This window comes from Accipiter gentilis, chromosome 6, assembly GCF_929443795.1.
Source record: "Accipiter gentilis chromosome 6, bAccGen1.1, whole genome shotgun sequence".
Taxonomy (NCBI): domain Eukaryota; kingdom Metazoa; phylum Chordata; class Aves; order Accipitriformes; family Accipitridae; genus Astur; species Astur gentilis.
This window is the reverse complement of record NC_064885.1, coordinates 20,935,765-21,007,853: the sequence shown is the minus strand read 5'-3', so window position 1 is coordinate 21,007,853 and position 72,089 is coordinate 20,935,765. Positions and strand designations below refer to the sequence as shown.

The 72,089-nt window shown below is 37.7% G+C and overlaps 2 protein-coding genes across 5 annotated transcripts; one reads left to right on the top strand and one right to left on the bottom strand.

Annotated features, from left to right (window-relative positions):
* Positions 1-16,089: 16,089 nt before the first annotated feature.
* COPB2 (COPI coat complex subunit beta 2) lies at positions 16,090-32,850 on the top strand. 3 transcript variants are annotated; one of them, XM_049802180.1, is made up of 22 exons: positions 16,090-16,194; positions 17,914-18,051; positions 18,673-18,759; positions 20,289-20,415; positions 21,498-21,646; positions 22,818-22,964; positions 24,252-24,351; positions 24,490-24,632; positions 24,854-25,053; positions 25,655-25,765; positions 26,064-26,152; positions 26,233-26,339; positions 26,638-26,781; positions 27,474-27,604; positions 27,905-28,112; positions 28,305-28,415; positions 29,211-29,425; positions 29,710-29,802; positions 29,879-30,059; positions 30,197-30,265; positions 31,975-32,061; positions 32,511-32,850. In XM_049802180.1, exons 1-22 carry the CDS (start codon positions 16,192-16,194, stop codon positions 32,604-32,606), a joined length of 2,736 nt encoding a protein of 911 aa, XP_049658137.1. In that variant the 5' UTR covers positions 16,090-16,191; the 3' UTR covers positions 32,607-32,850. The 3 variants fall into 3 exon arrangements, with proteins under 3 accessions (XP_049658137.1, XP_049658136.1, XP_049658138.1); XM_049802179.1 differs by having other exon boundaries at positions 31,972-32,061; XM_049802181.1 differs by lacking the exons at positions 16,090-16,194; positions 17,914-18,051; positions 18,673-18,759; positions 20,289-20,415 and adding an exon at positions 20,429-21,008 and having other exon boundaries at positions 31,972-32,061.
* Positions 32,851-33,297: 447 nt separating this feature from the next.
* Positions 33,298-39,843, bottom strand: MRPS22 (mitochondrial ribosomal protein S22). Of its 2 annotated transcripts, none has more exons than XM_049802182.1 (8): positions 39,483-39,843; positions 39,014-39,168; positions 38,087-38,251; positions 36,746-36,889; positions 36,171-36,254; positions 35,041-35,186; positions 33,749-33,857; positions 33,298-33,476 (listed from the first exon to the last, which is right to left on the bottom strand). In XM_049802182.1, exons 1-8 carry the CDS (start codon positions 39,826-39,828, stop codon positions 33,384-33,386), a joined length of 1,242 nt encoding a protein of 413 aa, XP_049658139.1. In that variant the 5' UTR covers positions 39,829-39,843; the 3' UTR covers positions 33,298-33,383. The 2 variants fall into 2 exon arrangements, with proteins under 2 accessions (XP_049658139.1, XP_049658140.1); XM_049802183.1 differs by having other exon boundaries at positions 39,487-39,643.
* Between the last annotated feature and the right edge of the window lie 32,246 nt (positions 39,844-72,089).

Sequence of the window (72,089 nt, the reverse complement as noted above, 5' to 3'; positions counted from 1 at the left end):
ATGCACAGAACTAGAAACAGAGGAGAACGTGTTTCTAGCATATATGTGATGTTAGGTTGGTCTCTAAAATGTACAAAAAGTCCCTTATCTCCTTGTCAGCAGATTAAATACTTGCACTAGAGGAACACACCTCACTGGTAAATCAGAGAATGTTCATTCACATTTTTTCAGCCCAGTGGCATGCAGTTCTGTCTCAGCTGCTCTTTTTCTTGTAGAGAATATTGCTCAAATACAGCTAACAGGAAGGGAATTTACCAACAACTTTCTAATCCAGAAAACAGAAAAGCCTGCACTATAACAAAAGCACTTCCTACTGAGAACAGTACTGGCCAAAGAGTCAGTACCATAACCTGTCACTGGACTCTTCAAATGACGATGACAAACCTGTGTGTAAGAAAAGTTTATGGTGGATTTTCTAAAAATGCTCTGCATTGAGCCAATTTTTCTCCCTAAAAGTCAACTAGCATTTTTCTTATCAACACTTAAAAGAAGAAAGCAACACTGCAGGCAAACACTGTGGAATAATGTTGTAAGTGCTCCTACCAGTAATGTTCTGTGGCTAGTTCCTAAGATGCTATCTTTCTATTAAGCTCTGAAGTGTCACCTAAATACTCTGTGCGCATAATGGCTTTCAAATTTTCCAGGGCTATCCTATGTGCTCTGTTGATTTGCTGCTTGTGAAAGATGTCTACTCCACTGCCATCTGGCAAAAAAAGTCTGAGGTTTCTAAATCAGCATTTACTTCAAGATCCGATGAAGACAAATAAAATTTCATCAAAAAACTTTTTTAATTACATTTTTTATTCTTTTTAAGCAAGGGTACATAATTTGCCTTAGTGGGGAGAGATTAATAGAAAGGACTTCTTTAGAAGTTTTTTCCCACTAGAACACTTTCTTTTCAAGTTTAATTTGTGATTGATTTGAAGGGCAGAGTTTGCAGATATTGTAATTTCAGGTTGCTGATTACACTTCTTATGCAGATGGTAAAGATTAGAAGAAATCATTTTGTGAAAATGAGATTTTAAATAAAATTAACCTTTTCAATAGCTGCAAAAATTTTGTCAGTTATTCTCTAAATTCTTCACAAAGGCTTTTCCTGTAAACTTAGTTATGACTTCAGAATTAAACCATGGCATGAAAGTTAAATAGGATATCTCCTTATGAAAGCTGCAAAAGGCATTCCTTTGAACTCCTTTTAATATGTAGTGCCCTTTGCTGCCTTTTGTCACCCAAAGTCATGTATTTTCCTTTAGTTTCTTAATTGTTTTTTTCTGTAGCCTCTACTTCATTCATTTTTGGATTTATACATCTGAACTTTTACACACACGTGTTTACATTCAGGGGCAAGAGGGGGTTCAGTAGCCTCATTTGTTAAGAAAATGAGGCATAGCTGTCCACAGTATCTGTTTGCCCACACCCCCACAGCTTTTGAACCAGTTGCCCGGCCAACCAAATCTGGCAAATGATAAAGACTCTCTAAGATATGAGTTTCATGACTTTTATATGAAAATTAATGGCCAGGTAGAATGCCTTCAGTAAAAGACAAGGCTACAGGGTGATCTCATGTTTATCAAGTCCCAGAAAAATCACTCAGAATAAAAAAAAAAATTGCCTGTAACCATGGAAAACCTTTGCCTGGAGATCATATCCTGATACCAATGAATTAAACTATGAGACATAATCCATAGGGAACCAAGCTTCAGTAGTAGTTCTGCTGCTCACAGTAGTGCTCATTTTGTTGACTACCTTATAATATCTAATATTTTGCTACGTCCTGAATTCTCTGGTTTGTCTTCTTCTGGCTATCTATCTCTAGGACCTGATCACTTGTATTTTTGAAACTTGCTCACCTCTTCCTACATGTGTGTAGGGAAAAGGAGCTTTAGTAACTAAAGAATAAGTATGTTTTTCTGGAGGTGTCCTAAAGGCAAAGATTCCTTAAAAGTTTCTGGTGGTCACACTAAAGCAATGCTCTTCCAACATGCCATCAAATGAAGTAGTCCTAAAAACCCAACTGAATACTTCAGTATGTCTTTTCAACATATTGATTCATTGATTGAAAAATACCATACTCCATGGTCATACATTCTAGCTTGAACAGAGAAAGGCTATCAAGCCTTTGTCACAAAAGCGAGTAAAGTCTTAATAAAATTCAGTTGGCATGACAAGTGAGCCAACAGTCTATTCTCAAAATATATAATTCTATCTTTTCTTTACACTTTTTTAGTTAAATGTCAGCTTTTGAAATAATTAAAAGGGCCTCTAAGTATAGATTGGAGCTGGTTTTGCAAGTAGTTCCACTTAAGTCACAGCACTTCTGTGGAGTCATTTATTCTGTTCAGCCAGATCAGATCCTGAGTCAGGTCATACACATCTACTGATAACACAGACTTCAATGCAGTCAAAGTATCAGTGTCAGAAAAACTTCTATTACTATAAACTGTTATTGATATCTGCTTCAAAAATTCAACAATGAAAGAATGCAATAAACTTCCTGAACGTTTAGAAACAAGGTGTTTAAGTTAAATGTTTGGGTTTTTTTTTTCACTTAGATGTTCGAAACATGGAACTAAAAACAAAAGCATGTCACATATGGCAATTTTTTCTGTTATCTCAAAAAATATTTGAGAATTTACATTTATTTGTATAGATATATCACATTGTATTTTCTTAACTAAATCACCAACAACTTAATCTATCTCATTTTTCTAAATATTTTTGAGAAGCCAACATCAGTAAAATAGGAATAACACCTGGAAGATGAGCTTTACTGGTTAGAGGATTAAGGCAAAGCTGAATGGCTCCCTTTGTGAAATAACAGCCTTGGTTCTCTAAAAACACAGATTGCTGTTTGCTACTAATGGGTGCCTTGAATAGCATTACAGCAAATTGCTTTCCTTGATGACATAAACTGAATACACAGAAAACATGAACACTTAGTTAAATTGTTAGCACATCAAAAGTCACTGAAGAAAAATAACTGTTTTCCAGGAAGGGCTTTGTATGATCGTAATTGAACTATTTCTAGTTTAGTGAACTTGTGCCATTTAAAATGGGAAGCAGAACCAGATTTTTCTACTGCTGATGACACAGTCATTCTGCAGCAGAGCAAAATGTATGTTGACTGTGACTAAATCACAGTGGCAGGAATAAATTAACTGGTGGCCATCAGGCTCCAGGATTCAGTGTGGTCCCCAGTGGAAGTCTAGACAGCTCCAGCCTTTGCCCTACTTGGACCTCCAGATACAGTATCTGCTCACAGCAATAGGGTTATCAGACTGTTTTGGTTACACCTCTTTCTACCTGCCTCACCTCACTTTGCTTGTATAGTACCTGCACTATGAGATTCTACAAGGTCAATGCAGTACTACAAGAGGTAATATTTGTGAGGAGATGATATCATACCAACTGGCTGAACTCTTTCCATGGAACACGTTAACTCAAAGGAATTGCAGAACATATTTTAGTATAGTAGTTTAAACCTCTGTAATGTTCCATTGACGCAGCATGAAGTGCAAGGCAATGAAGATTCTGGACCTTGAGTTCAGACTTGGGTTTCCAGCTTTTCATAACCTGGTTTTTCACAAGGATAAATCTCTATATTCTATTGATACAGAAAGTCAATCCTTCCTGAAGTCATAAATAAAGAAAAAAATCTGTTTGGCTTACTGTAGATCTCAAGATACAAAAAACTATGAGGAAGGCTGTGCATGAAAACCCTATAATAACTTCTCAGACATGTGTTTTTATTTATAAACTATATGACAGAACTCTGTAGCTGTCCTAGTGCATGTAATTTAAATAAAATGAGACCTAGAACATATTAGGAATCTTCCAATGAAAACTAGAGCATATTTTGGCACCTTGGAATAGATTTTAAAAAAGGCTCAAATAATCCACCTCTCACTGCAAATTTGTTTCCTAATAGAAGTAGACAGAGATTAAGAATGTTACATAGAATAAATCAGTATCACTCTGTCGGATATAACAACAGTGCAATTCGTCTAAAAATCTGGGCCTGCAAAATATTTAAAACGTATGTAGTCCTTTGCCTAGACTACCAACAATAGTAATAACCAAGACTTCTAAAGATATACACTCTGGATATAATTCTGCAGTCAAGATACGTATACAGACTTACACAGAACAGTCAGTTTCACCTTAAGTAGTTTACAGTCCAAAATCACTTTCTCAAACATTAGATCAATGCTAGAGCATTTGGGCTGCATGTTTCAGCTGTTTTCTGGATGCCACTTGGATTAAAGAACAATATAAGAAAACATTTCAATCAAGTGGTCTCAGACTGTTAAAAGATAACAATTTATCCTTCCTTCTTGACCACTCTGTGAGGTTTTGGTAATGAAAACCATTACTACTCCTATCCTTTCCTGTCAGCTGCATCAGTAGTAATTAATCTCCACTGACTGGTACCTTGGTGCTTGTATTACCATTTTTTTTCCCCTGCATTATAATGATTATGTATCAAAAAAGATCCCAAAGAATATCTTTAGGTAGGAGAGGATTCAGTCTGAGAACTTCTATAGCTAGTTCAATGCCAGGTCATTATCTGGCAGTATCAATTAGAGAGGGGAAAAAAAATTATCTTGGTTTATGTAGCTCTCTTTAATGTGTAAGATTGTAACCACATCACTGTATGGTGAAATGAGCTGCAAAGTACAGCATGCCTGTCCTATCTAATGCATGATATAGATAAGTTTCTTAAATTCTAATATGCTCCGTGGCCCTTTATGAAGTTACTTGAAGCCACAAAAGAATTTTCAGGATTTTCTCTGAAGACAAATATTTTCATTTAGTGATTATTTTTTTAGAAGAGAATTTATATAATGACATTTTTAATAAAATGAGTAATAGAGTAAGTATATATTTTTCTATACTATCTGGCCTACACTGCAAAGGCTTATTGCCAGAAACTTCCTTTTGTCACTAAAAGTATAAATACAAATCTGATATAAGCTAGTAAAGCCCAGGTTTTGTCTTGTCCAAATCAAATCTACTTTCCCATACAAGCGGATTCTTTCAGCCAACATATAGTCACCAAAAATACTGCTGACAAAATAACACTGGCTCCCAGTGTTATTTTAGATAAGCTCCCAGCCTCTATTTGCAGTCAGAGCCAGTCTTCTGAATCCCATCTCTGAGAAGCCCATCAAACAACTCCATCAGTAATTTCTATTAACTACATTTAACATAACAATATTCATCAGTGGTCATGAAATAGTTCACATTAAAAAAATCAGATAACATTTTTGTTAAAATCTGTTTTAAATAATTTAAAAGTTTCAAACAGTGGATAGCATCTCTTCCAATTACAAACCCATCTAATGAGGCTGGATTTTGTCAGCAAAGCACCCAAGTAAGCATAGGAACATAGCAATGTCCTATCATACAAGATCTGTTATAGTTCAGTTTTTTGGTCAACAATGGCCTATTGCAGCCCTTTGACACACAAAAAATTATCATAAAGGGAATAGTTCCTGTTGGTCAACTTGATGCCAGAACTGCTCACATACAACTGTCCACCTGTGAATGTCTACACTGAAGTACTGCTTAACCAAAAATGAGGAAATTCCCCATCTTTCATTGAAAGAGAGGCTGTTGTGATTTTCCGCAGTTTAATAGTAAGAAACTGCCAGGTAGAATCATGCACACAGTTTACTGCAGAGCAGCTGACCCATGTTAATTTGTTATACTATGGTAACCTGTTTATGTACCACAGACTAGAGACCTGAAGTTTATTAGTGCAGAGACTAACGAATGAGGAATAGGAACTACAATTCTTGCCTTGATCTGTGATTAAATGGAGGATTTCAGTCCACACAGGAATTACTTATGGATATAAACATGTGAGTACCAGAATCTGTGAGAATTTCTACAAATGTATCAGTACATATCATAAAATGTATACAGTTATGCCAGTATTAAAATGCTTTACGGAAGTATAGTTTATTCTCTCCTGGTAAGGAAAGATGTTCACCAAGTGAAACACACTTATACAAGCATATATCCACACATGCTAAATGTCTGTTTATAGGTGGTGTAAAGGACACTATCCTGATCTGCTTCTACTTTTAAGTTACAGTTGTGAAGCAGGGAGACATTAAAAAAAAGAAAAAAGTATTAAGAAAAAATACCTTTAAAAGGCGCTTTGTCCAAGAAAAAGAAATTATCAGTATAATAGAAGAAGAAAATCAATGACAAAAAACCCAAACAAACCACCAACACCAAACCGAGAGGCTGGAGTTAAAAGCACAAGTGAAAATTGAAATAAATTCATTTATTTCAGTATCATACCTTCAAAATTATCGTTTAAGAATATGTGAAAAGCATTCTTTCCCTCCCGGATTTACTAAAGAAACATTTTCAGGATTTCAGGTCTAGACATCAGTCAGGGAATACCAAAACCCCCCCCCCCAAAAAAAAACACAGAACCAAGGCGCCATCTAGTGGCGAATCTTTTAAACACACAGTTAAGGGGAGGGCATCCTTTGGTTTTAGCATCTGTGTTTCCTGTCCTCTTCACGGGCTCAAAACAAAAAAAAATATTGCCATTATTATAATTTTATATCTCCATAGTAAATCGAATAACATTCTTACAATTATTTTTAAGAACAGAACTATTAAGACAATGTGTGTGGTCTAAACCACATCACAACTTTACAAGTGCTTTTACTTTGAGGGAATTAAATTCCAACTACATACTAGCTACATATTATTAGTATTCATCAGTTTTAATTTGGATAGCCATATTAAAAATAGTACATATACTTTTTAATCGAATTCAATGTGCCTTTTCATGAAGGATATAAAACCATGTGTAGGTGATAGTTGTTATTACTAATTGGAGGGAGGGGGGAAGCTGACAATGTATTAGAGAATGGTAGCATTTTCAAGAGTAGCAGCATAGGAGGAGTTGAACCAGAAACCTCTAGGATTAAAAGCCTAAACCTTTTTATCTTGAACTAAGGCTCCATATTGTTCTTCACTCATCAAGAGATTATATACTTCATCTTTGAGAGTTTGTCCAGATCTGACTGCTGCAAATCCTATGTCAGGATCCATTTATGTAATATATTGACAAAGGACTGAAAAAGAGACAATCAAAGCTAAAAGCATTAATTGCTACAGTCTGAGTTTAAAAATTCAAATGTTGGACAGGGATGGTTTCGGTAACTTGCAGTCTTCAGGCTAGGTGAAGAGGATATGTAGCACACGCTGTTACAATTGAATTACATATATGACTGTATCTCTGAAAAATTTAACAATTCAGGTTCTAGTAGAATTGGGAAAACAAAAGAAACAGCTTGTATATATAAATACATTGTTACATTTGCCTCTGACAGTACATTATTTATGTGTGGTTATTATAAAAGAGCTAGGATAAAAAATAATACAGCTTTCATCACTGCCTGCCCTTCTATATAACTAACTTTGTTACTGAGCTGTTCTGAAGAAAAAGCTTCAAATACAAAGACATATATTCAGTGCTACAGAAATGCCATACAATTCTGCGATTGCTAATTGTTTGAACTGCAATGCAAACTGAGAAACCATATAACTGTGCAGCTCAAATCACAAGGATAGAGTGGTCTTAACATTTCCTAAAAAAAAACCCCTATGCATTACAACTACTGAAAACAAATTAAAAATACTAATAAAACTTTAAAACAGAGACACTTTCCATTTGACAAGCGTCTCTTGAGAGAATCGTTCTGGATTGGTCACATACTGTGTTTATAAAGCTTCTTCTGACACCCTGCATAACTTAGCCTTCTGGTTTTATGTGCCTAGAACACAAGCCTGATTGCTGAAACAAGTGCTATGAAATTGTAAAACAAAAGACTGCTCATAGCAGAGCATTAGGTCATGTGGGATGAGTGCCTAAGCAATAGGATCTTAACAAGAATGACAGCTACTCTTTAATTTCAATTTCCTTCTCTTTGTTTCTTGAGAAGATATAGAACTGGAAGATACTGGTTTATATCATCGCAATTTCCATAAAAGTAGTTTTAACATCATTACTGTTCCTTTGAAACAGGTACTAATGTAGAATATTTAGATATTAATACCATTCATTTCATTTTAACTAAATAACCATGGTTTGACAGTTTGATTCTATATTTTTATGTATATGCAGATGTTACTCCAGGGGCTGAAAACTCATCTCTGCATTTTAGAAAACAGAAAACTGCATGATCAAGAGAAAACAAACAATTTTGTTCATTGACAAGCTATAGTTAATTGTCAAAGCCTGGGCACTAACCCTTCACATTGACTAAGTGTCTATAGTGCTGTTCTTAAACTTCCTTTTATTACAGCTTTATATCTGGATAAAAAAATAGTTCTATGCCGATCTTGTCTAACATTAATAGAAACCAAATGCAGCATTTTCAGTTTTCCAGAGTGCTGGCAACAGATAATTCTGATGATTGGTAATACTATTCAATAAACAATTTTTGCAAGTTTATGGAAAACCCTATGTTGAATCATTTCCCAAGCACACTCCAACTCTGTGGTCAGCAATGATAAGGTAATAATATGTGATAGCAATTAAAAGTGAAAATAAATGAGTGGTTTTGTCCTGAAATCATTAATATTGCTATAGACATTTTTAAGTAGCTATTGGACTGATACTCGTCAGACAAGAAGAAATAATTTTATAAGTTTTCTAGTTCATGTTATCTCAAGACTATAGTCAGGGCAAACTAAACTGCTTGCTGAATCAGATCTTAGAAATAGTTTGACAGATAGGTTTAAAGAAGAGCAGAGAAAATTATTTAATTTTCTTATTATTTATTTATTTATTTTCTTATTTTTTTATTTAAGTTCATCTGAAGCCTCAAAATTCAATAAAAGAACATTAATACCAACATTCATCTATAGTGGAAGGCATTGTAAATCTGATAAAAAAAGAAATTATATGCTCTAAACTTGGAATACCTGGGAGGATATATACTGCTGCATTCCAAACCACGTCTGTGGTTTCAAGGCCTGCCCTTTTGCCACCAATCTTAATGGAAGTGGAGTCATGCCAAAACTGTGACTATGGCCTCCAGAAAATAAAACACAGAGAAGCAAGCATTAATAGATCGGAAGCACTAGCATGTCAATCAAGATTATATCTGCTAGGTGATTACATAAATGACATAAATATAGCACTTATCTAGTGAATAAAATGTACTCAAAGAAGCTTTAGCACAAGAGGGTAAGAACTCAAGTCTTTATATTATATACAACACTACGTTCATTCTCACTGATAACCTTTTTTTTTGTCCAAGTTCCCTGTTTACGAACACATCCTCATTACTAGCATGCGGGTAACTTACTGTGCTACCACAATTAATACTTTATATTTTCTGCTTAAATTAAGTCCATACTAGATGCTGCTAAAACGATTGATTACTATCCTGTTGCTGATTTTAAGGAAGCTACTATTTTTGTGCTCCCTTAATACTGTTTAAAAAAATGACTAAACCTTTCTACTGAAACTTGAAAATACAAGCTGACATAGGTCCCTTGTTCAGATGAAGACATCCAATACCAAAAAAATCTAAACCCACACATCTGAAGTTTGGCAGAATTGTAAGTTGAAAAGGCAGGCCTGTAATGAAAGTGTCAGGTGATATTATTTTAGGTGACTTCAAATATAATACTTCCAGTCCTTTCTTTACATATTGCAGCATCTATTTTCTCTGTATGCACCACATATATGATTGTATCTTAAGCAACAACCATGTTTTGAAATTATCAGTTTATGCACCAACAGGTTGCTACTGGCAGATTGCAGGTTGTTGAGAGGATGAGAATATTTTTTTCTATAATACAAACCCTATGGTTTTGACAGTTCTGCTAAAATTTCATTTATTTACTGGCATTTTAATTCCTCATTATCCTAGTGAGTTTAATACTCTGATCTCTGTATATGAGTCAGAATTGTATCCAAGTCTAGTATGTTTCCAAGAAAGTGAGAAGAGGCAAAGGCTGGGCATCTCAGACTGAAAGAGACAAACTGCATTCCACAACACTGCTGTATCCCTGATCTGCAACAAAGTGAAATACTATGGTTTCAAGGGAGCTTTTAATTCAGATTTACAGTGGGGTTTGTTTCACAGCTTTGTCACCTACATGTTAATAACGCGTTTTCTTTAAACCCACTACGTTCCATCAATCTTCACTATCTTCCAAGTTAAGGCTGCAATGAGTTTTATTTCAGTTCACTGCACTGCAAGTATTAACTCCTGGCAATAAACAGCACTTCATATTAATTTTGCATATGAAGTAAACACTTTACAATACTATAGGGTTGCCCTAAATATATAAAAGCCTCTGTATATTCTAAAAGAAAGAATGTAATGAGACTAATGCAGTAATCAGGTTACAAGATAACTCACAGAATACTTAGGGAATTAGTAAGCCATCCATATCACTACCTCAAGACAACAAAGCTAGTCAAGCTCAGAGATGCTGGCAAACTGAGCCCCAAAGTGAAATGCAGTAATCCTGGGAGGTGCCACATATCCCCATAAAGAAAATAAGCAATGGCTGAGCTCTGGAGAAACAAAGAATTTACATAACAGGGGTGGTGTCCTGGGTAGAACAAACAAGGCAAAGAAATATTGGACCCTCAGGACTGAGCTGCCTACTGCAACAAGCGGGAGCAAACATTTATTTATTACATTAGGTATGGATCTAGCTAAAAGGATGTTAGATTTTTGCCTGAATATGAATTTCCAAGCATACAGAATGAGCCGTATGGCTATGGCTCTTATTTCCAGATCTTTAGTCTTTACCAGAAAGCAAGAAGAAAATGGACTGGTGTTCTGTTGTTAGCCTTCCCCTTTTCTGTTAAAATTCATTTGGTACACTGAGGATAAACTCCAGGTGCCTGTGATTGGTATTCCAAAGTACTTTCACTTTTTTCTTTGGAAGAAAGATATTATACTATTTTTTTATCTTGAAATGCTCTATCCTGCTTCCAGAAAACTTTTTATTGCCATACAAATTCAAAACCTGCCAATAATTTCATAGCCAAAAGGATCTAAGCTGAGATCTCAGAAAAGTAAGGTAGAATGGATTGGCTTGTAAAGAAGAAATTACCAGTAGACTGAAACAATACATACCATCATTGCTTCCTCCTTACAACCATTGTATCTCTTGTTGCAATGCCATTATAGCTGCTGTCTTTCTAACTAAATCACTAACAATAAAAATGTGCAGAATTCCTCTTGTTACAGAACTCCAGTCCATTTTTTAGTTTTACAAAATTTAATGTGTCAGACTGCAATTGCTTCAACTACCAGCACTTAGCTGGCCAGTTGTTTAGAACAGTCTTTTTTTTTTTTTTTTTGTAATAAAAAAAGGTCCTTTTAATGCTTTGTGTTGAGAACTTTCAAGAGGTTTAAAAATAGCTTTGCACCTACAGGAAATGTGTCCTGCAACACTGTACTAACAGTTCCTTTATTATTGTCCTGGTTTCAGCTGGGATAGAGTTAACTGACTTCCTAGTAGCTGGTACAGTGCTATGTTTTGAGTTCAGTATGCCAAGAATGTTGATAACACTGATGTTTTCAGTTGTTGCTCAGTAGTGTTTAGACTATATTCAGGGATTTTTCAGCTTCTCATGCCCAGCCAGGGCACAAGAAGTTGGCACAGGACACAACCAGGGCACCCGACCCAAACTGGCCAACGGTGTATTCCATACCATGGGACGTCCCATCTAGTATAGGAACTGGGAAGTGGGGGCGGGGAATCGCCGCTCAGGGACTGGCTAGGTGTATGTCAGCGGGTGGTGAGCAATTGCCCTGCGCATCATTTGTACATTCCAATCCTTTTATTACTACTGTTGTTATTTTATTAGTGTTATCATTATCATTATTAGTTTCTTCTTTTCTGTTCTATTAAACCGTTCTTATCTCAACCCAGGAGTTTTACTTCTTTTTTTCCCAATTTTCTCCCCATCCCACTGGATGGGGGGGAGTGAGTGGGCGGCTGCGTGGTGCTTAGTTGCTGGCTGGGGTTAAACCACGACAATTATACACTTCATTACACAGGTAGATCCACACTTTACAGAAATGCTGTTTGTATTTCTAACAAGAAGACAGTTGTAGAATGGTACAAGACACTGCATTGTAAATATTCTGTACATATTTATTCTGTTTTTTTAAGGAAGAAAGGCCTATGATTGCACTCTACTGATCTGTATCCATCTCATCATTTGTCCTAGATCATTCTCTCCCTTTCCCTGTCTGTGGTCTTAAAGATACCAAGTAGCCACAAAAGTAACAGGTGGCAGACAAACCCAAGTTTGTGCCCTTCCTCCAAGGTAAAGAAAATGCCAGATTTTTTTCAGGCCCAGGAGGAAATAGCCAAACGCCCAGCATGCATGTATGTTGCTCCAGGTAAGCTGCAGCAAGCGCTAACTGCATAGCCAAGCAGGCGGCGGTGTGAAAGGGGCAATGAGGAACATCAGAATAGGAAATCCCCACAAGAAGCAAAGTTTCCTCTGTTCCACTACTCTGGAAGAAAACATTGTGTTGGCGTTTTTTTAACCTGAAAAATATCTTTCAGTAAATAGGCATAAGAAAAGCTGGTGGGTCACATAAAAGAACCCAAAGTAGAGGGTTTGTTCTTATTTAATGTCTGTATTTATTGTCTGTATTCTTAGAGAGTCCCTATGGTTCCAGCTACTTTGTATATAACCCCCGGTGAAACAGTGGCTAGTACAGTATATATGGGAAAGAATATGGAAAGAAAACAAACACATATTAATATTTCCTCTGTATACCCATTTAATTTCCAGTAATTTGTGGATCATAGTGTTCTTGACTCAGAACTGGCACCCTTGCATCTAACAGCTGTGAGGGATATTTCTTATTCTTAATTTCACTGCTTTATTTCATTGCTTCTCTCCTACTGTAAGGTCAGCCTTGGCTTTTACCCTGTGCCTCTTTTCTGCACTTTAGTTTTTCTATTATTACAACTTCCCAGGAGAAGCTAACAGCAAAGTAATGTCTTCCTTTCCCTGCTGTTATTTTCTTGCCTAATAAGCTCTATTCCTTCATCTTTCACTTACCTTCCGTGCTGTCTTTGATTCCACTGTAATACCATCATGTCCCTCTAGACAGGACCTCATGGAATTTTTCAAGGAATAATATACGTGTGCTGTTCACGCCCCACTACCTATATTCTCTAATATGGGTATCCTTCCCCTACATCTCTTCTTTCGGTGTTCCAGTCTGTTCTTTTTCTAGTGTTCCACCTCAACTGTCTAAAAATCATGAATTAGACTCAAAAGTCATAAATTTTACTCAAATCATTACTTTTAAAGCAAGCTTAGCCAGGTCCTACATCCTGAAATTCTGTACTCAAATGTTTTAAGCATTATTCTACAATCATTAATGTAATGAATTGAAAGTGAAAAAAGAATGCCTTAAAGCAAGCTGAAAGTCTAAACTCACCCATAATGGTTGACAATATTGTGCCCTTTTTCTTGCTTGAGGCATTTCTCTTCTCACTTATCCTCATCAGACTTGTGTTTTTTCGAATTTTAAGTATCTGTCTTTTCTGCCTTTGCTCTCTTGGAGTGCAAATAACAAGAGTTGAAGTAATCTTTCTGCCACCCTTTTGTTTGTTTATGTCCTTCAACTTGTAAACACTGCAGGGCAATGTAATCCTTCTTATTGTGTTAGAGGATAGAGGACACAGGGCTCCAAATCCCCAGGTGAACGCTTGTGTCAAAAGGAGTATTTTCTTTAACTGAATCCTGGTGAATATATGATTCAAAGAAATTAACTCAATAGTTTGATTAACTATTAAGTAGGTATTCTTTATTGGCAGCACTGGATGCACGGAGGATCGCTCCATCTATCGTGCACACCATCAGGTCCAATTGTGCAGGTTAAGTACATATTCACTAGATTTCTGAGAAACGTTATACATATTCATTAGTTTTCGGGGAAACTATTAGCATATGCAAATGTCATTTACGCAGGCGCATTGAAGGTCTCTGGTGGTCTTCCATAGTCTTCCTCACTTGTCCGCTATTTGACCCTCCTCAGGTGATTCTGCGCAGCATGGTCTTTTACATGTTGTGATACATCAGTGCTTGTTAGTGCTCTTATTATCTAAGTTTTCATTCGTGGTGTAGAACCATATGGTTAGTTTAAGCTAAATTATCTACAAGGACGAGAACAAAGGCAGGAGTTCTTATCTTTTCTGGCTCTATCTATTCAAGCAAGGCCTCTAGATTGTAAATTCATCAAACATTTAATTAAGTTTTGTGATTGTTCATGGTACCTTCTTGCTCACCACTCCCAAGTACCAGTCTCTGACAGGCTTAATCCTTGACAAACACCAATCTTTGGTATGTAAAGTTACAGATGTTGCCGAAAACCTCGGAATAAAGAACTTATCAATACCAATTTAGTGCAGATAAGCAGACACTTCTTTATTAACGGCCGGGTGCGTGGGTGAGTCCTCTCAAAAGACCACGCACACCGAATACCAAAATCATACAACTTATATTGAACTTACTCATTCATATTCATTAGATTTCCGAGAAAGGTTATACATATCCATTAGATTTCTGGGAAGTCATTAGCATATGTTAATGTCCTTTACGCATGCGCATTGAAGGTCTCTGGTGGTCTTCTAGAGTCCTCTGGTGGTCTTTCATAGTCTTCCTCACCTTGTCCAATAGTTGACCTCTCAGGTGATTCTGCGCAGTACGACTTTCGCCATCATGTATTTGATTACATAAAATACATTCAATGTTAATTCTTAAATTTAACCTTTCTAATGATTGGCTCTCAGTCACACCACTTCATCAATATTCTTATGCTAAAACATTCATTGGTTGATTTTACTTAATTCCATTAACTGGAATCTTGACCAAAGTGGGGTTTCTAAGCAACAGAACTAAGGTCCATAACGATCTCTCTTAGTTTCTTAAGACAACACTAAAACTAACAAATCGGTCAAAGTTTCTATGGTTAACTAATTTTAGACAATACTTATTCTTTTGTGATTGTATACAGCACATTTTGTATGTTCCTAAGTTTTTATATGTTCTTATTACTTATTATCTAAATTCTAAATGTTCCTACTAAATTATTTTGGCCAATTCCTTCGGCCTTGGTACCGGGTTATACAGAGGGTTTCACAGCAGCTGTCGGTTGTTAATTAAATGTGCAAAATACAATAGAGGTACTTTTTCTAAACTGCTTCTTACCATTTTATATTCTTATTAAACATGAGCTATTCTAACTACTACCAAATCAATAATAAATCAAAGCTACTAACTAGTCAATAACAAATAACATAATCAATAACCAATCAGTAACAGAGAGACAATCATTAAGCAATTAGCAGTTCGTTCTCTATATCAATAAATATCCTCTTTTTTATACAATGAAATGTGGGGGCTGCAATTTTTAATTAAAGATGGAACTTCAGTCTAGCAGCAGTGCTAGGAGAAATTTTCTCAACAGCGGTTCCTTGTGCTTTGGTGCTTCCCAAAATCTCACATTCCCCATAACGTTTTTACCAGATGCTGTTTGGGGTTGCAGTATCTGTAGCTTTAGCTGACAGAAAGATTAAGGGGAGGAATGTGTCACACAGCCTTTCACGCCTACAGGCTCTGCAGGACTGACTGGGCTCTCGCCTTTCTTACTGAGAGAAGCAAGCCGGGCTCCTTCCAGGGGCTTGCTTCAGGGTCCTGTCACGCTCACCACCGTGGGCCTGGCCCTCCTGACCAACGTCGGCATTACGCAGGCCGAGAGACCACGCTGAGCAGGCACAGGGGATCAGAGGACGCTTCTCTAGGCCACTCGCAACCGGGCAGAGCCCAGTAGCTCTCCACCGCCACTCTCTAATCGGCAGGTCCGAGGCGCAGCGGGAGGGCCCTGACGGCCGCCCTGAGGAGACGGGGCGCGCGTTGCCGCGCGGGGCAACTACAACTCCCAGCCTGCCCCACGAAGCGCAGCCGCGGCGCCGTCGACTACATATCCCAGCATCCCACAGCGGCGGCTCTCTCTCGCGAGGCCCGGGAGCTCCCGGCGTCGCTCTCGCGAGAGCGGCGGGTCCGGAAGCTCCACGTCGGAGGGTCGGGCCAGAGCCTGCCCGGGGCGCAGGGACACCTCAGCCGTCGGTGCTGCCGCGGGGCGACGCGGAGCCATGGTGAGTCCGGGGGCCGCTCCGCGAGCGAGACCCGCCTGCCCGGGCAGCGCGGTGGGTCGGGGGTCCGGCCCCGGGGGCCCGGCCCGGAGCGGAGCGGGCGGCGGATACGCGCGGGGAGGGTGGGGGAGCTGCCCGGTGGGTACCCGGCTGCAGCGGGGCTGGCCGAGCGCACTGCGCGCAGGCCCCCGGTGCAGAAGGCTTGAAATTATCGGTCCCGAGCTGTTTTTACGCGGCCTCAGTGAGGTAGCCCAGCCTTGCACCGCATAGCTGCTGCGCCGGGCGGCTCCCCCCGGGCCCCCAGAAAAACAGGGCGGCTGGGCGTGAAGCGAAGAGCCAGAGGCCTCGCAGGGGCGAGGGCCTGAGTAGCCGCCCCGGCAGGACGAGCCGGGAGCCAGGCCGGGACGTGGCGGGGCCCTCCCGAGCACCGCTGGCCCTGCCTAAGGGAGCTGGGTTTGGCTCTGGGCAGGGCAAGCCAGGGATGTCCGTGCAGGGTCTTCTTGCTCTGTTTGACCCGGGCTTCCCGAAGAAGTCGTAGTGGTGTTCTGCGATTGAAGTTAAATAATAAGAAGAAAGCACTTGAAAGTCCCCTAGCACCGTTCTGCTTCAAGTCACAGAGCAGATCCCTTGGGCTGTGTTACCAGTGGTGGTATTCATCAGACAGACCTAGCAGCTGTAAAAGCGTTTTGAGTACATGTTGCAGTTAACCTCTTAGATCAGCTATAGTCAGGCCCTTAGTAGCAGTAGGTAAGAGCAGTTCCAAGGATAAGCACAGAATCACGTGCAGTTATCTTGTCTACTTTTCTAGTATTCGTGGTAGGAGAAATAAACCACAAATTCATTTTATGCTGTCAGATGGCATGTCTGTGAGTTACGGATATTATATAGTAGCTAGGTATCTTTTTCTCCTTGCAGTGTCTAACATATGTAACTGCAGGTTTTGTTAATTTTATTCTGCTACTAAACACGTGCAGCATTCTTTGATCAGATATTACCCATTAAGTTATCTGAGATAAAATGTCAGCAGCGTTAAGTGAGCCCGACAGTCTTTGAGTGCCTAAATGAATCTACAAGGCCTCAAATATTTTAAAAAGTCCCTTTGCTATAGTTAATGGCTTTTAAGTACTGTGGCTTTACATTGCCAATGATGAAAGTGGAAGGTCAAAGCTCTCTATAAGGGAAAGACTTAAACATTTCCCTCTCCCCGGTTTTTACAACATAGTGTTCCATACTAAAACTTAATGTTGGAATTGTGAATGGAAATAAGTTTATAATGGGCAAATGATTTTGTGTTCTGTTGTGATAACTGGCTTTTCCACCTGTTTTTTCTGGTGAAGTAGTAGGAAGATTCATTTTCTATCATTTGTGTTAGAAGCAAATTCTCTTTGCTTTGCTTCAGTAGTTCAGGGACACCAGGAAGATGTGCGGTGCATCTTTTTTTTGACTCTGCTGGAGATACTTTTTACAATATGAAAAAAATCTGAATTTCACAAAAGTAAATTACGTGGACCCACTGCCATTGGTGGGGATGTGATGTTTCCAGAAACCCCTACAGAAATAAGCAAGCAGATGGACAGAAAAGAGTAGTAGTCTTCTGTCTGCCTGAGAAGCAGGATTGACTCCTTTTATTTTAAGGTTTAACTTCAGCTTTCCTTCTTCATCATATTTCTGTGCCAGTTTTATGTTGAATAACTTGTTATTCTCAATTCTTTTCCTCTCTAGCCTCTCCGACTTGATATAAAACGGAAACTAACAGCTCGGTCTGACCGGGTGAAGAGTGTAGACTTGCATCCCACGGAACCATGGATGTTGGCTAGCCTTTACAATGGCAGTGTCTGTGTTTGGAACCATGAAACACAGGTGATGATTTTGGTTTTCCTTTATTATGAAATCTTCATAACTGACAGTTATATAAATTCTATTTTTCAATATTAGATATAGAAGAAGAATCTTAAATAACTGCAAGTAATTGACTGTACCCTCCCCTGTCCTATTACAAAAGTCACTGTAATAATAGACAAGGAATATCTTTACCTGTGACTTTAATGATATTTCATTTCCTATAAATTTAATTTTCAAGAGTTACCTCCTTTGTGAATTCCTTGCAAACTAAGACCTCTCCTTCTGAAAGATTAGATGCCTCTGTCTTGTACCTGCCATCTGCATTTGTGAAGGTTGTACAAACTGTTAGACCTCTACTTATCTATCAAGTATAGTTGAAATTGGGCAGGAGTTCCAAAAACACTTGGAAGTGGGGTTTGGTTAAGCATGAAGGGGAAACATGAAGGTGATGTTAAAAGAACAGAACAGGCAAGTATCTCCTTTCTTGGACAGGTATGTTCTTTTTAAAAAAAGTGTGCATATAATGTAGGATTCTTGGAGAGCTGCCAAAGGCCACATACTGGACACTGTTAAGATAAAGAGCTGATTTTAAAACTGATGTTTTCTCCAGTGCTATAAACTTATTATTTTTATTTTTAGACTCTGGTGAAGACTTTTGAAGTGTGTGACTTGCCAGTGAGAGCTGCCAAATTTGTGGCAAGAAAGAACTGGGTTGTTACAGGAGCTGTAAGCTATTGTCATCTTGTGATTTCAATATGCAGTAGTACTTTCTCTAATTTATTTTCATGCCATTCCTTTGTACATCATACAATAATATGACTTGATATGAATTTGTAGAAGAGAAAGGAATACTTCAGTACAGTTTCCCAGATAATTTCTCCTTTAAGTAAGCTTAGAAAATTAAAATTTTTATTTCAAAGGAGAGCAACTTAATATGGTGGTTAATTCTGCATGTAGTGCAAGGTAGATCTAGATTCAACAGCTGCTGTCAACTGGAACACACGCAGCACCCAATTTTGACTAAATATTAGTAGTGCTACTTTAACCAAGTTGAAATTATTGACTGTCCTAGGTAAGATGACTTAGAAATTACTTTCTACTGTTGATCTTGGTTATGTTAAAAATAAATTTTCTAGAGTTTTACTCACATCTAGAAAAATACTCTTGCTTTTATTCAATGAGTCTGCTTTTAGAGGAAAAGTTTTATTCTAATCGTGGTAACACATTTTTCTCAATGGAGTGAATGTGTGTTATCTAAATTGAGGTAATGTCTAAATTTTTTGTCTCAATTTTTTTTCTAGTCTTCTGCCCTATACACAGAGTAAAAAATGTCTTGTCATTTTATTGTCTTACATAGCCATGACCCACTTACTTCAAGTGTGCATAAGTTAGCACTGTTTCCCAAGAAGTATGACACTGCCTCTTTGGCAGCACAAAAGTTCAAACAGCTGCATGGGAACTGGATTAGTAACTGATGAAAGTTAGTCTTTATTTTTATTTTTATCAACTTAATTTCACCTGGGTCAGTTTCTTGAGCTGATTCAGTGTGCAGCTGTATTTGTTCTAGCTTTCCCAAGGGAGGCTGCAATGCAGTAGCAACAAATGGTAAGGAAAGGGCAAGACAGCTGCAGCAACAGGTCCAAGTCTTAGTGACTATGAAAATGTGACATTAGTCATTGCTTATTCTGTGTGTTCTATGTTAACTACACTGACAGGCTGGTCTCAAAAGAACATACTTGTGCTTTTCTGCCATTCTGAAGAGTGTTTTCTGTAGGTGTTGCTGCTTAAACAGGCATGTGTGTCAAAGAGGAAAAGACAGTAGAAAAGTAAATGCTTTGGATAAAACAAGTAGTGTAGAGTTTTACTAACTTTCATTTACTGCATTAACACCATTGTAAATTTTATGTGGGAGAACCTTGCTTTTCATATAAAGCATTAATAATTTTAAAAGCATTTTTGCACTTTCCTTGATTTTAATCAAAAGACTATTTTAAATACATCTTTTAAAAATGACATTTTAGTTGAAGTTTTTTCCATTTCATAAATGCCTTGGAATAGGATTGGGTAATTTATAGACTTCTGAATCAAAGTATAATTTGTATTATTAGTTATGTACAGAAAATACATTTTCTTAAACATTTTGTTGTTAGAGGCTCTTCAGTGGTGGAACGTTTTTTCTAGCTACGCTGCATTGAATATAAGGTGTATTATACAGGGAGTCCTATTTTAATGGTGGCTTTTCTTCCCTTTCATAGGATGACATGCAAATTAGAGTTTTTAATTATAACACCTTGGAAAGAGTTCACATGTTTGAAGCACATTCAGATTACATCCGTTGTATTTCTGTGCATCCCACACAGCCTTTCATACTGACAAGCAGCGGTAAGAGTTCTTTGGTATATTTTTACATATAACCAGCTGGTTTTAGGCTTCTGTTTTCTGTCGAGTGAGGGATTGCATGTTTTTTTTCTTTTTTCTGCTGAAACAGGAATCCTTGAGCAGGTAACCAACATAACCGTTGCCATTTCATGTTACTTCTTTGCCAGATGCATTTGTTTTTTAGTGGAATATCAACTGTACTTACAATTTAAAATATAATAGCTTATGTTCTTGTCAGAGAAGACTGAAGAACCTTGTTGTTTAATATCTGCCAGAAGAAAGGTTCATATATGTGGTAACTAGCTGTTATTTGAGAGTTTGCCACACTAAAGTCTGTTTTTTAAAAAATTAGGTAATAGTTTGGAGTGTGTTTTCAGCTGGCAATCTGACTTGAAGCAACAGATAACTTTCATCTTTTTTTCCAAAATACTACCGAGTTCTCTGTTATTTGAGGTGATCTATGTTACTTAAGGATGGAAGATCACAGCATCCCAACAGACCTTGCCCAGGAACGTCTACATCGTGCTACTCAGTCCTTTTCATTCCTGGAAACCTTACTAATGCAGTCAGAGCTCTGCAAGAATGCAGAGAGCCTTGTGAGTGAGAAGCACCATATATTTCTGTGTTTTGCTGTTGAAGCTAATACACTTACACTTGAAATAAAGGTACTAGGAAGTCAGCTTGGTTGTCTCAGCTTCCTTAGTGCTCATCAGAGTAGGTGCTGCAGAAGAAAGCATGGGTCCAATTCCTTAATATCTGCCCAGCATTTTAAGATTAGTAATTCAATACCTTAATATCAATTCTTAATCTCCCTTTTTAAGACAAATGTGTTTTTTTAGTTTTATCACCATTTTACTGGACAATCTTTTTGAGAAATTCATAGTCTTTTTGGTCCTGCAAGGAAGAACCGGTAATCTTACAGATGAAAAATATATTGAGTTTTAGCAGTGCCCCCTTTTAAGGGGGAAGGGATGAGTGAGCCTTTAACTTAAAGTTATTAAGGATTATGAAGTTTAAGAAGGTATGTATCAGAATATATTAAACTAACTGAAGCTTGGTTTTGGTGGTTTTTGTTTTTTTTTCAGATGATATGCTCATTAAACTCTGGGACTGGGATAAAAAATGGTCTTGTTCTCAGGTGTTTGAAGGACACACCCATTATGTCATGCAGATTGTCATAAACCCAAAAGACAATAATCAGTTTGCCAGTGCCTCTTTGGATAGGACAATCAAGGTAGAGAAACTGTGTTTTGGGGTTTTTTTTTGTCATTAAGTAATTAGCAGGCAGAGTACATAAAATAATAATATTGTATGGACAGTGGGTCAGAATTCTTAAAAGCAGGTGCAATAACTGAATTTTTATTAAACAAAGACCTGAATGTTGGTCAAGTTACTATGTAACTACTAAGTAATTCAGTAAATTTACAAGATTACCTGCCACCTCTAATTATTTAAATGTGGTTCTCTAAACTTTGTGCTGCATTTCCATTTGGATTGCACAGAAATATCGGGGAGGAGCAATGGTTATACTGTCAGTGAGTAGCTTGGGAGAACTGAAACTATATATATATAATGGGTAAAGCCTTTAGCTGTGTACACTTAAACAATAAAATAGTAAAGGTGTTTCTCCCATTATTTTTGTGTCCTTGGCTGTCTGTCTATTGGATTGTTTCCAAAGGTGTCTTCAGCCTTCTTGTGGTAGACTCAGTTGAGTCTCACTTGCTGTGAAGCTATTACTGGATATCTGGGATGATAGATTTACAGCCATCTGAGCAGTGAGACTTCCTCACATTCCCTGTAAATTATCAGTATATTGGTTGTAAAAAGCCAGTTTTGATTTCATACGTCCTCAGATGTTGAGATTAGGTGCATAGAAATGTTGATTTGATGTGATAATCATGGGAAAGTAGCAGTATATCTACAACTTGAGTTGATTCGTCTTGAGTCCTCATTTAGCATGAGATTTGTCATTCATTTAAAGTAACTGGAAAAACTAAATGCAGGACACAGTTGAGGGCAACCCATGTATGTACAAATAGTTGATTGCTTTTTCTAGGTCTTAGTTAATTTCATAAACAGAACTACTTCTTACAAATAGTGTCATATATTGTTTTATGTCCTTAAAAAAAAAAAAAAGAAAAGAGTTGAAAGAAACCAATTCCATTGTTTTGAGGTGTGAGCACAGGGTGTGCAACTCAGCATGTTACTTCTGTTTATTTGAGGATTGGTAGTTTGATAAGCAGTTGTGTAGGTTCTTCAACTAAGAAAACAACTGTGTCTTTGGAATTGTAAAGTACATCTGAATACCGACTCTGACCAGGATGCAAAAGATCGATAACTACATAGGTTGGGGGTTTTGCTGTTTTGTTTTGGTTTTGTTTTGTTGTTTTTTTTTCCCTGGGAAGGTGTGGCAGCTTGGCTCCTCTTCACCCAACTTTACTTTGGAAGGCCATGAGAAAGGAGTAAACTGCATTGACTATTACAGTGGAGGAGACAAGCCATATCTCATTTCAGGTGCAGATGACCGGTTGGTTAAGATCTGGGACTACCAGGTATGTGTTCAACTTGTCATAAACTTTTGTGCAGACTGCCATAGCAAAAACATTGTTGAAGTAATAGAAAAAGAGGGAAAGGACTTGAGTACACCAACAGATTTTCCTCATTTTTCCTTGGAAAAAGGAATTGTGGGGGGAAATATTTCATGCCATGTTTTTCATTTAAAAAAAACAAACAACTTTCTTAACACTTGAGAAAACCTGCTGTGAATTTAAATTATATTTGTAGAATTAATAATTTGTAGAATTAAATTTGACAAAGTTTCTGTTATTAGCATTAGGGTTTTTTCTTGTAATGTAGTAATCCCTGCCCTTTTGAACACCTTTTTTTCTGGTTTAAGGTGCTCCTTTTCTATGTTCAAATGTAAATGTTGTTTGTATATCAACTCTTTTCATCCTTTCATTTCTTATTAATTTTTTCATTTTTTCTTTGTTCCCTCTCTCCTTTTTCATCCTAGGCACATTTACACAGGCATATGTCTGCATGCACATGCATGCACGTGCTTTTCTACTTGATAGTTTGCAGGGGTCATGAGGTGACTTGTTTGAATGCTCTAAAGGAAAGAGAGGTTGAATCCAGGGATTCAGTTCTGTTGCTGGAACACAGAGCTCATAAGATCTTCCCGTGTGCAAGTGTGTGGATGGCCAGAAGGGCAAGACAAAATTTGTTAGATAGTACTTTCTGGTTTATAAAGCACATTGCTCTAGAGTAAATCCAAGCTCAGAAGTTAAAGCTAGCTTTGTTAATTTAAGCATGCACTGCAGTAATGACTGTTACATAACAGTGCTTGAAACTTTGACACCATGCACAGTCTAATCTTGGCCTCAAGCAGAGTAGGCTTTTCTTTCACAACTGTGTGAATGAACATTCTTAACAAAGACAATATTAGATCAGTCTTCATCTGTAATTAGATTTAGATAGATGTTTTGTGATTTTTTTCATTTTTGTTTTCAGCAAACTCAGCTTTCTATCTGACTTTAATGTGTTGTGGTATGTAGCTCTGAGAAAGCATATCTTCTAGGCAGAAACTCATCTGAAAATAGAGGGAAAACAACTTTGTCAAGAGAAATAAATATGTCTGGGGAGGAGAGATTAGCTCAATACAGTCATAGCTTTAATATGTCTATTGCTGTTTGAGCATCTTGGAAATGTTGCTGGAAGAAAAGAAATATGTTTTCAGATAAATTTTGGATTTGGGAGATATTTTTTTTAAGAGATAAATGTATAAATGTAGCAATGTGTTTATTATCTGTACCTGTACTTCTGATTTTTTTTTTCCCCAGAATAAAACCTGTGTACAAACATTGGAAGGACATGCTCAAAATGTGTCGTGTGTCAGCTTCCATCCTGAATTGCCTATCATTATCACAGGCTCAGAAGATGGTAATTTTGTATTTTCTGATATATAAAGGACAGGGGAAGAACTTATGGGAGAACTCTTCTTGTGGTGTGGCTACACACCTTCTGCCCTTGCATTGAGAGAAGAGATAAAAGCCATGTATGTCTTTCTTTTTCCTTTAGGAACTGTGCGCATTTGGCATTCAAGCACTTACCGCTTGGAAAGTACCCTCAACTATGGTATGGAGAGAGTGTGGTGTGTGGCCAGTTTAAGAGGCTCCAATAATGTGGCTTTGGGATATGATGAAGGCAGCATTATTGTTAAGGTACAGTTAATGATTTGAAATGAGAAATGGTGATTCATCACTGTCCTGTGTACAGAGCAGCTGACTTCTGATTCTGTGATAGTATGTAAAATACTGAAAATTTGGCATTTTAATTGGCATTTTTAGACAGAGCCAGGGTACTTCACTAGATATGTTCAACTAAAAAGAAAATCAAGAATGTATTTTCTCCATCTGCTAAATTCTTATGCTACACTTCCTAGCTTGGTCGTGAAGAACCTGCCATGTCCATGGATGCAAATGGAAAAATTATTTGGGCTAAACATTCAGAAGTCCAACAGGCTAACTTGAAAGCTATGGGCGATGCTGAAATCAAAGATGGAGAAAGATTGCCACTGGCTGTAAAGGACATGGGAAGCTGTGAAATCTATCCTCAGACAATTCAGCACAACCCTAATGGACGGTAATAGAGTTTTAGAACAAAATACTTGAACATTTCTGATTTCTGGGGTTTTTTGGGTTTTTTTTTCTTTTATATTGGAAAACCTTTTGAATGGAAAAAAAATAGTTGCATGTGTGCTGGTGGCTGGTGGAGAACAGGTGTATCAGAACCAGGCACTGTAAAAATCAGAGTAACGGAGGAGCTTCACGTGTAAGAACTCACAGCTTAAACAGAGAATTTGGACACTGTAGATGGGGGAAGAAGTATGCAAACAAAATGTATAATGTAATAGCAGCAAGCCCCATTCTTTTATCACTTCTTTTGAATTGTTTTTTGTTAACAGATAAGCTAAATTTAAAGAAAAGGGAGAGGGATACAACGTACAAGAGCTGCTTAGAGGAGACCAGAAGGAAGAGGGAATAGCAAGTAGCTAGCAACATGATGCAGAGAAAAATCCAGTTCTGTAACATTTTTGGAATATACAAAGCTCTTTTGTTCTGTCTGCATTCACAGTGATTATATTGGGCTAGGGGCCTTTAACTTTTCAGGTAATTTCTATACTTGATCATGCCTATTGAACTGAACACAGGTATCTGACAAATGCATCTTTCTCATGTTCTAGGTTTGTAGTAGTGTGTGGTGATGGTGAATACATCATCTACACAGCTATGGCTTTGAGAAACAAGAGCTTTGGTTCTGCACAGGAGTTTGTATGGGCACATGATTCTTCAGAGTAAGTGTTGCAGATTTTTTTCTTTTGTTTTAACTTAAATTTGCTGCTGCTAGTTTTCAGGCTGTACAAACAGTAAAATGGCCTGAAGACCTGTGTGGGTAATGAATTTTCATTAACTGTCCTGCTTTAAAATTTTCAATTTGTAGCACTCCGCTAATTTTTTAAGATAAATCAAATGCAGTTGTTTTGTGGCAGCTTACCATTTTGGTACTTTGCTACTTTGGAAGCTGAATAAGTTATGGGGGTTTGTTTTTTTGTGGTTTTTTTTGTTTGTTTTTTTTTACAATGCAATCTCTAGGTATGCAATCAGGGAGAGCAACAGCCTTGTAAAGATATTTAAAAATTTCAAAGAGAAGAAGTCATTCAAACCTGATTTTGGAGCAGAAGGTAAGTATTTACCTTTAAAATAGATATGTTGGGGCATTTTTTGCACAATGTGGATTTCTTCCACCTTTATCTTCTTGCAGGCATCTATGGTGGCTTCCTGTTGGGGGTCAGATCCGTTAATGGTTTGGCATTCTATGACTGGGAGAACACAGAATTGATTCGCAGAATTGAAATTCAGCCCAAACATGTAAGTTTCTGGATGGGACTGAGATACTCACCTGTCTGTGTTTACTAATTTATTTATTTTTTACTAGACTGCTGATTTTCTTGAATGAAGCCAAGCTGTCAACCATAAAATAATAACTTCCTAAGTTTCTCTCAGTCATGTAGCAGATGGGGGGGAAAAAAAATAATCCCTGTGTGTGTTGGCTTCTCCGGTCCTAAAGCTTCCATTAGAGTTAGTATGTTTTAACCTTAATTTATACCATCTCCTTTCTTAACCTGGTGTCTCTAAAACAGTGCTGTTATTGATTCTGATGATACAGATTTTCTGGTCTGACTCGGGTGAGCTTGTCTGCATTGCCACAGAAGAGTCATTCTTCATTTTGAAATACCTATCAGAAAAAGTTGCAGCAGCCCAAGAAACACATGAAGGTGTCACTGAAGATGGAATTGAAGATGCTTTTGAGGTACCTTCTATTTAAAAAAAAGGAATAGGATTAGAGATCATGGAAGCAAGTCTCCCCCAGAGTATAGCAAATTTAGTCCTTAACATAGTCCTATTAAATTTTGGTTTCCAGAACATAGAGTACCACACAGTATACATCTGCTTGAGGAACGCTGTTAATAATTTTATTTCAGTTCCCTGGGGAAAGTATCCTTGTTTGAATCCCAGCATGACAGACCTTGATGCCTGTGTTTCTCTTGAGACATCTGTTTAATATTCTTACAGTCATAGAGGTTATTTTTAAAACATGCTTTTGGGTAATATGTTTCCATAGTTTAAACTTCTGTGATTTTCAAGTTTTGAAATGTTACTGAAGTTTGAGAAGTGAAAAAACCTCATGCTGTGAAGTGTCAGAAACAAAAATTTCAGAAGACAAGTTGTCTTTGATTGTCTTGCTTAACGCTTGGTTTGGTGCTTGTTTCCTAGATTTATAAATGGTTTAGTTAAGAATGAAGGTAGACATTTCATATATTACAGTGTTTTTGTAAAAATAAAAGCATTATTTATGTACTTCCAGTCTATCTAAACTTATTTTTGCAACTTGCTCAACTACTTAAGTATAGAATATAAAATTTAATTTGAAAATGCAGTAGTCTTACTGCTATCTAAAAAGTACCTTTTTATATATCTAATTAAATCAAACTTAATTTGCAGGTTCTTGGTGAGATTCAGGAGATTGTGAAAACAGGCTTGTGGGTAGGCGACTGCTTTATTTACACCAGTTCTGTGAACAGACTCAACTACTATGTTGGAGGAGAAATTGTCACTATTGCCCATTTAGACAGGTAAGTTGCTGCATCTGGTTATAAGCGTTAAAGGTTCTTTCAATGAAGTTAGGACAAGGCGAAGCTTCCCACCTGCTTGCTGTGCATTACTACTTTTTCTTACATAGCATGCTAATATATGTTCTGAGGCAGTAATGTAATCTTGGAAGGAATAAACAAAGTTATGTGAAAGTGTACATAGAGTAAAAGTAGAATTTTTCATGTGAGTATTCTTGCTACTGTAAGAATTATTGAAATTTTTTTTTACAGACTATTTGGTAGTGGATCTATTTAATATTAATATTCTTTGTTTTGTTTCAGAACAATGTATCTTCTGGGTTATATCCCTAAGGACAACCGACTTTATTTGGGTGATAAAGAGCTAAACATTGTTAGCTACTCTTTGCTGGTCTCAGTGCTTGAATATCAAACTGCTGTGATGAGAAGAGATTTCGGTATGGCTGACAAAGTTCTTCCCACAATTCCAAAGGAACAAAGAACCAGAGTTGCACATTTTCTTGAAAAACAGGCAAGAAAACTATTTCTTAGTTATCAAAAACTTAAATCTGTTTATTCACATTTCTAATTGAGTTTGCTAAGCAAAACCCAGTCACGTTATCTGAGAATACTGCGACCTTCTGTTTAGAGGGAGGTTGTTACAGCATCTAGGATGCTGTTTGACCTGACAGATCACAGCTTTACTTTCAGACTTTTATTTTAGGGCTTCAAACAACAAGCTCTTGCAGTATCTACAGATCCGGAGCATCGTTTTGAACTTGCTCTTCAACTTGGAGAATTAAAAATAGCTTATCAGCTTGCAGTGGAAGCAGAGGTAAACATAAAAATTTTGGTGATTCATACTAATTCTGAGTATTAGCATGAATCTTGAGAGTTCCTGTAAGAAAAGACAATGGTATGTGGGGGTGCAGTACAGCTCCTTGAACACTATATAAATGCCTCAGACTTCCTCCGTGAAGGTCTTCTGCCTTCAGATTCAAAGGAATCTTAGCTGTGGGATGAGGACAGAAGAATTTTGTCTGATCAGAAAGCTGCAGGAACTCCTGGAGGATACAAAACTTGAATGAAAAGCAAGCCTTAGTCTCCAATATTTAACAGTGAGAGGAGGAATGACAGGACTGAAGCCTTTGTTCCAGCCTTGGCAAACATAGATTGATCACAGGCAGTGATTGTCCCATATCTATTATTCAGATAATTGATCTCACAGTTCCTGTTGTAAAATAATGAAGTTAGTGATAAGGAATGTTAGACACAAATGCCTTTCTTACATTCTGAAGGTTAACTTGGGAGCTTTAAGAGATTGTTACTGTTTAAATTTCCAAAGTTATTTCTACCTCCTCCCTCCATGTTTAATGAAAAACAGTTTATTTTATGTAATGGTATAGCTGTGTAATGATCTGCATTTAACACTCAATGTGGGATGCTGTGAAGCTGCAGTAATCATACTATCTCAAAGAGAAGACAAGTGTAATGATGGGATACAGTACCTTCACAAGTAAACTTATATTTTCATATTCAATGCTATGAAAATCTTTAAATGCTGTTCAGAAATGAGAGGGTTATTTTTTGTTGTTTTTTTCTTTCCTTCTCTCTCCCCTTCTGTGATTAGTCAGAACAGAAATGGAAGCAACTTGCTGAGCTTGCCATTAGTAAATGCCAGTTTGGCTTAGCCCAGGAGTGTCTCCACCATGCACAAGACTACGGCGGACTACTGCTCCTGGCTACAGCTTCAGGAAATGCTAACATGGTGAATAAGTTAGCGGAAGGAGCAGAAAAAGATGGCAAGAACAATGTTGCATTTATGAGCTACTTCTTGCAGGGAAAGTAAGTAGCAAGCAAGAGATTCAGATTGGTATGTTCTTGCTTTCCCAAGTGCAAAGAACTTCAGGTTCATCAAATGGTTAACTACAGCTAATGTAAAACTTAATGGAGAAGGATTCTGGCAGGTACCTCTTCAGAAAAGCTGATTCTGTTTTATGATGGCTGCTACATTTAAAATCTGAAATGAAAGGACTTTAAATAAATGTAATAGAATAAACAGCCTATCTAATCTAAAAACTTGTCTTGATCAAATTTACTGGTTAAAATCACATTTTGAAATCTTTTAGGCTTGATTCATGTTTGGAACTCCTGATTAAAACTGGGCGTCTCCCAGAAGCTGCTTTTCTTGCACGGACATATTTGCCAAGCCAAGTTTCAAGGTAATTTCAAAGCATACACAAAGCATGCATATTGTCAAAATTAGCTGTATATAACAAATATGGTTTGCATCTCCAGGGTTGTTAAACTGTGGCGGGAGAATCTCTCTAAAGTCAATCAAAAAGCTGCTGAGTCCCTTGCTGATCCTACAGAATATGAAAATCTTTTTCCTGGCTTAAAGGAAGCTTTTGTTGCTGAAGAGTATGTTAAACAGAGTCTTCCTGACTTGCGGCCAGCCAGGGAATACCCCCTTGTCACTGTAAGTATGAAGTGGGCATTCTTAATTGTCCCTAGAAGAAAAACATTTGGCACTGTGTAAAATCACCTTTAAGCAAGTCAGTGCAACTGAAACATTCTGTGAACATGTTTTGATGTTTTGGGTTTTTTTTCTTTTAGCCAAATGAAGAAAGAAACTTACTTGAAGAAGCGAAAGGATTTGAGCCTTATGGAGTAATGGCATCTCAGGTCAGTGTTACTACTAAATGATGAATTCTAAGAAAGATGCAACTTTGCTATTGTACGGTAAAATCTACCCTGGAGAATATTTCACCAATAATGGACAAATTATTGCTCTTACTGGCTTGAGTGTAAGCCCTGCAGTTGAGTTCCATGTTCTTTTGCCTCAGAATCTTCTTAACCTACTTCTGTAACTACGAATGACTTCTTGACTGTAAAATTATTTCTTTTGTGTGGTTACTTATCTTGGGTCATCTTTAGTTAGTGTAATTGTAGAGTCTCACCATTGAATTCATCCTGCAGAAAAAACATTTCAATTGCACATACAAACACTGTCTTAACTGCTGCTAGTTTTCTAAAAGATGGAGTCGGTAACTGGAAACTTGTGCATATTAGAGCAATTAAAAATGCTTTATATTCTTTCCTAGTGTGCCTTGTTATGGAATAAGACTATTTCATAACCAACTGACTTGGAATCCTGCTCAATTACTTGAAAATATGTTCTAATCAATATCTGAAGTAACTCAAACTGACTTTTTTTTTTTTACTACCTCGTCGTCCAAGTATTATGCAGAAAACACATGACTTACATTTAAGGTATAAGCATACAGATTGAAACAAACACTTAAAATGCTTTTCGGAGCTTAAACAGGAGATGCCAACTTCTGATTCTTGCTCATGTCAAATACACTTTACATTTGAACATGAAAATCAGAATGTGGGAGTTCCTTAAAGACAATTATCTTGGCGCAGGCCTTTCAGGCTATAAACTTCTAAAAACTGCAGTGGAAACCGAGGGAGAAACAAAGTCACAATGCTCCTTTCTGTCTCTATTTTTTCCTTGGAGGAGATGCACTACAGAACTTCATTGACTTTTTAGAGGATTTAGCTTACTTTCAAGCAGCTTTAGTGACTATTTGCTTCTTGTGTATCAAAGCAAGTATCATTAAAGCAAAACCAAAGTTGTGTGCACATTTGTTAAAGAAGATATAGAAATAGCATTGCAAAAGTTACCTGAAACAAATTAGAACTAGCTTGCATTAGAAGCTGAAACCAAGACCACTAACGCTGAATGCATGTCTCTGCATTCAGTTAATGATTGCATAGAAGTCCTTATACAACAGTTCAAGTTGTGTCTTCCAGCTGAGGCTGAATATGGGAAGTTTTGTAGGAGATAATTATATAATTAATCTAAATAGAGTCAATTGAATAGGACCATTGCTTCAGTAATGGTACTAACTGATAAATTACCTTTATAGTGAACTTGTGCAGCAGTGAAGAGAGCGGGATAAGTGTTAAACCATTGTAGGGTATGGAACACAGAGCCCAGCAACAGTACTAAGATTTACCACCTTTGCTGCAACTGCTGTGACAATCTCAAGTAACCTAATCTCTTTTCGGCTGAGGACCTTGAAAATCACTTACCTTCTAACAGCACTTTAGTATTTGAAAGTAACTGATACTTTCTTGAAGGTTGTTTTCATTGTATCAGTTCCATCAACAACTGCTTTAAATAAACTGGGTGGGGAAACAGTAGTCTGCAGAGAAGTGAGGGCCAGAATGCTTACTGGCTGTGAAGATGTGTCTCAAGAATTACTAAGGGAAACTTTGAAAGAGAATCGGCAGGAGAGGGCATTTATAGGTCTGGTGGTGTTTACTTGCTTTTATTGAAAGAATTTAAATTCAAAAGAACTTAAGGATCTCTAATTCATCAGAAGGCTGAAGAACCACTTCCATCTCCAAAACAAGATGTGATGAAGACAGTTTTGCAGAATTCTGATCTACTTCCAACAAGAGATCAAAAGGTACTGAAATATTTTTATGAAGGGACATACAAGTGCTAAATGCATTTTACATTAAAGATTTCAACTAATAATGTGATTAAACCAAGCTACTGGAAAATGTCACTTTAATAGACCCAGACAGCTTAGGACCAGTAGAGCGTATGGATCCCTTCCTGTTGTAGGCAGCAGCTATACACAGTAATACAGACTGGTTCCTACAAGGAACAAAGGTTGAAGTCCAAACTCAGTTGGTCAGATCATGGTAAAAAGTTGCAACTCTTGAGAGGTGCTTTCTTACTAGGAAGGCAGCTTCTCTCTACAGCTTATTTTAATGTTTATATTCTACCTGACTGCCTCAGCTTGGCGTTTTGTAGAATGTGCAAATATATCATACAGAATTGTACATCATACAAGCTGGCTAACATGTAATCACATCAGTATACCCTTAATCTAGTCCTTTCCTTTCCTAGACGCTGCTGGATTTGGAAGATGACTTGGATAACTTGGATCTGGAGGATATTGATACCACAGATATCAATCTGGATGAAGAGATCTTAGATGAGTGAACATACTTTTTAGATAACCAAATCATTTACTCCAAACAACGTAATGAAGTTCTGTGGACTATGTGCTCCAAGTTAATTTGATTTTTATACTGCAAGTGGACCATGTACATGTAGAAGGGTAGACCCAGCAACTGTACAAAAAGAATCAGCTGCCAGTATGTTGAAATTCAAGATTTAGGCCTGCTCTATTACATACTAAAAAATGTTTTATCAAGCAATTCAATAAACCTTCTTAAACATTCTATTCCTTCATTCTCCATTTAGTAGTAATTCTACTATTCTTAACCCAGCTTCAATAGTGTGTATTGCAAACATCTGAAACAGGAGCGTAGCAGCCAAGCATTAGTATTTTAACCTGATTCTTCTCAGCATATACACTTAGGTATATGGCTACTTTTTCACTGTGCTATTTAGCTTGTATCTGTTAACAATGTTATTCTTCTAGACAAAACTTTTAGCTAAAAGATCTAACAGAACAGCTGTCCAGACCCTATGCTTATTTCAGTGAGTAAAATTAATTGTGGGCAATTCTTTAGCTTTGAGATGCAACAGTAAAGAAATTAAACTCGGTATATTGTCACCTCAAAACAAAAGTCATTATGACTGCTATAAGCTTGTTTACAGAACTTTTGAAAATAACAAGCTACTGTAGTGATTCTTACATGTTTCAGTAAAAAAAATTCTAGAATAGTCAGTTGTTTGAAGTATTTATTGTGGAGTCCTGTACAGAGAATGTTTGTAAACAGACTTAAAACTTAGGATGAACTAAGGTTTATTTCATGAAGCTGTAGAAGTAGCCATTGCTTCTTCATAAGCCTGGAGGGCCAACTGTATATAACCTTCTTTCTGTGATTCAGTTTTCACAAATACCTGCAAACAGGGCAGGAGAGAGATTAATGTACAATTAAGAGCATAAGTGCATAATGAGATTTCATCATTCCAGTGGTAGATCAGCCACCTAGAACTGAAATCCTGGTGCAGCTATATATAGTTTTAAAAAACCCACAACCTGGCATGCACAACAGTTCTGGTTAAGTATCTGCTGCTTAAGGTAAGGAGAAATTTAGACTACTAAATAGGCTTCTGCTGTTTAAAAGCGTTCTCTTCTGTAGTTAAGTAGCCTTGAAGTAGAAAAAGCATACCTTGATCAGATCAACTCCTTGAAGTTTCCCTTCTTTAGCTTCTTTTGCTGATTGACATTCAGGATGAACCATATGATACAGTGTAATTAAACTTGTAGTGTCATCCAGCCTGAACAAATAAATGCCCATTTGCAGCAATTATTTTCTCTTAATACTTAAGAGTATTTGGAGAAAGTATACTTGGTATACTTTGCATACCACAGGCTTTCATAAACTTCTGCTTTCACTGAGTATACAGTCATTAGAATATACAGCTAAACAGGCATCCCATCATCTATTGCAATGGCAACCTGTCCATGAGAAGATCAGAAGCATGTGAACACCAAGGTGTACCAGGTAAGGTATGTAAATTTATCCATACTGCCGTTTAAGCCTGATGTACTGTTCAGCAGTAATAAAGCTGAAATCTCTCTGTAAAATACAGTTAATTATCCAGTAACAAGTATTTAGTGGAACAACTCTGCCAAAGAGAAACTTCACTGACTGCAGTAACTAGCATGTTTTACAGGAGTGGTATTAGAAATCTTGTGACACCTAGCCCTCAAGCTGAATTTAAAACTGGAACAGGTGTTTTACATAAATGTAAACATAAGCCAAAAGTGGGCAGGTGGTGAATAATTGTCCAGATATTTGAATTTTCCCTTTAACAATTTGATTCCAAAACTGGACCTTCCCTGTATTTCTTCATGTCCCCAGGTTTAAAAGTAAGATCTGACCACCTGTTGAAAGTTTCTGACTTCCAACAGTAAGAAATGAATGCCACCATCACTGCAACTTGCGAGTTCTAATTCTACAAATTTCTCCTATCTCTAGTGACATTTTGAACAACTAAATAGTGTTTGCTTCAGGGAGTTTTGAGTAAGTTTAGCACCTTATCTTATAAAAATCCATCTATTTAAAATGAAAGTATCTACCTGTTCCTAAGCTATTTAGGAATTGCTCTAAAACCCAGAGTGTGTCAATCTTAAAAGCCAAAACTGAGCTTAGTAGTATGAAATTGTTAGGCTTTAAGATCAGCACTGCCCAGCACTGAAAGTGTATTGACAATTACATGGGAAACAAAAACCCAACTACAAAAGGCTAGTTTCTGCAGAAACCTAGTTTAATACCCTACAACTTCATGGACTGTAGTTGGTACTTCCATTCAGCATCTGTATAGCTAAAAGTTACAGCTAGCCTAAAATTTCAAGCAAATGAAAACTTACAGAAATACTGTTTTTATTTTCAAACAATGGTACTGGTTTTCTCTTTGTTTAGATAAGCAGAATTAATAAGTGACAAACACCACTTACAAGTCTCTGTGGATCATATCTATTAGTAAGCCATCTGTTTTCTTTTTGTTTACTAGATACCACACCATTCCTCCAAAGTGTCTTGTAGAACGGAGCAGATCATATTTGGCATGTTTCTCAATGTCATCATATGTCCGATGATGAACCTATACACACAAAAGGTTTCAGTTTCATTAGCGTAACTGGAGCTTGATGACAGTTTCTCCCCTCTACCTTGCACTTAGTTTTTAATCTATTTTCAGACCTCCCTGAAGTGCAGTAGTAAGCCACAGGCTGAACCATGCTACCTTAGCTTTAAACATGTTATAATTCAGGGTAACACTGGGACAACCCAGTTCATATTACTTAAGCACAGACACCTTTTATGTTAAGAGAAAGCTAAATACTAGCTACGTACTGAAAATTTGGGGGGGGCGGGGGAAGAACATAACCTCTGAACCTTTGTTTCATTGCTGTCAAGTTGTAATCTATTCTTTAAGGAGAAAAACACTAGAGTAAAGAGGTGAAATTTTACTTTGCAGAAAATGTATTTAAAAAATTGCCTAATAGAAATTAAATTCTCAGTGATTTTAGAAATTTTTACAGAGAAGTAAACATCTTAAAGGCAAGTGTAGACTAACATACTCAGCAATAACTACAGTTACTAAATTTAAATGTTTCAGCTAAAAGTATATTTTTTTGTACCTGGTCTTTGTCAAAAATAATATTGTGTACAGTGCTCTCGGGTGCACTTCACCCATTATCCAACTTCATCAGTATCTACCTGGTTGTTCCAAATCTTAACACAGCAGTTAGTGTGACTTTAGTAGCACAGCTCTGGTTGTGGCCAGTTACGGGCCTTATCACCAATTCTGGTTTGATACCAAAAATACCTATATAAAGACTCTTTTTATGCATCTGTAGTTCTTTCTGTACTATTGAAAATTACTTAAACGGAATCCTGTTTTAGTTTTCTGCCAGAAAAAAACCCAAACCTCATCACAAGTGGAACAGGTAATCTATTGGGGGAGAAAAAGAACACATATGAACAACACCTTTGATCCTCAGATAATGCTTATGTTTACAAAACAAACCCTGAAGTTCTTCACTAATACTACGGGGTTTTTATGAGAAAAGTGAAGTGAACTCACTCTGATATAGTCAGGTGAATCTGGCTCAAATTGAGCAATGCACATATTTAGGATATCTTCATGACGGTCTTGCTGAAACACAGTCTAAAACAACAGGTCAAATTCAGGAATGGAGTCTGTATCATACCATTCCAGCTCTCCAGAATGAAAACAGCAGCCACATCATTTCTGTTCTGGGCAACCCTTACAGTGAGCATCCCCTTAATCACAAGACAAAATGGATAAAAGTACAGTAACTGCCTTGATGATATTAATATAATGTTTCTTAATGTTTGTTTCTGAAACACCAGTTCACATTTTCAGATTAAGTATACAATTTCATCAATGCATAACAATTAAATATGGATTTCTAGTATTTACACCTAGCCAGGATTACCTGTCCCTAGCCTGGAACTTACTACATGTATTTTAACTAAAGTTATAATGATAAGCAATTGTTCAAAACAGAATTAAAGCAGCTTAAAACATACAAGCAGACTGGCTTATTCAGAGCTACTGTGTCCAAACAGCACAGTTTCGATATCAGAGCACAATTAAGTAAAAATGATCAGTTTTCAAAACCAGAAAGATACTACCACAAGGTGTTCATCCTTGAATATGACTGGGGGAATAACTCTGCGCCCTTCTTTTGGGAAGAATATCTGTATCATTCTGTCTCGTTCTTCCCAGGTTGCTTTGCGTAAAACACCATTTGGTTCTCTAACTACAATGAAACGTTCCTGAAAAGAAGGTAAAAAAAAAAAAAGCATTATCTCCCAAACTCGTCTCTTTGTTGCTAGAACCATTGTAAAAAAGCTTTTTATCTGGCCAAGTCCTTCTATATGCAAACTCACATTAATAATACCAGTTTCTAACTGATTGTTTCCATGTGCTAGATTAATCACTTCTCCCTTGGTGTCTGCTAAAGTGCTACGCTTGCAACTTAATTTTACTGTATGACATAACCATGCATGTACCTACACTAAAAGCAGCAGCTCTGTGATATTTAGACATGTAACATAACTAATACCCTGAGAAAGGAGTTAGAGTCGCTTCTGGCATGATTTAATGCATTAAATAATACATACTAAATTAAGAATCCAAGTGTCTGGTACTTTTTTGTTTCAGAGGTAGGTGCTAGAGTCAAGGGCAAGTGCAAAACAAAAAATACAACAAATAAAACAATATACTCAGATCACAAGCATATTTGATTTAGACCTGCGGAGAGGAAAGTTTGTTGGGACAAGGAAGTTTTCAATGCATTGAGGCAGAAGAACAAATAGCAGGTTCCTGGACAGAGCTCTCAGATGGAGTAATAGATGGAAAACTTGGCAATTCATTTCACAGGGACATCACTATATGCATGTTTGAACCATGGAGACTTCTTGGAATCATAACTACTGATAAGAATTTTTCCAGCCTCTTACTGCTGGTACTTAAGACAATCTAGATGTTTCATTATTCACAGAAATCTTTATCCCTATACTCCACAATTCTATTTGACAACTCCTTCTTCACAGCTTCCCTCTGAATTCATTTATCATTTACTCAGCTTTCCACCAGATCTTTACAACTGCAAAGCAGCTCCATCTTTTCATCCATGCACAGTATTAAGTAATCTAATTCCACAGAAAGCTTTTAGAAGTATGGAAAAACTCAGCATTCCTAGCACATCACAAGCATCTGTTTTTAAAATAATTAACTAACTATCCCACAGCCTCCCCTCCCCATGCCTGCTTTTGAGCACTGGAATATAATTTACCAGTTAGAAGCAAACATTTAGAAATATATGTCTTTGTATTGCCTTGTACCAGACTGAATTTACAACTCCTCAGCTTTCTTGCAAACTGCTTCAACTACTTGTTATTAAAACCTAAAGCTTATTTTGAAATTAAGAATGAAAAGCTCTTAAAATAAATTAATACACTGTTACTTACACGATGTGGAATTGAGTAAGTTAAATCTGTAAACACATATTTTGTACTTTCAGTTCCTTCAAGGAATTTGTCTTCTGCTAAGACATCATCAATTGGCGCTCGTTCTTTCAAAACAGGGGGCATGATTAGTTTTTCTTTAGCTTCTTCAATGGCTTTTCTTGTGGCCTTGGGGGGGAAAAAAAAAAGTAGTTTAATTTTACAATTAAAAAAAACCCATTATATCGGAAAGGTAACATACAATTTTGGGACAAATATTTTCGTTTAGAGAGAAATTTTAAAATCCTTTTTTTTCTTCTGCAGTTGAGAAGCAGCGAGACACTAATTCAATCTCCAGGTAGGTGAATCGCATGTGAACAATATACCACTACTGTAGCTCGGGTAAATTGCTGGAACAAGTTTCAAAAGTAAAATCTACAGACACTACTGCAAACACCAACTTTATTTCACATATTTTTCCACAGTAGGTTTTCCCCAAACCATAAACCACAATCAACAGTTTATATGAAGCTGTGATTGTGGTTACAGAAGAACTGGCTTAAGTCAGGCCCCTTTGTCATCCTGGACCACGGTCAGACAACAGGAAAAAAATGCAGTCAAAGGACTTCCAGGGCTAGAATTTAAATATCAGATAAAAACGTTTAACGCAATTGGGAAGCATAAGGAAAGGCGATAATAAAGAGAACCTGTCGCTCAAGAAAAAAAGCATCCAATTCCCTTCCATATTCCGCAAAAATTGAGAAAAATTGGATAAATATAACTATTTAAAGTGAAGAAACACTGACTCACGCTAATTTACGAAATGACCTGAAACAAAGTAAAGAGACCGAAATGCTTTCAGCAGCAGCATTAAAGTAAGCAGAAACGTGGACTGTCACAGACTCTTTGCTAAAACCAAAACTTAGTTCAAAACGAAGCAGAGCGGCCTACCTCTTCCAGCTGAGCTTCTGTCATTAGCTTGTACTTGGGCGGTTTAAGCTCCTTTTTCACCGGCCTAAAAACCTTCTGCAGGTTGAGCCCCGTCATTTTGTAGAGCAGATTTTGAACCGCTTCATCCGCAAAGGAAGGCTTGGCGGCTTTTCCTCCTGCAGGAGGATTTCACAGACTGTTAACCTGGTTGGCGGGAAAGCCGCCGCCTGCGCGGAGCGGGGAGGACGAGGGCGGAGAGGAGGCGGTCGCGGTCACGGTCACGCCACCCCCTTCCCTCACGGGACGGCCCCGCGGCAGCCCCCCAGGCCACCCCCCGCCCTCGCCGAGCCCCACAGCGCTGCCCTCCCCTCCCCCGCGGCCCCCCTGGGGGCTGCAGGCGCCCACCACGAAGGGCGCGGGCGGCTAACCGGGCGCTTGCAGCCTACGAGACAAGGCCGGGCGGGGGGATCCCCTCCGCGCCCCCTCTCACCTACCGTCCGCGGTCCCCGCGTTCTGCCCGAGGCACCGCCGCGCACGCCAGGCCCACAGCGCTCGCGCCACGCGCAACAGCCGCGAGGGCGCCACTGCGGAACCCCACGCCCCGACCGCCGCCATCTTACACACGCCCCGTCCCGCCCCGACGACGGCGACGACGCACGCGCGCCGTTGGCCTCTCGAGGCTCGCTGGGAAATGGAGTCTCCCTTCGCCTCAGCGGCCTGTGGGAGTGGCGCCGCGGGGGGAGCGGCGGCCTGGGGCGGTGACCCCGCCTCAGTGGGAAAGAATCGCGGTCCCCCGGGCCTTTTCCCCGAGGGAAAAGGCAAGAAACCGCTCCCATTGCGTTTGTGTTGTTAAAACGCTGCTGAGGCGGAGGGGAGGGCCAGGTTAGGGTGGGATCCCGTTCTGCTCTTCCTGTCCGAGCAGGGATAACGCAAGGCGGCGGGAGCGGGGCGGGAGAGAGGCGGTGGGAGCAAAGGGGATGGCCGGCTCCCTCAGCCGGGAAGGGGCCGGAGCAGGGCTCCAGTCTGGCAGGTTTCCTTGCTTAGTGGGGAGACAAAGTAGTAGGAAAAAAAGAGGAAATGAGACCACCCTGCACATTGCCGCCATCAAACCACCGGTAAACTGCAACTGCTAAGGGATCAGGAAAGGTGCGAGGTGGTAGGTGGGTGCAACTTTTATCAGAAGCTGCCTGGTCTGATAACCCTCTTGTCGGTCAGCCGTCATGGCAGGCAGCTACCTGCCATGGTTCGTGGGCAGTCTGCCCGAGAGGGAGAAATACTGTGGTAATTTATGCAAAATTAAAAACCTCATGTGAAGCGCTCTGCTAATTTGGCACTTGCATGGTGACTGAAAGGGCTGTCAGGTTGTCGGGTAGCAGATTTTCCATCTGGCCTATAATTTGGGGAACTCCAGAGGACACAGCAAGTAAACCATGAGGATTCATGCCTGAAAGTACTACCTGAGAAGTACTTGTGCCTCTTCAGTGCACTGGTTTCCTCAGTATGGTAAAAGGAGTCGCTGCAATTGGTGGTGATGAGTTTAGTTTTCTCACGTTTGGGGAACTTTAGCATTTTTGTAAAGGAGAGAAAATAAATAACAGTATTCAAACATAAAACCAAAATTAAATTTTATAGCTAATAGATACAGCAGATCAGATCTAATGGCTGTGAAGAGGGGGTATGAGAGTTAAAACTGGTATGTTTTTTCATTAAAACAATAACTGACTTCTTATAACTGAGTCTATTTCAACAGGTTGAAAGTTTATTATTAATTGAAGTTTGTTTTCTCTAGCTAGTCTGTGTATTCTGTTGTGAATTTCAGTCTTACACTCCGGTTAGGGGTGTATGAAGCAGAAAAAAACCCTATTATCAGCAGGCAAGTCTCTGTACAGCGGCCCTGAATGTTTCAGATTTTACAACGTTCAAAGCCACATGTTGATGCAAGCTGGCTGATGATTTCCTGTTGAAACAGGAAATATTTCATCTCCATGAGGGAAGATATGGAAACACAAGTAATGTGCTTAAATTCTGGACATTTCCAGTTGTTTTGAAGTTTTGTGGGTTGCTCGTTGCTTTGCCAAATCAAAGTCTAAATTATGGTACTTTTGAAAATGGAGATTGAAGTCTTGGGCAAAAAGATTTTATAGCATATATTGGTTTTCATTAGAATGAAGTTAAGCATCAGATGAAGATTATATTTGTTTCTAATAATAGATCTTCATTGTGGTGGGAAGTATTCCTATTTTCCTCAGTTTTATTCAATATCCAAACACATGTGCTGGGTTGCATTTTATATTCAAGCTTTTCAATATCCTGGCCTTTGCATTGTTAGAAAGGTTGCAGGAGGGCATGCTCTTCTCACATTTTTATTGGTACAATTAAGTTGAAATCATTAAGAATTTAAGAGTACAAATGAACCCTTAATATTATTTTAATGTACTGTTGTGCTTAATTTATTTAAATAATTCTAAGAAAATTAAAAAATAATTTTGAGGGAAAGGAGAAGATGTTGGTTTTCAATTCTTGCTCTGAAGATCTCTGCAGTGAGAGCTATACCCTATAAGGGAATTGGGAAGTTATTTGGCAACTTGCCTAAAAGCCACTTCAGAGCTGTTCATGAATTTGGTTGGCAAGCCAACATCCATTTTAATTCACAGAAGTGCTTAGAAAAACAACAGAGTTTATTAGGCTATATCCAGGAGGGGTTAAATTCACATTCATTCTGTACTGGAGTAGTAACAGCTGGTGTGAGGATTAGCCTTTTGGCCGGTGGGATGAAAGGAAATATTAACTAACTATACTGTAGATGGAAGTATAGCAGGTTAACATAATTTATTAAATAATACCAGTTTATATATATTTTGGACAGGTTGATTATATTTTATTTATGGTTTATATTTGTACTGAAGTAACATTTTAAGTAGGATGTTTTGTACTGGTATACTTTAAAATACAACACCATCTTGAAGAATCAGTGGTGTGAAAATTGGTAATGAAACAAAGACTCTTTCTTAGCTTTTGTTACTATTTTGAATGCATCCCAGGACAGTTGCTGTTAGAAAATTACCACCATCTGATGACAGGTGGATGTCCCTTGTGAAACACATTGGTGGTCTAAGTCTGGATTCTATTGGAAGAGTGTCAATACAAATTCACCTCCACAATTAGCTTTAATTTCCTTTTTTTTGGTAGTTTCAGGAGGACAAAAGGATCAGGTGGCTGCTGGGAGTGAACCAGTTTGGTTAACATCTCGGGGAGAGAGAAGGCAAAAGGGGAGCTTAGGAGCTTGCATTGTCGCTTTGCCTATTTAACTGATAAATTAAGGGGCTGTAGTTTTACCAGGCTTTCTGAATAATAAATGTCAAATTAGTAGTAAGAAGTTGTTAGGAAGGAAAAAATAGTTAGTTATTGGAAAAAAATACAGTGAAAAATACAAAATGTAAGGTTTGGTAACTGTGTCCAGCTGCTGTAAGAAGAAACAGAGTGAACCCAGTAAGGCTGTGTACATGTCCACAGTTGATGACGTGACCTTTTTAAAATTAATGGTTGGTTCTCTTGTTCCTGATGAGAAAGAATCTGGCGGTTCTGTGGAACATTTTTCTGAGGGACACAATGGACCAGGTTGGAAGTTCTTTTTACTAAACCTGAATGAATTAGTCTGGAGAGAAATTATTTTTCACAGAGAAGGGAGAGAGTGTTGAAGTGAGGTGAGTGAGGTGACACAAACCTTATTTTATCAGTCTTTAAAGAAGTAATATACTAGATGTGGTTGGTTTTGTTTCCCCACTTACATAGATGGAGTATTTTTTTGCTAAAATTATTGGGGTGGTCATTTGTAATATGATTGTCTATTTTCAGGCGTATTACCTGCAAGCACCTTATTCGCCAGTTTCTTTTGTTTAAGGGAGAGAGTATTATTTTCTCTGGAATTGTCTTCTAAGGTCTGCAGCCATAGATTTGCATTGCCATCCAGAGCCGTGGGTAGCTATTTTGATGATCGTATTGATGATGCATGAGCCTTTGCTAATACATCAAAGTGGCTATTTTCTATCTTAAAGACCATATAGATCTCTGAAGCTGATTTATTTTCAAATTTAATTTTGATACTTGACAGCAGGGACAGATCAATGTGGCTGTAGAACTCTGTCCCAGGCTTCTGGGCCAAACTTACCTCTGAGGGCAGTTATGGGTAGTTCTGTGGACAAAGACCATTTTTACAAATAATAACTGAGATGCCCACTGAAACTAAACTAATTGAGCTCAACTGTAGCCATTATCATCCTGTGTGAACAGGTGCCTTCTGTCACCTGTGTAAATACCCTTAGTGAGAGGGAATAAGTGAAACATTATGTGAAAGTCTTCCAAGTTTGGTTCTTTGGTGCTGTGAGTTTTAGCAAGTGCTAATAGTAAGCATTGTTGGAAGAGCAAATGTCCCTCTAGGATTTTTTTTGTGCCTTGACTATTTGACATTTGTATTTCAAATTTGGAGGAAAAATGACAAACCAAAAAGGATTATATGTGCTCTTTGTTTTCAATTTTCAGTCTAGTTTCAGACGAACTTAAACTATGCACGTGTGCTATATTCCTGTGGGCCACAGGGGGGCAAGATTGAGATTTTAAACATGAAGAATGAAAGTGCCTGAGTGAATAATGTAAATGAACTGTTTTCAGTAATGACCCAGATTTGCCTCTGTCTCACATAAAGTTGCCATAATCTCACTTTAATAATGATAAATTAGATATATACAAATACTGTTTCCAGTAATTGAGATTACATACATTATTTATAGTAGGGATATAAATCCTACTTCAGTTTATATTGTTTTCTCTTTGCTACACTATAAGGGCTTGAGCCAAAGCCCATTAAAGCCGTTGGAAGTCCTTCCCTGACTTCAGCAAGCTCTGAATTAAGTCCATATTTTTCAAATAAATTGTATTCTTCCTTTCTGCTCTTGCAATACTTATCTTTAAAAAATGAATTGTCAGGAAAAAAATAATAGTAAATGTTCAGGATTATTCAAAGTAAGGTAGGATTTGAGTTATTGTTATTTTCCCCCTTCTTAATCAGTTTTTAACCACCCTCTCGTTCCTTCACTATTTAAAGTCTTATCCATCTGAATCCAAGCTCTTGCCAGGGCATTGTGAACTAAATCTAGTGTCCAGCACCAATTGTTACGTGTGGGCAGGGTGGGACGTATCTAATACCTTTATTTCCACAGTAGAAGGACAGAGCAAGGACGCTGGCAGATTTGCTGGTTTGTTTCGTTCTCTGGGGCCAGGAATGTTTGGAGGAGATGGCATACTCCAATTCAAAGCTTAATTATAATTTTTCTCTTCTCTACTGTTGCTAAAACAAGTAGTCAATACCTTTCTGTCATAATTGTACTTTTATCTGTTTTTCACTGAAACCTGACACCTGACAGAATATTCTGAAACGTAGATTGTCTAGATTAAACCTAGATGTATATTACATGTATTGCCTGGCCTGTTGTCAAAGGCTTCATAAAAATCCAAATCAAACATGTCTACTAGTTACACTTTGTCATATTTTGTCAGTCTCCCAAAGTAGCCTGGAGATATGATTTTCCTGCTTTTTTAATCCAAGTTTCATCAGGACTATTGTATCATTTTATGGGTTTTCATTTAATTATTTTATCAATTAATTTACCTGACACAGAAGCATATCATCCTAGTTATAAACTGTTCTAATACCTATTCAATGGTAACTGCAAAATTTTGTTTCTTCCAGCCTTTTCTCATAATAGCTGATTTTATTAACAGACACAATCATTTCATTCTTCAATTCTTTCAGAAGTAGGTGATTACATTTTTCTTCTGAAAACTTGTTACAGTTAAATAGATTAATTTTTCCCAAAACTGGTTCTATTGTAATTTTATTTGTTTGCTTATATTTCCCTGTTTAAAAGCAGTTACCTTACAACCAGCCATCTTGTTGCTTAGTGATGCCAAGAAACCATTCTTAACCGCATGCCGTTCCCTTCTCGTGTTTTGTTTGCCTCTGATACTGGGATTCTTTCATGAGTTCCCTTCTTCTGGTTTATGTAATTATTTTTCTTTAAATCTCCTATTGTTCTTCCTATTACCCGTAGGCCTTCCTGTTTTCATCTTATATTACTTTGAATTCATCTGGATTTATTAGGATTTGTTTTGTCACCTTGTTTTCTCTTACTTCTTTCCCCAAATAAATTTTTCATGGAAATAAGCTCCTGTAGTTTGCTATTTAACATTATGCATTTTTTTAATTTAGTTTCTTGGTGGTGGTGGTAAGGGCTTGCTGTTATATATTTAAATAGCCTACATAAGAGGGCCAACTCTTTTTAACCAGTGTCTTACCCATACCAGATTTTTTTACACTTTTAAAAATAAAATCGCCTCTCTTCTAAAGGTGGTGCTGGGGGGGGGGGGGGGGGGGGGGGTGCCTGTTCTGGGGTGGTTTTTTTTCTTTCCTTTGGATCCAGAATGTAATACAAATTAAATTTGCTTAGGCAAACCCACTGTGCGTTTAAAAAAAGTCATTATAAAGACAGGGTCCTGAGGGTCTGACAGAAAAGCTAAACCAGTTGTGCTCTCCAGTACAAACGACACATAAATCTACAGTATCTTCTCTTCATGATCAAATAAGTGAAAGAAAAGGCTCAGAAAGTAAAAGATGTTTTTATCTCACAGAAGCAGAGATAAAGTAATTTAGCATCAGTTTAAATCTCAGCCATTTCTGTTAGGCTGTTAAAATCTAACATTTTTTCATTTGTTTTAAGCAGAAGTACTTTGATTTGCTAGCCAAACAACTCTACCTGTTTGATATGAAGTCTGTCCTTAGGTGCAAGATTAAATGGTTATTCAGCTGTTTAGTGGAGAGCATATCTCACAAGAACAGGTTCCAGTTGTGTTTATTCTTGTTCCTTTCTTTCTATCCAAGCAAATCAAGAAAATCCTAGAAGCAAAAATAAACATAGAATTAATTTGGTCAAATAGTTTACCTGATCGTTTTCACCATTTATTTCCAAGTAAACCTCTTGACATTTATTAGGTTGCCCACTAGAGTTAATAGGAAGACTCCCATCCATTTTTGGACAAACTGTCTGGGTAGAGTATGAGAGGTCTCTAGATGATTTCCAGAACAGTGTGGACAAAAATTATTCAGCTGGTGCTATACCTGCTTAATCTGGGGCAAAATATATGTGTATATTCTTTACAAACTGATTTAAAACTGTATACTGAATGAGTAATTGAATTTGTGCTTCTTTTGGTTTTCAGAGTCTATGTATATGGGTAGAAACCTGTACACTGTGTTACCACAGATCTTTCTCTTGTGTACTCATAATCCTTGTATGCTTAGCCATGCCATTTTGCAATATATGGTATGATCATTAACATATGTCAATGTTTGTACATTTGGACTATAATAAGTGCTTGGATCTTTAGGAAGGCACATATTACATATCTAGATAAATAATGCAGCTGAGCAGCTGGACAGATCTAGTAGTGGCTTTATAAAATGTTTCAAGGGGAAAAAAGCCAGCAGATGGCCCTGCATGCCAGGAGAAATATTAGTGACAGAAACACAAAAACCACAGGCCGAACTCTTCCCCATGCATTGTATGCAGTGTGCCCCCGTTTGTCAGAGGGATGAGTGTACAAGAGACTAAGTCAAAGTGTGGAACTCTTTCCTTGTTGGGGAAGGGGATAAAAACCTTACAGCAAGCAAGTAGACTGAAAAGATGAAGAGGTAGAAGGGCTAGAAGTCCAAATGTTTGTATCTGGTTAGATTTTTTTATTTTTTTTTTTTTTACAACTGCACAGCAGAAAGGCGATGTCTTGGCCCTCCCTTTTATTCACTCTATTCTGGGCTGCCTGATTCTGGTTCCTTCCCTTACACCCACTCCATACACACACATCATATCTTTTCATAAACAGTCTCAGCTTATTATCCAAGTGGAAACAATGAATAATTTTCTTGCAGGTTACTGAGCTGAAACAAGTCACAGAGGGGTCTAATCAGTGCCAGAACCTCTGAGGGAAAAAGAATGGAAGCAGGATCTTACTAGAAGCAAGCCTCCAGATTGTGTCACAGCAGTTCAGGTAACTATAGCCTCAAGATGCAGTTTTATAACTGGCCAAAACTGATCTAAGACCATCCTGCTCCCTCTGTTCAAGCCCTCCCTTGGGCTGTTTTCCTTGCTGGAAACATTTTGGTCTTCATGACAGTCACTAAAGAGAGTCAATTATTTTCTTCTGAATTTTGATTAAAAGCACAATAGTTTGGGTCGCATACAAATTCAGGATCTGACTCTGATCTTATATGCTGCATGGAAAAGCAAATCAGATCCTGTCCCCTTTGTGTCTCTCTGCAACAGCACAAAGATTTCCTAAACCTTACAAGGTATTCTTGAGATGCAGCCAATCCACATGTTATTTTACAGTAGAATGCTGCAGCACTGAGATCACTTCATTTTTCCTTTGTGTTCCAGTGCAGCAGAATTACTTCCAACCCAAGTACTATTTACTTTGTAAGTAGGCAGTGGAATTTCTGATTGGTACTTAAAATTAAGCAGGCTATTGCTTGGTTCATTTTAGTTTAGATCCAAAAGCTAAAAGAACTATTTGAGTGCCGAGGCAGCAGAAAATTAGGTCTGATTCTGTGAGCAGCAGAGCAATATGAGATCAGTAATAGTTTTGGATAACTGTGTCCGAAATTAACTGTGCATTTGCTATGCATATTTCAGCCCTAAGGACTGAATATTTGCCCTTAAAGCAAAGCATCGTTTTAATTGTTCACTCTTTCTTCTTCTCCTCTCATCTCTTTTTTTATGGTATACCCAATCAAACTTCTTCTACATGCTGGTACAAGATGTGATTCTGTGCAATATACTATATGATTTAAATATGATTTTATCTCCTACTGATGACAGTGGAATGATGCTTACTTTATAGTCAGACATTCTTTTGCTTTCTCCTAATAATTTCCTCAGTGCTACTCGAAAATTAATGGTAGTTCAGAATAGTCTCTGCCTTGTCAACTATTAGATGTGACTGTTTTATCATGTAGTGCTGTATTTCTGGAAAACAAAACTAATCCGTGTTGATTATTGTGAAATAATTTGGAATATCCTTCCGAAGTTCTCAACGTTATTCCCTGTATGGCCACAGAACACTAGATGGCACTGTGCGGCTATGTGTCTTACACAGGAATGGCAGTAGCAAAAGTCTCCCAACACATGAAAGAATCCTTCAAAATCTTTCAAAAATATTTGTAATAATGCCTTTTTATTATGAAAACAATTAAAACGTGTAAATGCTCGATTTTTACACTCTAAAAGCATTGCAAACCTATTTTTTCCTGCACTATGATTACATGGGGAACATTTCTTAATGAGTTAGACTGGCGAGTATGTTTGCTCATTTTTTTGGTGTACTGTAAAGCTCTCCAATCGATTAATCTACCAAAAGGGAGAATTTTCAGATCCTGATATCATCAGCATGCTCCTTACCATAGAACAGGAAGGAAGGAATGACGGCTAGTGTGTTGCCCTCTTCTATCTCCTCAAATAACCTTTTACTCAGTGCCATGGCATTGACGAGAATGGACATTTTAAAAATTAAGTAAAAACAAAAGGTGTACATAGCAACAGCAACCTTATACCCTTATTTTGAGCTAAAGAGTCATCTTGAAGATAACCAGTGGAACAGTTGTTCCTTTGTCAGTATTTGATTGATTTTCAATTACTTCAGAAAAAGTGGTTTCAAACCACTGATCTTACACAGCTAACGTTATTCAGAAGGGCCAAAACCTGCACAGGATCTTTAAGAAAAAGATTAAGTGTGTTTTGGTAATGTAGTTAAATCATGTGTAGTGTGTTGTTACTTTTCCATGTCGTACCCTACCTGCGTTTCATTGCTTTGGGTCTCTCTCTTCCCTGCTCTGTGGTCGCTTTTCATCAAAATAAAACTAATTCCTAGCTAGGAGCTGGGTTCTGTTAATTACTGCCACAGACTTCTTGGTGACTCTGGGTCAGTCACTTTCCAATTTTGTGTTTCTTAATTACCCTAGCTTTAAAATACAGATTGATTGGATGGATAGTAAAAATGAAGTATTATTGTATGTATTCCTACTTTCATTTTCATTAGGCCTAATGAAATACATTAATTCTAAAAAAATTATTAGTCTTTCATGAGTAGCTGACATGTAAGTTTGAGGGCTTTTGGCCAGGTATTGTTTTAATTGCTAGTAGAGTTTTGCATTAACTGTGCAATGTCTATTCCATTTTTCCAAACATCCCGACTTTTTAAAATGCTGCCTCTTCATCTAGCAAGTCTCACTCTGTCCTATGTTTTGCAAAGTTAATTATCTCACCTTACAGAAATGAGATGATGATATGACTTTAATGTGCCTCTGTACAATTTTGCATGTAATGTATTATTGCTGTACAAACAAAAGGGAGATTTTTAATGGTGAGGACCCACCAAGAGTATTACAGATGCATATTATGCCTAAGACACCACAGAATGTTACATTCCCTCTGCCCACTAGTGTATTCTCAGTAGGGCAGGAAGTCTGTGGCTTGTAGTTCCTGTTGGATCATAGGACTCAGTAATGGTAGGATGAACGTAGTGCTGTCTCATTCTTTCTCTTATTATAGGCAATGCTGCTTTCTATGCCAAAAAGCAGAGGCATAGCACAGAGCAGCCATTTTATTTCCAGTTCCTCCCCATCGTCTTTTCCATCCTATATCCAATGCTGTCTTGTGACGAATACCAGCAGTCATTCTGTTTTGGAAACTTGGCTAACTGAGGCAGGGAGAATGTGGGGAAGAGGAAGATTGCACGGGTAGAATAAGATGTTTAGGGCCTTTATTAATAACACTTCTCCACCCCCAGTTTCTTTTTTGCTGTTGAGCTCTCTGTTCCATGTTTCCAGCTGGTGCTTTATTTTGGCATTTTTGATCCCTCATGCACTTTCTTTTTTCCACCCATTGTCCCTTTCTTGCCTGTTCTTCTTTTTCTAGTAGAAGAGCATACCCCTGTAACATTTAGTTTTGTTTGGTTGGGTCTAATACCTGTCCCCTCTGAGAACACTTTTTGGGGGTACTTGTAACCACTGTGCGTAAGCGTAAACTGTTACCTCTGGTGGCTACAAACCTTTATTTCCAAATGAGGAACACAGACAAGGAAAGCCCATGCTCAGTGGAAATGAGTTTTGTGACTTTCTGCAGTTTGCAGACTGATTAACTGTAAAATTAAACCTGAACATTTCGGAGAGCCGTACTAAAGTAAAACAAATATCGCCAATCCATCATGAAAGAATTTTCCTGAGGTTTGAACTTATTGTTTGTCTTTCAATAATTCAAAATAAAATCAGAATCCAAACTAGCCACAGAGCTGCCTCCATCCTCTTACAAAGGAACCAGTCTCTTTAAACAACAAATATATATTATGAGCAGATGCTAGCCCCAAATTATGTCCCCAGTACTTTAGAAGCCAAGGATCTCTGTTGCTTCCCTCCAACAGGGGAGGAACATGCATATCCCTTGCTGGGTTAGAGTGTGATGAGGCCCACCTGCTCTGACCAGCCAGACCAGCTGCTTTCTACAGCCGGCCAGGTCATGGGAGGAACTCCAGCCCACCCGCTCTGCTGGTACACCACTGCCAAGGGCCTACAAGGCCTTGCTATGCTGTGTTATGGTTTGGATTGAAAGATGACCAGGGACACAGATATTGCTTGGGAACAACAGCTATATTTTGAGATTATCTCAATGTCCAGAACAGAGGATGCTAAATTGTGTGCTGTGTCAGGAGGTGTGCATGCCTCAGGATTCCCAGCTGGTGGGGAAAAACCCTTGAAAACACCTTTTCCAAATAAGATTGTTTTAATAGTAGCAAGACTAAATGGTCTCAAGTCTCCTACTTATGTTTTCAATGAGAAAACGGCCAAGCAATAGCCAGAGCTCCTCACAGAAACAGGACATCCTGAGCTGTGGCAGATGGACTTCCTTACAAAGTTTTAATGAAAGTTTTCAACAATAGCTCTGTGTATGTGCTTGGGGGGTTAGCATGTGTATATGCTTATGTACACACACACACTGTGCAATGCTACACAAGGTTTTTAAAATAACATAGAAACTACTATGGGATGTGTATGTTTTGCTGGAAGAAACGTATTTTGTAAAAAAAAAAAAAAAATAGTTATGCTATTATGGCTATAAGACAGGATCAGGTAGAGAAAAAATTTCAGGATGTGGGTGGCCACGGTTGAAGGTCTTACAGTGAGTGTTTGGTAAAATGTCCTTGGTACATAAAATTAAAATAAATGAAGAGTAAACTTAACCAAGGTATCAGTGAACATAAACAAATCTTGATGCTAAATAAATATTCTGAGGAAGCCAAAATGCAGTAATTGAAAAGGGATAATTATGCTTTCTCTCCTTCCTAGAAGAGATGATAGATAATATTTTTTGTAATTTCCTAAATACATAGCAAAAATAGCTACTGTAAGATGCTACTGAAAGATGACAAGCCTCTGTTGAAGTTTATGATATGCAAGAACCTACTCTGGCTGAAGGCCTGTTCCATGGCAATAAAGACAGAGTAAAAGAAAAAATTAAAAATATTTTAAAAGTTTTATCTGCTATCACATATAAAAAGATCTGGAAATGTCACATTTCATAAACCAAAATAGTTACTATACTGTAATTTAGACAGGAATGGTGATAAAGCATGTTATTGAATTATTGATGAAGTTGTTTTTATTTGCATTCTATACCTGGGTTCCAGCTCAGGCATCACTCATTACCTGTGCCTGGGCTTCTTTGCCACAGAAGGCCAGACAGCCAGGAGTGAGCTTTCCTGGGGCATTTAGTCAGCTATTGCAGCAAAAGTATGGCTTCTGACACAAACAGAGCATCTGAGTACTGGGCTTCTGTCACTAAATGATCAAACTGGTGCTTATCTTTCCTCAGCTCTCACTGCTTTTTTTCATCAAAGAAATGGTACAGATCGGTGAATAATTGTAAATGATAGCCATATGTCAAGGGCAAAGAGGACTTGTAGTAATTGTCATAGAAGCTTAAAAGTACTCAGAGATTTTTTTTTTTTTTTTTTAAAGAGGTTTGTTTTATTCCATCCTTCACCCAGTTCTAGATAATTTGACCTTGTTGTATTTCACATAACATAGTCACAGTTCAAATCATGTATCTTTAGCAGCAACCTCTATGGTCAGCACTTCTGGCTAAATGTGGCTGTTGGTTATTGACCTGGCTCTGAAGCAAAGTGATTGACAGCCATACATTTGTGCATGTTCTTTTGCTGTAACTCAACTTTAGTTGTAAGGAGTGTCATGGTGTTTCATCCCTGGATAAAGTTTTGCTGGACTGGTAGAGGTGAACACTAAAGAAATGAAAACCCTTTTAAGATCAGATCATATAGAAAGGATGTTTAAATGTTGGGGCATCAACCCACACATGTGGTTGCTATAAACAAATTATATTGAAGAGATCAATTTGTGGTGTTTTGTTTGGTTGGTTTTTTTTTCATTTTGCATTTTTGTTAATAAATAATAGGCTGATTTGTGAAGAACGGTTTATTTTACCTATTGGTGTTTGAGAGTACTTACAAATATAAATAAACTCTCTCCTGTTTAGCACGCAGACTTCCAGAAATTACTTTCCTCTCTTCATAGCTTAGAAAAAGCACATAACCTTCTTAGAGAATCCTATGTTAAACAGCAATTAAGAGAATTCAGGAAGGCAAAGTGTAATTACTCCAACTGGAATTTGGCCAAAACCTCCCCTGCTATGATTAGATTATTTCCTTACCATAACTAAGATCATTCTATACCCATATCCACCCTGAATCAATATAAAAGCCAAGACTATGAGATGAACATATCATCTGAGACACAGGCACTCCTAAATAGCTGCCCTCAGGATTCCAGGAATCAGATTTGCATGTAGAGCAATAGCATGTTTTGGAGGAGAGGGTTTTTTTTAATGTTTGTGAACTTTAGTTCATTTCTGAGGTGCCAGTTTTCTAGGAAGGACAACAGACGGACACTGTTCTGATGTCAATTATCTGGTACAGCTCTGTGGAACTCGAGAGTTTAGATTTTCAAGGAATGCTGTGAGATAATAAACTATTCTTATGATATTTTAACAAAATGATTTTGTTGTCAAAATCCAGTAACAGCATGAAAAAATATTTCTTAAAAACTCTTTGCATTTTTGTCTTATATGGTAAGCAATCTGGTCTTCTAATCCCTACTGGATAAGTTTAGGTTCATGCCCATGCTTAGAATACCTTAGTCGTAACCACAGTGGCACCTTCACCCACTCTTCTTTTTAGTTTTTGTTGTACTGTATTCCCAGAAACCTGTGTCAGAATTAGACGCCCATTGTGCTGTATGTTATGCAAATATACAGTAAAAAAAGACATGCCCCAAATTTCATACTACTGTAATTGAGAGACTCTTCTATTGTCCCTATAATCACAGTATACAGAAGCCTTCTCAAGATGCTTTAGACAGGATGACCAAGGCTAAAAAAGACAGCACTGAAAGGAATGTTTGGTTTAGAAATTTTGTGTTGTTATTGCAACTACAATAAGGTGAAGACTTTTTGGTTTTCTTCTCTTAAATGAAGATGTGAAAAGTCTTTCTCATTTTGTATTTGTAAACTGGAACCTGGTTTTGCTATTCTTGGGAGACAATGGAAGGTGGGCATTGGCCAGCAAGCAAAGGACGTGCTTGCTGTTATGGAGAAATGCTGTGGTGTGCCACATCAGCTGGAATCCCTAAGCCCTGAAGGTATAAAACTGTAAATTCCACTTATTGTAGGTGAATAAGACCAGCCTCAAGTAGGTTACAATTGCATTTAACACACAATGATATAAAATAATAGGGAGAAGAAGTAGCAATGCTAGTGCTAGAAAACATGGATATATGTGAATGAGGTTTGTATAAAGATAGATGGATTTTAATTCTTAAAAACAGAAAATAAAAACTTAAAATGCATATCATACAAAAGAAATATTTCATAATCTTTTACTTATGAGTTAATTTTTTGAGAGATTTGACTGACTTGCATCTTACACTCTGCAAAACAAGGGGTTTTTACCATAAATTTCTAACAAGACAAGAAGATTCATAAAGATTCTGGTACAACAGCAGAGGAAAAAATTGGAACAATAAATGGCAGTCAGATACATTTTACTGGGACAGATTCTTAAATTATCTGAGCCATGTCCAAGAGCAATAGACCTTAAACTGGAGACATTAGGAGGATGTTGGGTTTATACCTTGGGTCTACAATGTGTTTATTGTTGACCTCTTTAGAGTTACTATGGATTTAAACAGAAAAAATGTGTCCAGGACATTTTTGTTCTAGTGTCCTTAGAGCCCTTAGGAAAAGAAAAGCACATCGTCAATTATTTTGTTGTGGTTTAATGCTGTACCTCTTTAGGATCAGTGGAATGCTTAATGTCTTCTGATGGATAATTAGGCCTGACTTGTTATTGGGAATGTCCCTGTAATTATACATGTGAGCTAGTTAAGAGGAAGAGGGCTGAATGCTGGGCCTAAATCAGGAGAAGGTTCTTTGGTTTGGCATGATGTTGGCATCTGCATGGTGACTCTGCCACCTGGAAGCTGGTTCAGCTCATGAAGGGTCAGGCTGTACATGGGGCTGAGGAGGAAGAGAGGATCAGTGTGAGCAGACAAATGCAACCAATGGAATGCAGTGAAGGAATTTGTAGGGATGTGTTTTGCTTCCACACCAGAAGGAGGAGACATAGCGGACAAAAGGAATGTGTGGCCCTGTGTCCTGAGTTTCCTGTTACATTATAAAGCTTTGATTTTGAGGTTTGTGTTTACATCCCTATTCAAATCTGATTTCAATCCCGAGCCTGAAGCTCAGGACACAGGCTCATATTGCTTCCTGTTTTTCCTAGAGTTGTGCTGCTTATGGACCAGAGTAGAATGAGCATTCACTTGTTTCCAGTTAGGACTTTCAGTGAAATGACTGGTTTCTCACAATTGCCCAGCAGATCCAATTGAGAGCAATATTGGAAGAATAGCAACTGGATATCTCTGAGAAACCAGGTGCCTCATTTTCAGTGGTTAAATGTGGTTTCAGGTCTCTTAGAAATTTAATCACAGTCTATAAAGGCAGTTTGTTAACAAAAGTTGTGATTCAGGGTTATGTGGATGCAGCTGTATGTTGCCACGTCTTTCATTTCTTAGGATGATTTAGGAGATTGGGATGTAGTATAAGATTATGACCCTACAGTCTGGTTCCATTCTTCTCTTTCCGTGAAAATGAAAGTTTGAGCAAGTCATTCTCCAGTTTAAGATTTGATGCACATACTAAAATAAATCACTTCAGAAGTTTGGTAAATTCTTCTTCACACAGATAAAATTCAAAATAAGGCTTTTCTAGATGCATTCTTCATCACCCAAAATACTTTTTATTTGTTTATTGACTATAAATAACAAGTTATAAACGCATTAAGTGCTCTGTTAGCATCCAAGCATCTATTCGCATCACTGAAACAAGTAAAAATACTTACTGTGATTTAATAACCATGGTGGCTAGCGAGTAGGAAATTCAATTGAGAAACACCTTGTTCAAGATACTTTCCACTGAAATTGAGAATAGCACTGAGCCATCTTCTTGAGGTTTTATTTCCCTTGTAGGTAGCAACATTGAGTAGAAACAAAATAGCTCACGTGGTAGGGGCTAAAAATGGACCATCTGAGAGCACTGGGCAAGTGACCTAAAACACAAGATGGTTTATTGTTGTGTGTTAGTTATTTTACTGTTGGGCTAGTCATCAGAGAATGGGTGGAACCCTCTCTCCAGCCAGAAGAACCCAAAAGGGTATGAGCTCACAAGAGGAACATGTGGGATTTATTCTATTTTGCTCAAATCTGAGACATTAAGCCACCCAGGGCTGATAAATAAAACTGACCTGTTGAAATGACTGTAATACTTTGTGTAACTGAAAACTCTGTGGTAATTTTGTACAAGTATGTGAAGATACCTTATAGAAGAATGAGTATCTTGGATTCCTACCACTGGAGGCTAGACTTCATGAGGAGAATGTGCTGTGTGTGAAAACTGCAAAGGAAGTACAGTTTAACCTATATTTTCCCCTTAGTTTTTCTTCTTGGAAGGAAGCAGGGAAATGGAGTGTTGGCTTCCAGTGAAAATGAATTGCTGCTTCCTGATTCCACCTGTGTAACAAAGGCACCAGTCAATGGCTGGAGTGCATGTTCTTTTTATTCCCTCCTTGCTAGCTCCTGGGAAGAGATAACGTTGCCTGCCTTTGTATTTGTACTTTTATTGCCTAGCCTGCTTTTGATCATATTGTTTCACCTGTATTAGGTCCTGACTTTGCTGTTGCTTATGTACAAAAGTTGCACTAGTAACATCTTACCTTTTCTGTTAATTATCTCACACTACAGAGGGGTTGTCGAGGTATGGGTACAAGCTGCTCTCAGAGGAAATAAAGCCTCATGGCTGAAGTTAACCCCACAGGACTTTCTCAAAGCCACAGAGGAAATCTGTGACAGATCCCAGAATAAATCCCAGATTTCCTGTCTCCTCCACTTGTGCTGTAACTACAGGGCCCATAATTTCTTAGCTGAGGAAAGTGTTGTCCAATATTATCTTTCTTTTTCTGGTATACTATTGCTTCAGTTTACTACACTAGTTGCTGCCATATGTTATGCTGTGGCAGTTCATCCCTATGACTCTGTTGTATTTTGTGGGATAAGCATGCATATTGTACAGTGAACAGTATTAATGCTGAGTACCAGTACTGTTCAGCATTTAAGCAAATAAAACTCAATAAAGGAAGGTATTACAAGTTAACCATGGAGTATTTGCAGGTACAGATAATTTATTGTCTGGTTCCCCCATCAAAATAAACTGCTCATACTTCTTCTATTCTAAATAGCATTCAGAGAAGCAGTTTTGGTATGTATCAAATGATAGCTGCCTGTGCTAAAATAATACATTTTTATAGAGTTAAATTATTTGAAAAAAGTAATTTTTATTTTTGCATATGCCACTTTGTACTTTGGAAAAATTGACGCGTTCTGTCATTCTTAAGCATCAGTCCTCTTTCATGAATTATGAATTAATAGATTCAGCATTATCAAGGGAAAGTGATTCATTGTGGATCTGTAACTGAATGAGATGCTCTTAAGATTTTATGACTTTTACTGTGGCTTGATAAATGGAAATTAGAGGATTTTGGTGTGCTCATTTGGTATCTTAGATGTTCATGTATTCAGATGTATTGTTGAATGTCTAATCTTTTTTTAGATACTTTGCCGCTAGGTAAAACTTTAATAGTTTTCATTCTGTGCTGCTCAATTTGTCCTCATATGGTTCTTCTTTAGATAACATTACTTGTACAAATTCCAACTGAAGCAGGATCAGTAATCTTCAGCCAGTCTTGACAGCATTTCTAATGCAGTGCAGCTATGGAATTTCATTCTATCTTCTTTTTCTCTGAATTATATCTAAATAACTGAACAGAAACATGGGAACAAATGAGCTTTGCTAAACACCCTCTTCTTAATGTAAAGGATGACATTTAGAGCACTTATTAAATGTGTAATTGTTTTGAATGCAAAACCTTTGTAGACTTCAGTGGGAAATTCCACAAGCAGTAAGCTGAAGGTTCTTGCTTTACAGATGTTTAAAAGCAAAAAGTAACTTCCAGAATATTTTTAGGTGTATGCAGTATCTCATTCTTTCTCAAAAAAAAGAAAAAAAATCACCTCATGTCAGCCATTGTCAGAAGCTGCATCTGTCTTTAGAAGCAGAGTAAGGATTTAAAATTCTCTTCCCAGTGATGTCAAGGTCAGCTTTGTTATTGAATTTGATGAGAGGAAGACTGGGTCCTAGAGGCTCCATCTTATTAAGGTCCTTAGGTATGCAGCGAACTTGCAGCATATGTGTAGTCCACTTGAAGTGATGATATTGTACACAAGATAAAAGTTGCACATATGTCCAGGTGCCAGACAACAGGTACTTAACACAAAACAGGCTGTAAAAACATTCTGAAAAAAAATGGACACTGTTGAGGTTGGAATAAATAGAAACATGAAACAGCTGTAGCTTCTAAACCCAGTTTATTTCTAACAAAAATACCTTTTTCCCTTTCTCATAGGATTTTAAGTCTCTTTGTACTGTGAAGCATAGTGATATGATATTAGCACGTAGAACTTAAAATGCACAGGTGAGAACAGCATCACCCAGTTGCTGGATTTGACAGATGTGTGAGATGTAGACAACTCACTTTTTCACCCAAGTTGTGGTAATGTTAGCAAAACTGGCCGCTAAACAAAGGTTTCACTGGCATGCTGCAATAAGCTAAAAGTGACACAAAATAATAGTTAGGATATGATTTTCAGAGAGGCCAGAGAGTATCTGAGAATGAGCTACAGTTTGGCAATTGATTCCTATAGCTAGCTTTGAATATCCTACTCTGGAAGTCTAGCCTACTCAGTCATTCATTAAACCCACTTAAGAGTAAAAACAAACAAAGGTTTTGAATATATTAGGCAAAAAATCTGAACTTAGAAGGTTTTGTATGTTCCTGTAAAAATCTTCAGGCAGGGTTTTTTTCAGATTATAAATGGAGAAGCAGAAGAGTGCAAAGTTAGCTAGGCCTTTGCAGATCACACAAACCATGCCATGGTGATCAGGGGTCCAGAAGCAGTATAGCTATACTTGAACAACTTACAGAGTTACCGAACTGTGCAAACTGGAGCTGACTTTGTACAGAGCAAGTCTCATCACTCTTTCTGGAATTGTCGGCCCTGTGGAGTGAAATGTAAAAACACTTGTTGTTTTGTAGGAGTCCTAAAGGACTATCAGTTTGTTATGTTCACTCATGCTGGACTTGAGTTGGCTTGTGGTGTCATAGAAACCTGAGCAGCCTTCTGGGGGGGGGGGCAGTCTAGAAGTATTCAGCACTGCCCACTTAGTGATGCTAAACCAGAGCATATGATAAGCAGTGCAAAGACTGACTCGGGGCTCTGCAGGGAGCTGCTCTAAGTGTAACCTAACTAGTGCTAAGCCATAGAGACACCCAAAGAGAGCTGAATGGGTGTCTGTGCACACTCCCCAGTATTCTGGGTCCCATGAGGGAGACATGGTTCCACAAAAGGGCTGATGTTTTGCTACATCCCCTAGTTCCTTTTATAACCAGGAGCAATGAGCACTGCTGTGCCGAGAGACTCTTTCCTCTGCAGAAGTCATGTCAAACCTAGAGGGACTAGTTGCCTGCAACTCACCATTATGCCTGTTGGATCAAGACTGACTCCACACAGCTGTCTCTGCACCATGCAGTCTGGTAACCATTTTACCCATGTTTTTTCCATGACCTTTACTGTCCTAGTTCCCGTTTCAATGGATAATGGAGAGTCAGCTGTATTACAGTTGTTTTGATGTAAGACTGGTTATTCTTTGTGGTGAGAAGAGTTCCTCTTTGGGATGGCTGCCACCACGTGTACTGATTCTGAAAATACTGCCTTGCAAAATAAAACAGAATATATCAAATTAAGGAATAACAATGCTCACTTCAGCCCATTACAAAGGCAGAGGATAATGAAGATTTAGAGGATGATGGTGTTCATTCTTCCCACACACAGAGCTTTGCTGAACGTGAAAGTGAAATGGCACAGATCCAGATACTGAGCTCCAGCTTAAATCAGAGTAAAGTGGAAAGCTCTTAAACCAGGTGGTTATCAAATTATTAGACTGTAACAGAGCATGAAGAGAGTTATCAGAGGAAAGATAAAATTTAGCCTGAATATGCTTTTGGGAAAGGACACAGTGTGGTTCTTAATTAATTTTTCATTTTATGAAAGAAATCTGTTGATATCCTACCTGTCATCTCCTGGTCAGTGCTTTATATTGATCTCAGTATTTGCTATTCATGGTGTATAAAGGAGGCTAATTGTTCCCAGCAGCCTCCAAACAAGGTGTGTGTGAACTGGCACCCAGCCTTTGAAACGTTTTTCCACAGCTGCTTTATTTATGAGCTGGGGATGCTAGACTACATGAGCTACCAGTCTAAATCCTAATGGGCACGGAAATAACCATGTTAGCCTTTCAGTCGCTCTTGTTAGGGTATCTAGGAAGTCAGTCCTGAATGGAGGCATGGTTTAGAACTGCTGAGGAGCTTACAACCTAAATCTTCAAGGTGGATGCAGTTGGGAGAGGGATATGATAATATGCTATCTGGTAACTGATTAAGAAACTATGTACTTTCTGCTTAGAGGGAAAGATGCTTCCCTTAGCACTTTTATTTACTTTCCTTCATCTCTCCTCCCTGATTTCTGATCATGTTTACTATAATATATATCAAATAGGATATAGTAGCCCCAGAAAAGGATACAATAGTCCCGAAAGCAAGGTCCGTGTGTGTAGGGTGTAGGAGGGGTTCATCTAGTGCAGATACTAGACTATGTCCCCTGGTACATGGGACACATCAGTACTTGGGCTGTAAGCAAGACAGTCTTGGCAATAACAGGCCCTGGAAATGACTGAAGGCATTTGTCTCCCAGCTGCTGACGCCCAGTGCCTCAGAGAACCTGGGCAGCCAAGCTAGCAGAGCTCTGTGCTTACACTGAGCTCCTGAACTCTATCCACAATGAAATTTTCATTCACTTTTCTAAATCAAGTAATTACATTCACAGGAATGCAACAGTCTGCTAAATTACTATACTAACAGGATATTGTCATGAATTAACAAGTAAGATTAACAGGAGCAGAATAATGCTTAACTAATTATACATGAATGGACATGACACACTTTTTGGTCTCGTAGCACTTAATTTTTAGCTTAGACTTTGAATATGGAAATGTACTTACAAGCTATATTCTATATATGAATGAGGACATGGCTCTTTCAAGGTTGGAGATCTACATGATACCAACAAATTCTTCTGGCCCATAGTAGTCAATTCTGGGATCTACTACTTTGCTCCTTACTGGTGATGGACAAAGCACTACCATTGCTCACACTGCAATAGTATACTACCCCACAAAGTAGTGCCAACTTCTGATTAGACCCTGTAATGTATTGGGGGATAACAGGCTGGTCACAGGCCATCTTAAAGGGATAAGTTTCAGAGACATAGAGTATTTTCACTGACAGCTTAGAGCTGAGCTGCTCTGTGTTCATTTGAAAGTTGTCTCTAGCCTCCTTTTCATCTTCGTAGTTTAAAAATACTTATATGTCTCTGTAGCTGCAGAATGATTAGCAATTTATGTCATTATTTTGACTGCAATTAAGACAAGTTAAAGAGAATATAAACAGCTTCAGTTAAAATGTTACATCTCTCATATAAAGTACTCCTCATTTAATCTAGCTGTTTATAATGGTTCCGTCTGGTTAATGAAACTACATGCATTTATGCCGCTGTTTTTAGTAAGTCTGATTTCTTTGTGAAGAACAGCTGTTATGTACTTGGACTATCTGAGTTCAAAAACATAATCAACAAACCTCATAGATCTGCAGTCAGAAAGCTGTTCAGTTCTATGAGACTCTGTACTGATTGCAGAATTAGAAATATCCCAAATAACAGCTGGGTGCATCTGGAGAGTTACATAGCCACACTTTCTTTCTTCATCTCATTACAGTTGTTAGTTTCTATCTTTATATTTTCCTTCCAAATTGATCTGAGATGCAAAATATTTTTAAAATTTCAGTTTAATTTCCCAAGTGAAACTTAATTGAGATGCTTTTCAGGATTAAAGATAGAAATATAACCATCATTTAACCATATGCACTTTGCAAAGTAAAGGAAAACTCCAATATTATTTGCTTTGTATAGCAATATAGGGGCATATGCATAAAGCATTAATAATATGTATCATAAATCAGTATCAATTAAAACAATAAAAGTGTAATCAGCAATGTTTAACACAGGCACAGGAATTCAATTTTATATATGCAATGAAGAACAAATACTTTAAATGAGTAGTACAATAGTTGCAACCAGAAGTACCGCATCACCTAGTCAGCACATACAATCACAGCCATTCTCAGTTTACAAGCTAAAATAGCTCTTTTTCTCCTAATACCCCTTTGTCCTTCTTGTGCATTCAATCATTTGGATGCCTGTTTCAGAGATGAAGACAGACCCTTGTTTTAACACCTTCCTGATTTGCAAAGCCAATTCTGGTAGGCAGGATGGAGCTGGATTGATAATAGGTTTCTGCAGTAAACATGAATCCATTCATAAGTTGTAGCAAATTATCACCTGAGGAGCTATGTAACCAAACTTAGATATGCTTTTTAAATAAAGCAGGTGGCTAGAGTCACCTCTAGTAAGACCATTCCACTTTATTGTGAGAACATATTTTTCCTATATGCAGAACTATTAAGGAAGAACACCAGTTTACGAGGTAAGAGTTCTGTCTGCTGCAGGTGGATGCAATCTCTGAGCTAAAGAATATGGTGTATTTGGTGGCAGGAACGGAGGCGGGATTTGAGGTAGTGCAGCTACAGTGTTTTATCAAAAAGCTTAATAGTCTACCTATTGGTTGAGCTTACTAGTTTGTGAATTTGTTCATATGTCAGCACTTGCAGTTTAAGATTTCTCAAGTCCTTAACAGCATGAACTGTATGGAATTGCAGTGATGTTTTCCCCCCAAATAATACATGCAGTTTGGCAATCTCTGGAAAACAATAATCCGAAGCTGTCAGGTAGGATTTCTTTTCCTCAAATGAATGTTTTACTCAATTAAGTACTAACATGTAGTAAAGTCCTTTAATCGCCGATTGTTTTTCTTTATTTTGTCTAATAATTATTTTTAAAGGTGAATTCTTAATCATAGTGCTTAAATGATTTTTTAGGGATTTATCATTAAACCACATGTATTCAGTGCTTAAATGCAGGCTAATAATAATTAGTGTAGCATTCCTTGGAAAGGAAAATAACTCACTCTCCCGGAATAATCTGTTACTGGGCCACTTTGTGAAAATAGTTTAATTAAATTATTTTCCCAGAAGGTGAGCAAAGATAAAGGTAAAAAGTAACAGTAAATAATCAAGAAGAACTGCTTAGATTACCAGCTGTATCCCAAAATACTTCAGACAGACAACAGAAGACCACTTGACTTGCAGAAATTTTTGGCTTAAGCTCTTTTTAATATTCAGAGATGTAGAAGCAATATCCCTTACATATATTTGAAATAAGAAAAAAAAGGGGTTTTTTTTCTTCCAATTTGTGGCTTTAAAAGAAATGCTGTGTTGCTTGACTAGATGCTTTAGAATCACAAAAAACATTTTTAGTTTCATTCCAGTGAATGTTTTCTTTTGGAAAGGTTTGTTGCTTCTAGCAGACTGACCCCCTCTTAAAAATCTTCTTGAAACTTTCTTGATCTAAAACAGAGTTCAGAATTTATGCAAACTTAGAAATCAGTATTCACAAGGAATAGCCATGGTAGCAGCATGAGTAACTTCTGAAAGACTGTCTTCTAACTGGAAGGGTCAATTTGTAATCTCCCTTTTGCCCCTCTGTGCTGTCATTAGTACCTCCTCAGTGTGAAGGAGAAACTAGATCAGAAGCAAGGCAACTCAAAGCTGCTAAAAAGTTATTTTTTAAGACATTCTTCCCCCTGTAGCCACCACTCTCCTTTCCAAAAAAAAAGGCTGCTTTATATAGCATCCCCTTTCCTTAAGCATCTTAAAATGATAATGAAAAGAGCAGGGAATATCTGCTGAGTCAGCTGCTGCTTTATTATAAAACCAACTGGAAGGGGAAAAAAAGTAAAAATATCCTGGCGTAGAGAGTTCACTGTAGAGTCAGTTCACTAAAACCTGTGCTTCCCAGTTCTGGCAAAGCTTTTGGACATTTCAAAGGGCTTGATAAACAGCAATAGCCTTGTCTCCCACACATTAAAGCTTCATCGACAACATTATGTGAAAAGAAGAAAAACCTGGCAGAACAGTAAAGCAAAGGGTAAGGTGTTCCCTAGATGGGTCAAGGTGCTCTGAGTTCCTCTTACTTCACTGAAATAACAGCATTTTTTCTGGCAGCAGAACATCTGTAAGCTCTGTCTGTGTCGAAGCAGCACATCTGTTCACAGTTATGGGTCAGTACCCATACAGGAAGCATAGTTGTACTACACTCAGAGATGCTGGATCATAGCTCACAAAAAGCATTTTTAAAACTAATTAGCAAAGGGAGAGGAGGATAAAATGAATGTAAATCAGATCCATGAGAGTTAAAAAATGCAAACAACTGCTTTCAACCTGATGAACCTCTAGGTAGAGCTATAGGTGACAATAGTAGCGTTTTCATTTAATGCTGTATTTTTCTTTTAATTGATTTTAGTTAAAAGCCCCGTTTCTAAAAAGTACTGAGGAAAATTTGTATCACTAATGCAGCAAAGCACATGATGAGCCTGGTGGGCTATCTGATCATATGGAGTTCATAGCACAACATGTTTTCTGATGTCATTTCTGTCCTGTCAACCCACGGCTGTTGTCACTGTTTCCCCTCTGTCAGGTAGCTTCTTGGAAATACTTCTAACTTTAGAAGGAATATTGACACTTACAGCACACTGTTTGCAATAACATTAAAATCAGTTTACTGTTGCTAGTGTTGCCCTGTAAAGAACACATTTATTTCTTTTGGTTCTCTTACTTGTAAAAAAAAAAAAAAAAAAAAAAAAAGGATTAAGGTATATATTTTCAATCTTAAAATATGTAGGCCTATTTAGATGCAGCTGTCTAATTATAATGTCTCCCTTGAATCAAGTTATTCTAAGTCTGCTTAAATTGAAAAATGTAAATGTTTCAGAAGAATAGTAGCACCAAACCCTTTTGTCCTGTAGCAGGAAAGACACACTAAAAGGTAATTTAGAAAGCTAAAATTTAAAATAACCTTTGTATTTCATAACATCATCCAATGACTTTGTTCAAAAGAATTAATGGACTTGTTTTGAAACATACAAATATTAATATAAAGTAGACTGAGCTGATGTTTTCCCTTGGATTGGTTCTACTTCTTTAACCTTAACTATGAGACTGACCTTCTTCTCCACCTTATACCCATTTAATGTAGTCCAGTTTTATTGCTGTAGGTTCGAATCAGCTGATAACATTGAAAATTGACTGTAAGATGCCCCACTACGCAGCTGTTGGAAGTATGGTGTTACTTTTTCATTAAAAAGGAAATTACACTTCCATTTTCCCCTTTCCTCAAAGCATAGGCACTTAAGCATTTAAGTGTTCTAGCAATGTCTTTGTTGTGAACTCTAAATTCCATCATGAAGCCCTTGAAGAAAGGTCACTGCTGTAGAAAACAGCTTCTAACACTCCAAAAGTTGTAATTACTAAAACAAATTAATCTAGTGACTGATCTTTCATTCTTAATTGATAATGGTAACTTGTAACAAGAATACTCATCCTGACATTGTACACATTTGTTTATGTAGGCAGGAAGTGCTGTATAACTTTAAGAAATAATGTATAAGATATGACTAGGACATAAAAATGTCTAAATTATTTACATAAAGACACTCGGGATGTTTATAATGTACTCATTTCTGACTTAACTCTCTTCTAATTGCAGTTAAGAAAATCCTTGCCCTTCCTAAAGTTTGAAGGGCAATAATGTTCTTGCTGAAGTTGTAGCTGAACATCTAGCTCCTGAGAGTTAGGTAATGTACAGTCCTGCAGTGAAAATTTTGTTTCTTTCTGTTTGAGGAATTTTGTCTGACATGTCTGTCCACTTGCCAACCACGTACTAGACACTAGAGTGTCACTAGATTGCATTAGACAAACTCTTGCTCTGATGCAACAGAATTTGGCGAGTCCGTAAAACATTTAAGCAGTTACTGCAAAAGTACGTAACTGTGAGGCAGTGTACTCAGTCATCAGGAGATAACTTGATGCTGGTCTTATTGTCAGAGAGACTGATGTTTATTTACTAACCTGTCATTAATAAACCATCTAAACATTGAACCCTATACACTCAAAGACAAGTCAATATTCTAATGAGTCATCTTCTAGTTTTTCTGATAAATATTTATACAGGATATGTGATGCTTTCTCCACTGGGGATAAATTCTACAAAAACTTGAACTCAAGCCCAATATTTATACAGTTACACGCAGAGAAATTCTTCATGTTTCATTGAACTGTAAAACTTGGTCCTTATAAGATGCTTGAATATCAGCATTTTTTCCTGTGTAAAGTTTTGGATACATTCAAAGTACATAAAAAGAAAATTAACATTATTTATCACAATGAGATGGTATAAAACTAGAAAAAAAATTTGCAAATATGTAAGTATTTATATTTTTACTAATAAACACTAGCAGTTTATTACTTACAAGTATTTGAATAATAACAGTTTAAGATTTCAGTTGATAGTAAAGCTCTAAATGCAAGACAGTGGGATGACAGGGAAGAGTTTTCAGCATGGATTCTTCTGCATTGCATGTATTCTGTTATTTTTGTGAGCTTGATAAACAAATCTTCAGAATAATTTGTCACTCAAAACTGGCTTCAGACATCACTTTCCAAAGACCTTAATGCATAAGCTGGCTGATCCTATATATGGATTTCTAGCTTGCACTGAAATGCGTGCTCCTGCATGTCTACTGTTTGATGAATAGTCTTTTTTAATCTCTCACCTGTAGTGCAGGCATATTTGAGCATGCTTAGTTTTGCATGCATTGCTGCATTCACGAGGCATTCAGCAGTTAAAGCTGACCTAGTGCATAGGCTGTGGGAAGAAGTAGGTTGAATCAGTCCATTTTTCTACAGCTTTGCACAGGCAAGCTAAGATACAGGGAGATTTTTGAAAGTAGACATAACTGTATTTCTCTACTTCCCAATATTTTTTAAGGGTAAATACATTAAGACTACACCAAGTACCACAGAAATTGAGGCTATACAAAAAAATATTATATACTTACTTGCTGGGCATAGTCTAAAGAACAATAGCCATGACAAGTTTGGTCTTCAGAGGATGACCAGAAACACAAGCATAACAAATGTTATTGCAATTGTTCTTATGACACCAAGGTCAGAAAGCTACATGAGAGGCAACAAGTGCATAGTTATAGAAGAGAGTTCTAATTTTTGCTGTCCACAAGTTGAGGGGGGAGAAGAGACTATCAGTGATCATAATAGAAATAAAGCCTGTTATCTGTGTTAACAAGCTTATTTCAGAATTAGCAAATACAAAATCCTGTGGGAAACTTGGCAAAATTGATCAAAATATATTTGAAGGCTGTGAATCAGACTGAAGGAGTTACCATACTCTATGGAGTTAGATTCAAAGCTAGTTATAACAGCATATATCTTTAGTTTCCTCTTAAAAAAATAACTTTGTCTCTCAATGTCTCTCAATGCCAAAATCTCAAAGTACGCTATGAGTTGCAATGGCTAAAAAAAAAAAAAATAAAATCAGTGTAGTAAGTTTTTTCATGTAAATGTTTCTTCCAAAATATTCAGAGCAGGTAAGTTTTCATGCTTGCTTTCTTAGGAATCTGGACTGTAATAGTAGTTACTATCAGACGTTTAGCAAGGTCCTTATTAACTTCAGGTTTGCCTAATTACCAAATAGAACAGCAGCATGGATAACATTATATTGAGCAGAGTCATTCAGGAAATGGGATCGTAAAGTTTCACATGGATGAACCATGCACCTGTATGCCTTGCATGTGGTTGATTCTGCATGTTAAAATAAGTTAGGGAAACCTGTAAAGATTTCTTCAGTAAACACAGTACTGTGTGTAAAAGAAAGCTGGCAAAAGCATTGAGAACAGTTAAAACACTGTAGCCTATGATTTATATTGATGTTTAAGGCTGGAGAGAAGCATATGATTGTTTTATCAAACATTAGGAGTTTTCCCAGAGAAACTTTGCTGTTTTTGTTGATAAGTGTACAGCTGACCAGTTGCTTTTTACTTTAGCAAATTATTCTGTTGATTGATAGCTCAGTTAATTTCAAAAGTAGCCTTCTTGCTGCAGATGCAGCTGTGAATTCTAATCAACTGACGCAATTAACCGCTATCTCTGTGGCTGCAAAGGAGCCAACTGGAGAACCAAATGTACTGAGAATGGGCTTTTGCAGATAGCTGAGAAGAGTGAATTCATGCCTAACATTTACTCCCCATAACATTCCCTTAACTTCCAATATTTTAGTAACTGGATTTGTCTCTGTATTACATGATCAAGCTTTCTATTTTCACTCTATTTAGTTTTACTTAGTTTAGCAATTGGTAAGTGGGATTAAACAAGAAAGACCTTATGCTGTGATTAAATTCAATTACTGACTTCCACATTTTTAGGCTGGATACAATTTAAGTACCCTGTCCTGTGCTTGGAGTGGACTTCTTAAAGATAGTCTGTAACAGACTTCACTGAGAGCAAGCTTGATACTAGAAAAAGGTAGAGTTGTTAGCGTCAAGGAGAAGAGTAGAGAAACACATGTTCTAAAGCATTTGTTTTCTGTGAGGGTCTGAACTAAGGGTCTGACCGCGTCATTATTTTATAGCCCCTGGCAGCTTTTTAAAAGCGTGAGTGTTAACCCAAGTGTCCTGACCAGAACCCATCTTGGTTAAATATAACTTGCCAGTATTAACTTCCATTGTAATTTCATCTGGTTATGATGGATTTTTATTTCCTGTCCTGTGCTTTTAAGCTGTAGCCATACTGCATTTCTTTTTTTAATGTAAGCTAAGAGAGTGGTTAACTTTAGGATTCTTTACAATTTATTTAGTTCTGATGGCCAGGGATCTAAATGGGCCTTCTCCTCTTGAGAATAATTTGAAACCAATTCTCCAGACTATACCAGGTCATGTAAAGCCCAATGTAAGTATATCAAACCATACTAGAGTAAAAACTTTTCAGGATTAGGTCTTTATCATTTGGTGTTCAGATACAGAAGTCTTAGTATTTCTTTACAAGTTGTAACTGCTAATACTGAAAGTCATGAATAAGAAGTAAGAAGAACAAGAGAGAAGCAGATGTAGTTTTTCAGAAATGATGAACTACAGCATAAAAATAGTAGCACTGAATAGAGTAGTTAACCTGGCCTATAATATCTTTCCATTCAATGACAGTTAAATCCTATTCTCACTGAGTGGAAAAAACAACAGTTTTAAATTAAAAGAATGACAATCAATTATTTAAGAGGATAATGATGTAAAAAGTTTATCTTGTATGAGCTTAATACAATAATATCCTTTGTTTTTATATTCTCTATAAAGAAAAAAGAATTTTCTATAAATATCATACATAAAGAAGTCAGGTTTCATCAACAAGCATCGTACTTACCTCTTACAGCTGCCACCCTTAAAACAAAGACCCAAAACAACTAGCTGTTACTCATCCTTTATATAGATTTTCATTATCATGTTGCATTTGCAAACTAATAAGAGAAGGGAATTGTGCCCATGTTCAAGAACTGGGGCTACATGGCCTCTAGCTGTTCCTGATCTTGAAAATTGCAAGGCTGTAAGCTAGCAAACTAAGATTTACCAGAATAGCTGAATTGTACTGGCTTAGAATTGAACTAAAAGAAACTAAGGCTGTTGCTGAGTGGTTTAACCTAGAAGGGGAAGGAAGTGGTTGTTGATTATTATTTTTTTAGTAGTCAAAAAAAATTTTAGTAAGTGTTCAGATATGCTTTCGGACACTTTAAGAATATATACAAACGCATTCACTGATCTGCTTATGGGCAAAGTTGCTTGGTGATTTGCTAAAATTGCTTCTCAAATACATATGAGATTATTTTCCCTTTCTTCAGTATGGGGCAGAGTTAAGGTTAATAGGGACATTTCTACATGCTAAAAGAATATACCTTGATATGTAGAGCTAATCTTGCTTTTGGAGCAGAAGTGAGGGAAATGATTGTGATTTAATCACTACTTACTTTCTTTTGTATAAAATGAAGCCTATGCTTAGGTTACTAGAATATACCTTCTAATTGAAACCTAGTGTAGGATTGCTTTAATGTAAATATTTAGCTTCAATAATTCAACTGAATATTTTTCTGGATCATGTGTTGCTATTACGTTTCAAAATATCTTAAATCTCAGCTTCTGTCAATGATATGCAGTTCAATGTTTCTGTCAGGGTCCTGATAGTCTGAATGGCCCTGATCAGCCTCCTCGTGGGACTCCAACCACATGCACACACCTCTCACCCATCAGCCCAGGAGACCCATTCCAGCTCAGCCCAGGGCCTTTCCTCCATGCCTGACTATGTTGTAGGAATGCCTGACTGCGGCTCTGTCTTGCCCATGCCTGTGTCCAGCCATGGACCCCACTGATCCAAACTCTGATCCGCAGACTGATTTTGTGGCCTGACCTTGGCCCTGCCTTATCACTTTGGCATGCCCAGCAATCACTGGGATGTGTCTGACCCTGGTTACCAGCAGCGAGCCTGATCCTGATTTGTTGACTTGTGTTGCTGGCTAAACCTCAGACCTACATATCACCATGATCCTTCTTGGTGATCTGGACTTTTTGTTGAAGCTGGCTTGTCATCTCTGGCACTGCCCAGTTTGCCATGTTCAGGTACTGTGGGGCTGGAGAGGCCCATGCCCTGACAGCTGCATCATTGCACTCAGGTCCCCACCCCCTGCACAGCAGGTGGGTCCTGCTGCGCCCTGCCAGTTCCTTTTAGCAAGGTGACTATTTCATTTGCATGCAGAATTCATACCTGGGTCACCTAGTAATTTTAAATGTACTTTCTAGTGACATGATAGGGAAATCTTAGTTTTAAAAATCCATTCATCGTGGGCAAGAACTTGTAGGCACTAAAATGAGCTAGAGACTTTCCAAGTCACTGAATTCAGAATCCAGCAGTTAAAGGTAGCCGTATTCCATTCATAGTAGTCCAGAGAAGATCTATTCTCTTTTCTCTCATAGATAGCAAACTGTATAACTTCCTCTAACATGCAATAATATCTATCCAAGCTTTAGTGTGAGACAAATTGCATGGTGTCAGTTACATAGGGGAAAGCAGGCAGTATGGGAAAAGGCAAGCTTTTAGAGTCTGGCAAATTTAGTCCTCATTCATCCAAAGTTAAAATTAACTGCTGGCGGATCACTGCTACATGATCTGTAGAGATTGTTTCTCTGTTTTCAGCTTTTAAAACTGAAGAGAGCTTTCCAGGGGTTGACTAATCTGTGCGTCCAGCTCTTTCATTTAGTTCTGCTTGGAGAACTGATTCTGGGAAGACTCAGAATTCTAAAGCCAAATTTGTACTGGGCAAGTTCCACTGATGGCAAGAAATTTCCACCGGTTCAGATTTGACCTAGCTTTTCAACTGTCGCTTTATAAATATCTTTGCCAGCCCACTAGCAGGTTCACTGCTGATAGATACCCCAAAAATAGTCTTTTCTTGTGATTAGTTATAACTGTAAAAAGCACTAATTTTTTTTGACACATAGACACTGGTAATGTTTATGATAAATTTTGCTTCCTACTTGCTGTGACTGATGTTTACCTCATTGCTTTTTCAAAAAAAATAAACTACATCTCCCCTTCTATGCCCTAAATCCATTATGTTTTATTTACTATCCTGGCATAGAGGAACTTTCAGGAGGGTAGAAATAATTTCAGGATAACTGAAGTGCCACTTTTTTTTTTTTTTTTTTTTATTCCATCCAACAAAAAGACAAATACTTTAACTTCAAAATATTTGGTCAAGATGTACTGCTGTACCCAAATAAATTCCCTGTGTTTGCCAAGAAAAAAAACCAACCCTGTAGAACAAAAAAGAAAATTTGGAATGAATAAAAAGTTTAATAGGAGTAGATACTATCAGAACTGTTCTTTAATTGAAAGGAAAATGAAAAACCTTTTGTAGTGTTCATACTGAACTCTTAGAGGACACTAGCTTCTCAGGAAAGTCCTCCTGTTTGCACTGTAGGTATGCATCGTTATTGACTCACAAGCTGAAAGACACTTAGCACCTTGCTTTTAACCTACAATTTTTTAAATTTTTTTTTTTTTTTTTTTTTTTTTTTTTTAGCATAACCAGGGTTTTAACAGTCTATAGCAGTGGTTCAGTCAAGCACTGTCTTTGGCA

Excerpts from the sequence above, each read along its gene's own strand:
- COPB2 (XM_049802179.1), top strand. Across the intron at positions 24,352-24,489 it reads TATCACAGGCTCAGAAGATG|GAACTGTGCGCATTTGGCAT; the intron begins GTAATTTTGTAT and ends TTTTTCCTTTAG. Across the intron at positions 30,266-31,971 it reads ATGGAGTAATGGCATCTCAG|AAGGCTGAAGAACCACTTCC; the intron begins GTCAGTGTTACT and ends CTAATTCATCAG.
- MRPS22 (XM_049802182.1), bottom strand. The coding sequence starts at position 39,828 with ATGGGAGCGGTTTCTTGCCTTTTCCCTCGGGGAAAAGGCCCGGGGGAC. Across the intron at positions 35,187-36,170 it reads ATTCACCTGACTATATCAGA|GTTCATCATCGGACATATGA; the intron begins GTGAGTTCACTT and ends TTGTGTGTATAG. Across the intron at positions 33,477-33,748 it reads AAGGAGTTGATCTGATCAAG|GTATTTGTGAAAACTGAATC; the intron begins GTATGCTTTTTC and ends CCCTGTTTGCAG.